Below are 72,089 nucleotides of genomic sequence, written 5' to 3'. Positions count from 1 at the left end.
ATGAATTACACAAACAAAACCCAAGGACAGTGAAATAGAGAGCAATTCTTAAATAATTCATTCAGGGCTTGTGATGCAACCTGGATTTACCACATCTACACCCAGAGCTGAGTGAGACATAAGGCTGGGCACTTCGGGCTGATAGCATTGGTGAGGTTCGATGAGCAAATGCAGTCCCTTTGAAGTCATACAGCATGGTACCCATTTCATGGGTCCCAACTCTCCAAGTTTAAGGGATTCTTCCTTCAGCTAAAACATGCATGGGAAACCCACAGTATGGTGCACCGTGTGACTGGCAAACGTTTTCAAATGCATCTCAGTTTTCGTACCTTTTTACTCGGGTTCACCATTCCAGACCCTTTATGAACACTCTCCCCACTTGCAGAGTCAGTGCCTTTAACCTCCTGTTGGGCACAGTTTGCAATTTCTGCGCAAGATGTAAAGGAATAGGGAGAACGAATGAGAGACTAGCTCTAGGTGTCTGCACGGGCAAATTTAACGCTCATTTCCCACCAGGAAGAGGAATTAACCAAAGGCTCAGCATGCCGTGCCGGAACCAGATTAGGGCCTGAGGCAATCCTGTGGGTTTGCGGCCAGATCACAAGATAGCGAGTTGAAGAAAGGAGCTCAGGGGCACTGTAACTCACAAACCTGCAGAGTTATAAATGACAGCTATCGGCCAAAAATATATTGAAGGAAGGCTGCGAAGACGACTTGTAAGTGGGGCCGAATTGCAGGAAAACGATTTCAGGGGGTAGAGGGGAATTGCTTTTAAAGCATAGGAAAAGAGGCAGAACGTCGACAATGATGCTCTTGGCCAAAAAGGGCGTATGCGTTTTTTCCTGAATATATTCAGGAAAAAACGCATACGCCCTTTTTGGCCAACCAAGCAAGCATGCTAAAGAAATCTGCACTACAATGAAGTCTCACTGCCCCCCGGTCAAAAGGGCCATCTGAAAAAAGTGTAAAATCCAGAAAGGCAGCACAGGCCATGGAGAACAGGGAGCCTTGTTATGCTGATGGGCGGGATGTAAATTGCCAACAGCCAGTCTGGAAAAATGTATGGTGTTTCCCGGAACATCTAAAAAACAAAGCAACGGAGCCTACGGCAATTCCCCTTATGGTCCTATAGCTTAGGAAAATTAAAATCAAAAACACACAGCCACCCAAAAGTCTCCGGCAGCTCTGTTTACAAGAACCTCGTCTACGGTACAAGTTAAATATCCCAGAATGTGAAAAATGGATAAAGAAGATGTGGTACGTACGTACAATGGAATATCACTCAGCAATGAAATCTATGTCATCAGGCCCGTCGCGGCATAATGAGTGGATTCAGGTACGATGATTCTAAGTGAAATAAGCCACACAGAAAATGAAACATCATAAGATATCACTACTACACGGAATGTAAACTTGGCTACACATGAACTGAATTACAAAACAGAAGAGGGTCTCAAATTTAGAAAACCAACTTATGCTTGCTTAAGGGGAAAGGTGAGTTAGGGTGCTGCATAAAACCAGAGATAGAAATTAGCACAGATACCTTTCCATAAGCCAAATATGTAATAGTCAAGCCCTACCCCTTGCTCAACGAAATGGACTAAACACCCCATATTCAACGCCTAGGAATACACCTGACTAGTAAGAATCTTCAAACCCATGGATTTATATGTCTCCGTCAGAGAATGAAGCGTGTGTACAGCGGCAAGAATGCAGCAGAGAAAATCCGATAAATCACATTATCAAAATGAATTACACAAACAAAACCCAAGGACAGTGAAATAGAGAGCAATTCTTAAATAATTCATTCAGGGCTTGTGATGCAACCTGGATTTACCACATCTACACCCAGAGCTGAGTGAGACATAAGGCTGGGCACTTCGGGCTGATAGCATTGGTGAGGTTCGATGAGCAAATGCAGACCCTTTGAAGTCATACAGCATGGTACCCATTCCATGGGTCCCAACTCTCCAAGTTTAAGGGATTCTTCCTTCAGCTAAAACATGCATGGGAAACCCACAGTATGATGCACCGTGTGACTGGCAAACGTTTTCAAATGCATCTCAGTTTTCGTCCCTTTTTACTCGGGTTCACCATTCCAGACCCTTTACGAACACTCTCCCCACTTGCAGAGTCAGTGCCTTTAACCTCCTGTTGGGCACAGTTTGCAATTTCTGCGCAAGATGAAAAGGAATAGGGAGAACGAATGAGAGACTAGCTCTAGGTGTCTGCACGGGCAAATTTAACGCTCATTTCCCACCAGGAAGAGGAATTAACCAAAGGCTCAGCATGCCGTGCCGGAACCAGATTAGGGCCTGAGGCAATCCTGTGGGTTTGCGGCCAGCTCACAAGATAGCGAGTTGAAGAAAGGAGCTCATGGGCACTGTAACTCACAAACCTGCAGAGTTATAAATGACAGCTATCGTCCAAAAATATATTGAAGGAAGGCTGCGAAGACGACTTGTAAGCGGGACAGATTTGCAGGAAAACGATTTCAGGGGGTAGACGGGAATTGCATTTAAAGCATAGGAAAAGAGGCAGAACGTCGACAATGATGCTCTTGGCCAAAAAGGGCGTATGCCTTTTTTCCTGAATATATTCAGGAAAAAACGCATACGCCCTTTTTGGCCAACCAAGCAAGCATGTTAAAGAAATCTGCACTACAATGAAGTCTCACTGCCCCCCGGTCAAAAGGGCCATCTGAAAAAAGTGTAAAATCCAGAAAGGCAGCACAGGCCATGGAGAACAGGGAGCCTTGTTATGCTGATGGGCGGGATGTAAATTGCCAACAGCCACTCTGGAGAAGTGTATGGTGTTTCCCGGAACACCGAAAAAACAAAGCTACGGAGCCTACGGCACTTCCACTTATGGTCCTATAGCTTAGGGAAATTAAAATCAAAAACACACAGCCACCCCAAAGTGTTGGACGGCTCTGTTTACAAGAACCTCGTCTACGGTACAAGTTAAATATCCCAGAATGTGAAAAATGGATAAAGATGTTGTGGTACGTACGTACAATGGAATATCACTCAGCAATGAAATCTATGTCATCAGGCCCGTCACGGCATAATGAGTGGATTCAGGTACGATGATTCTAAGTGAAATAAGTCACACAGAAAATGAAACATCATAAGATATCACTACTACACGGAATGTAAACTTGGCTACACATGAACTGAATTACAAAACAGAAGAGGGTCTCAAATTTAGAAAACCAACTTATGCTTGCTTAAGGGGAAAGGTGAGTTGGGGTGCTGCATAAAACCAGAGATAGAAATTAGCACAGATACCTTTCCATAAGCCAAATATGTAATAGTCAAGACCTACCCCTTGCTCAACGAAATGGACTAAACACCCCATATTCAACGCCTAGGAATACACCTGACTAGTAAGAATCTTCAAACCCATGGATTTATAGGTCTCCGTAAGAGAATGAAGCGTGTGTACAGCGGCATGAATGCAGCAGAGAAAATGAGATAAATCCCATTATCAAAATGAATTACACAAACAAAACCCAAGGACAGTGAAATAGAGAGCAATTCTTAAATAATTCATTCAGGGCTTGTGATGCAACCTGGATTTACCACATCTACACCCAGAGCTGAGTGAGACATAAGGCTGGGCACTTCGGGCTGATAGCATTGGTGAGGTTCGATGAGCAAATGCAGTCCCTTTGAAGTCATACAGCATGGTACCCATTTCATGGGTCCCAACTCTCCAAGTTTAAGGGATTCTTCCTTCAGCTAAAACATGCATGGGAAACCCACAGTATGGTGCACCGTGTGACTGGCAAACGTTTTCAAATGCATCTCAGTTTTCGTACCTTTTTACTCGGGTTCACCATTCCAGACCCTTTATGAACACTCTCCCCACTTGCAGAGTCAGTGCCTTTAACCTCCTGTTGGGCACAGTTTGCAATTTCTGCGCAAGATGAAAAGGAATAGGGAGAACGAATGAGAGACTAGCTCTAGGTGTCTGCACGGGCAAATTTAACGCTCATTTCCCACCAGGAAGAGGAATTAACCAAAGGCTCAGCATGCCGTGCCGGAACCAGATTAGGGCCTGACAATCGTGCGGGTTTGCAGCCAGCTCACAAGATAGCGAGTTTGAGAAAGGAGCTCAGGGGCACTGTAACTCACAAACCTGCAGAGTAGTAAATGACAGCTATCGTCCAAAAATATATTGAAGGAGGTCTGCAAAGACGACTTGTAAGCGGGACAGATTTGCAGGAAAACGATTTCAGGGGGTAGACGGGAATTGCATTTAAAGCATAGGAAAAGAGGCAGAAAGTCAACAATGATGCTCTTGGCCAAAAAGGGCGTATGCGTTTTTTCCTGAATATATTCAGGAAAAAACGCATACGCACTTTTTGGCCAACCAAGCAAGCATGTTAAAGAAATCTGCACTACAATGAAGTCTCATTGCCCCCCGGGCAAAAGGGCCATCTGAAAAAAGTGTAAAGTCCAGAAAGGCAGCACAGGCAATGGAGAACAGGGAGCCTTGTTATGCTGATGGGCGGGATGTAAATTGCCAACAGCCTCTCTGGAGAACTGTTTGGTGTTTTCCGGAACACCTAAATAACAAAGCAACGGAGAGTACAGCATTTCCACTTATGGTCCTATAGTTTAGGGACATTAAAATCAAAAACACACAGCCACCCCAAAGTGTCAGACGGCTCTATTTACAAGAACCTCGTCTATGGTACAAGGTAAATATCCCAGAATGTGAAAAATGGATAAAGAAGTTGTGGTACGTACGTACAATGGAATATCACTCAGCAATGAAATCTATGTCATCAGGCCCGTCGCGGCATAATGAGTGGATTCAGGTACGATGATTCTAAGTGAAACAAGTCACACAGAAAATGAAACATCATAAGATATCACTAATACACGGAATGTAAACTTGGCTACACATGAACTGAATTACAAAACAGAACAGGGTCTCAAATTTAGAAAACCAACTTATGTTTTCTTAAGGGGAAAGGTGAGTTGGGGTGCTGCATAAAACCAGACAAGAAATTAGCACAGATACCATTCCATAAGTCAAATATGTAATAGTCAAGACCTACCCCTTGTTCAACGAAATGGGCTAAACACCCTATATTCAACGCCTAGGAATACACCTGACTATTAAGAATCTTCAAACCCATGGATTTATATGTCTTCATAAGAGAATCAAGCGTGTGTACAGCGGCATGAATGCAGCAGAGAAAATCCGATAAATCCCATTATCAAAATGAATTACAAAAACAAAACACAATGACAGTGACATAGAGAGCAATTCTTAAATAATTCATTCAGGGATTGTGATGCAACCTGGATTTACCTGATCTACACCCAGAGCTGTGTGAGACATAAGGTTGGACACTTCGGGCTGATAGCATTGGTGAGGTTCGATGAGCAAATGCAGACCATTTGAAGTCATACTGCGTGGTAACCATTCCATGGGTCCCAACTCTCCAGGTTTAAGCGATTCTTCCTTCAGCTAAAACATGCATGGGAAACCCACAGTATGGTGCACCGTGTGACCGGGAAACGTTTTCAAATGCATCTCAGTTTTCGTCCCCTTTTACTCGGGTTCACCATTCCAGACCCTTTACGAACACTCTCCCCACTTGGAGAGTCAGTGCATTTAACCTCCTGTTGGGCACAGTTTGCAATTTCTGCGCAAGATGAAAAGGAATAGGGAGAATGAATGAGAGACTAGCTCTAGGTGTCTGCACGGGCAAATTTAACGCTCCTTTCCCACCAGGAAGAGGAATTAACCAAAGGCTCAGCATGCCGTGCCGGAACCAGATTAGGGTCTGAGGCAATCCTGTGGGTTTGCGGCCAGCTCACAAGATAGCGAGTTGAAGAAAGGAGCTCAGGGGCACTGTAACTCACAAACCTGCAGAGTTATAAATGACAGCTATCGTCCAAAAATATATTGAAGGAAGGCTGCGAAGACGACTTGTAAGCGGGACAGATTTGCAGGAAAACGATTTCAGGGGGTAGACGGGAATTGCATTTAAAGCATAGGAAAGGAGGCAGAACGTCGACAATGATGCTCTTGGCCAATAAGGGCGTATGCGTTTTTTCCTGATATTCAGGAAAAAACGCATACGCCCTTTTTGGCCAACCAAGCAAGCATGTTAAAGAAATCTGCACTACAATGAAGTCTCACTGCCCCCCGGTCAAAAGGGCCATCTGAAAAATGTGTAAAATCCAGAAAGGCAGCACAGGCCATGGAGAACAGCGAGCCTTGTTATGCTGATGGGCGGGATGTAAATTGCCAACAGCCACTCTGGAGAAGTGTATGGTGTTTCCCGGAACACCGAAAAAACAAAGCTACGGAGCCTACGGCACTTCCACTTATGGTCCTATAGCTTAGGGAAATTAAAATCAAAAACACACAGCCACCCCAAAGTGTCGGACGGCTCTGTTTACAAGAACCTCGTCTACGGTACAAGTTAAATATCCCAGAATGTGAAAAATGGATAAAGATGTTGTGGTACGTACGTACAATGGAATATCACTCAGCAATGAAATCTATGTCATCAGGCCCGTCACGGCATAATGAGTGGATTCAGGTACGATGATTCTAAGTGAAATAAGTCACACAGAAAATGAAACATCATAAGATATCACTACTACACGGAATGTAAACTTGGCTACACATGAACTGAATTACAAAACAGAAGAGGGTCTCAAATTTAGAAAACCAACTTATGCTTGCTTAAGGGGAAAGGTGAGTTGGGGTGCTGCATAAAACCAGAGATAGAAATTAGCACAGATACCTTTCCATAAGCCAAATATGTAATAGTCAAGACCTACCCCTTGCTCAACGAAATGGACTAAACACCCCATATTCAACGCCTAGGAATACACCTGACTAGTAAGAATCTTCAAACCCATGGATTTATAGGTCTCCGTAAGAGAATGAAGCGTGTGTACAGCGGCATGAATGCAGCAGAGAAAATGAGATAAATCCCATTATCAAAATGAATTACACAAACAAAACCCAAGGACAGTGAAATAGAGAGCAATTCTTAAATAATTCATTCAGGGCTTGTGATGCAACCTGGATTTACCACATCTACACCCAGAGCTGAGTGAGACATAAGGCTGGGCACTTCGGGCTGATAGCATTGGTGAGGTTCGATGAGCAAATGCAGTCCCTTTGAAGTCATACAGCATGGTACCCATTTCATGGGTCCCAACTCTCCAAGTTTAAGGGATTCTTCCTTCAGCTAAAACATGCATGGGAAACCCACAGTATGGTGCACCGTGTGACTGGCAAACGTTTTCAAATGCATCTCAGTTTTCGTACCTTTTTACTCGGGTTCACCATTCCAGACCCTTTATGAACACTCTCCCCACTTGCAGAGTCAGTGCCTTTAACCTCCTGTTGGGCACAGTTTGCAATTTCTGCGCAAGATGAAAAGGAATAGGGAGAACGAATGAGAGACTAGCTCTAGGTGTCTGCACGGGCAAATTTAACGCTCATTTCCCACCTGGAAGAGGAATTAACCAAAGGCTCAGCATGCCGTGCCGGAACCAGATTAGGGCCTGACAATCGTGCGGGTTTGCAGCCAGCTCACAAGATAGCGAGTTTGAGAAAGGAGCTCAGGGGCACTGTAACTCACAAACCTGCAGAGTAGTAAATGACAGCTATCGTCCAAAAATATATTGAAGGAGGTCTGCAAAGACGACTTGTAAGCGGGACAGATTTGCAGGAAAACGATTTCAGGGGGTAGACGGGAATTGCATTTAAAGCATAGGAAAAGAGGCAGAAAGTCAACAATGATGCTCTTGGCCAAAAAGGGCGTATGCGTTTTTTCCTGAATATATTCAGGAAAAAACGCATACGCACTTTTTGGCCAACCAAGCAAGCATGTTAAAGAAATCTGCACTACAATGAAGTCTCATTGCCCCCCGGGCAAAAGGGCCATCTGAAAAAAGTGTAAAGTCCAGAAAGGCAGCACAGGCAATGGAGAACAGGGAGCCTTGTTATGCTGATGGGCGGGATGTAAATTGCCAACAGCCTCTCTGGAGAACTGTTTGGTGTTTTCCGGAACACCTAAATAACAAAGCAACGGAGAGTACAGCATTTCCACTTATGGTCCTATAGTTTAGGGACATTAAAATCAAAAACACACAGCCACCCCAAAGTGTCAGACGGCTCTATTTACAAGAACCTCGTCTATGGTACAAGGTAAATATCCCAGAATGTGAAAAATGGATAAAGAAGTTGTGGTACGTACGTACAATGGAATATCACTCAGCAATGAAATCTATGTCATCAGGCCCGTCGCGGCATAATGAGTGGATTCAGGTACGATGATTCTAAGTGAAACAAGTCACACAGAAAATGAAACATCATAAGATATCACTAATACACGGAATGTAAACTTGGCTACACATGAACTGAATTACAAAACAGAACAGGGTCTCAAATTTAGAAAACCAACTTATGTTTTCTTAAGGGGAAAGGTGAGTTGGGGTGCTGCATAAAACCAGACAAGAAATTAGCACAGATACCATTCCATAAGTCAAATATGTAATAGTCAAGACCTACCCCTTGTTCAACGAAATGGGCTAAACACCCTATATTCAACGCCTAGGAATACACCTGACTATTAAGAATCTTCAAACCCATGGATTTATATGTCTTCATAAGAGAATCAAGCGTGTGTACAGCGGCATGAATGCAGCAGAGAAAATCCGATAAATCCCATTATCAAAATGAATTACAAAAACAAAACACAATGACAGTGACATAGAGAGCAATTCTTAAATAATTCATTCAGGGATTGTGATGCAACCTGGATTTACCTGATCTACACCCAGAGCTGTGTGAGACATAAGGTTGGACACTTCGGGCTGATAGCATTGGTGAGGTTCGATGAGCAAATGCAGACCATTTGAAGTCATACTGCGTGGTAACCATTCCATGGGTCCCAACTCTCCAGGTTTAAGCGATTCTTCCTTCAGCTAAAACATGCATGGGAAACCCACAGTATGGTGCACCGTGTGACCGGGAAACGTTTTCAAATGCATCTCAGTTTTCGTCCCCTTTTACTCGGGTTCACCATTCCAGACCCTTTACGAACACTCTCCCCACTTGGAGAGTCAGTGCATTTAACCTCCTGTTGGGCACAGTTTGCAATTTCTGCGCAAGATGAAAAGGAATAGGGAGAATGAATGAGAGACTAGCTCTAGGTGTCTGCACGGGCAAATTTAACGCTCCTTTCCCACCAGGAAGAGGAATTAACCAAAGGCTCAGCATGCCGTGCCGGAACCAGATTAGGGTCTGAGGCAATCCTGTGGGTTTGCGGCCAGCTCACAAGATAGCGAGTTGAAGAAAGGAGCTCAGGGGCACTGTAACTCACAAACCTGCAGAGTTATAAATGACAGCTATCGTCCAAAAATATATTGAAGGAAGGCTGCGAAGACGACTTGTAAGCGGGACAGATTTGCAGGAAAACGATTTCAGGGGGTAGACGGGAATTGCATTTAAAGCATAGGAAAGGAGGCAGAACGTCGACAATGATGCTCTTGGCCAATAAGGGCGTATGCGTTTTTTCCTGATATTCAGGAAAAAACGCATACGCCCTTTTTGCCCAACCAAGCAAGCATGTTAAAGAAATCTGCACTACAATGAAGTCTCACTGCCCCCCGGTCAAAAGGGCCATCTGAAAAATGTGTAAAATCCAGAAAGGCAGCACAGGCCATGGAGAACAGCGAGCCTTGTTATGCTGATGGGCGGGATGTAAATTGCCAACAGCCACTCTGGAGAAGTGTATGGTGTTTCCCGGAACACCGAAAAAACAAAGCTACGGAGCCTATGGCACTTCCACTTATGGTCCTATAGCTTAGGGAAATTAAAATCAAAAACACACAGCCACCCCAAAGTGTCGGACGGCTCTGTTTACAAGAACCTCGTCTACGGTACAAGTTAAATATCCCAGAATGTGAAAAATGGATAAAGAAGTTGTGGTACGTACGTACAATGGAATATCACTCAGCAATGAAATCTATGTCATCAGGCCCGTCGCGCCATAATGAGTGGATTCAGGTACGATGATTCTAAGTGAAATAAGTCACACAGAAAATGAAACACCATAAGATATCACTAATACACGGAATGTAAACTTGGCTACACATGAACTGAATTACAAAACAGAACAGGGTCTCAAATTTAGAAAACCAACTTATGCTTGCTTAAGGGGAAAGGTGAGTTGGGGTGCTGCATAAAACCAGAGATAGAAATTAGCACAGATACCTTTCCATAAGCCAAATATGTAATAGTCAAGACCTACCCCTTGCTCAACGAAATGGACAAAACACCCCATATTCAACGCCTAGGAATACACCTGACTAGTAAGAATCTTCAAACCCATGGATTTATATGTCTCCGTAAGAGAATGAAGCGTGTGTACAGCGGCATGAATGCAGCAGAGAAAATCCGATAAATCCCATTATCAAAATGAATTACACAAACAAACCCAAGGACAGTGAAATAGAGAGCAATTCTTAAATAATTCATTCAGGGCTTGTGATGCAACCTGGATTTACCACGTCTACACCCAGAGCTCAGTGAGACATAAGGTTGGGCACTTCGGGCTGATAGCATTGGTGAGGTTCGATGAGCAAATGCAGACCATTTGAAGTCATACCGCATGGTACCCATTCCATGGGTCCCAACTCTCCAAGTTTAAGGGATTCTTCCTTCAGCTAAAACATGCATGGGAAACCCACAGTACGGTGCACCGTGTGACTGGCAAACGTTTTCAAATGCATCTCAGTTTTCGTCCCCTTTTACTCGGGTTCACCATTCCAGACCCTTTACGAACACTCTCCCCACTTGGAGAGTCAGTGCATTTAACCTCCTGTTGGGCACAGTTTGCAATTTCTGCGCAAGATGAAAAGGAATAGGGAGAACGAATGAGAGACTAGCTCTAGGTGTCTGCACAGGCAAATTTAACGCTCATTTCCCACCAGGAAGAGGAATTAACCAAAGGCTCAGCATGCCGTGCCGGAACCAGATTAGGGCCTGAAGCAATCCTGTGGGTTTGCGGCCAGCTCACAAGATAGCGAGTTGAAGAAAGGAGCTCAGGGGCCCTGTAGCTCACAAACCTGCCGAGTTATAAATGACAGCTATCGTCCAAAAATATATTGAAGGAAGGCTGCGAAGACGACTTGTAAGCGGGACAGATTTGCAGGAAAACGATTTCAGGGGGTAGACGGGAATTACATTTAAAGCATAGGAAAAGAGGCAGAACGTCGACAATGATGCTCTTGGCCAAAAAGGGCGTATGCGTTTTTTCCTGAATATATTCAGGAAAAAACGCATACGCCCTTTTTGGCCAACCAAGCAAGCATGTTAAAGAAATCTGCACTACAATGAAGTCTCACTGCTCCCCAGTCAAAACGGCCATCTGAAAAAAGTGTAAAATCCAGAAAGGCAGCACAGGCCATGGAGAACATGGAGCCTTGTTATGCTGATGGGCGGGATGTAAATTGCCAACAGCCACTCTGGAGAAGTGTATGGTGTTTCCCGGAACACCGAAAAAACAAAGCTACGGAGCCTACGGCACTTCCACTTATGGTCCTATAGCTTAGGGAAATTAAAATCAAAAACACACAGCCACCCCAAAGTGTCGGACGGCTCTGTTTACAAGAACCTCGTCTACGGTACAAGTTAAATATCCCAGAATGTGAAAAATGGATAAAGAAGTTGTTGTACGTACGTACAATGGAATATCACTCAGCAATGAAATCTATGTCATCAGGTCCGTCGCGGCATAATGAGTGGATTCAGGTACGATGATTCTAAGTGAAATAAGTCACACAGAAAATGAAACATCATAAGATATCACTAATACACGGAATGTAAACTTGGCTACACCTGAACTGAATTACAAAACAGAACAGGGTCTCAAATTTAGAAAACCAACTTATGCTTGCCTAAGGGGAAAGGTGAGTTGGGGTGCTGCATAAAACCAGAGATAGAAATTAGCACAGATACCTTTCCATAAGCCAAATATGTAATAGTCAAGACCTACCCCTTGCTCAACGAAATGGACTAAACACCCCATATTCAACGCCTAGGAATACACCTGACTAGTAAGAATCTTCAAACCCATGGATTTATATGTCTCCGTAAGAGAATGAAGCGTGTGTACAGCGGCATGATTGCAGCAGAGAAAATCCGATAAATCCCATTATCAAAAGGTATTACAAAAACAAAACACAATGACAGTGAAATAGAGAGCAATTCTTAAATAATTCATTCAGGGCTTGTGATGCAACCTGGATTTACCTCCTCTAAACCCAGAGATGAGTGAGACATAAGGTTGGACACTTCGGGCTGATACCATTGGTGAGGTTCGATGAGCCAATGCAGACCATTTGAAGTCATACTGCATGGTACCCATTCCATGGGTCCCAACTCTCCAGGTTTAAGCGATTCTTCCTTCAGCTAAAGCATGCATGGGAAACACACAGTATGGTGCAGCGTGTGACCGGGAAACGTTTTCAAATGCATCTCAGTTTTTGTCCCCTTTTACTCGGGTTCACTATTCCAGACCCTTTACTAAAACTCTCCCCACTTGGAGAGTCAGTGCCTTTAACCTCCTGTTTGGGACAGTTTGCAATTTCTGCGCAAGATGAACAGGAATAGGGAGAACCAATGAGAGACTAGCTGTAGGTGTCTGCAGGGGCAAATTTAACGCTCATTTCCCACCAGGAAGGGGAATTAACCAAAGGCTCAGCATGCCGTGCCGGAACAAGATTAGGGCCTGAAGCAATCCTGCGGGTTTGCGGCCAGCTCACAAGAAAGCGATTTGAAGAAAGGAGCTCAGGGGCACTGTAATTCACAAACCTGCAGAGTTATAAATGACAGCTATCGTCCAAAAATATATTGAAGGAAGGCTGCGAAGAGGACTTGAAAGCGGGGCAGAATTGCAGGAAAACGATTTCAGGGGGTAGACTGGAATTGCATTTAAAGCATAGGAAAAGAGGCAGAAAGTCGACAATGATGCACTTGGCCAAAAAGGGCGTATGCGTTTTTTCCTGAATATATTCAGGAAAAAACGCATACGCACTTTTTGGCCAACCAAGCAAGCATGTCAAAGAAATCTGCACTACAATGAAGTCTCACTGCCCCCCGGTCAAAAGGGCCATGTGAAAAAAGTGTAAAATCCAGAAATGCAGCACAGGCCATGGAGAACAGGGAGCCTTGTTATGCTGATGGGTGGGATGTAAATTGCCAACAGCCACTCTGGAGAAGTGTATGGTGTTTCCTGAAACACCTAAAAAACAAAGCAACGGAGCCTACGGCACTTCCACTTATGGTCCTATAGCTTAGGGAAATTAAAATCAAAAACACACAGCCACGCCAAAGTTTCAGATGGCTCTGTTTACAAGAACCTCGTCTACAGTACAAGTTAAATATCCCAGAAAGCGAAAAATAAATAAAGAAGTTGTGGTACGTACGTACAATGGAATATCAGTCACCAATGAAATCTATGTCATCTGGCCCGTCGTGGCATAATGAGTGGATTCAGGTACGATGATTCTAAGTGAAAAAAGTCACACAGAAAATGAAACATCATAAGATATCACTAATACACCGAATGTAATCTTGGCTACACATGAACTGAATTACAAAACAGAACAGGGTCTCAAATTTAGAAAACCAACTAATGTTTGCTTAAGGGGAAAGGTGAGTTGGGGTGCTGCATAAAACGAGAGATAGAAATTAGCACAGATACCATTCCATACGTCAAATATGTAATAGTCAAGACCTACCCCTTGCTCAACGAAATGGGCTAAACACCCTATATTCAAAGCCTAGGAATACACCTGACTAGTAAGACTCTTCAAACCCATGGATTTACATGTCTCCATAAGAGAATCAAGCGTGTGTACAGCTGCATGAAGGCAGCAGAGAAAATCCGATAAATCCTATTATCAAAATGAATTACAAAAACAAAACACAATGACAGTGAAATAGAGAGCAATTCTTAAATTACTCATTCAGGGCTTGTGATGCAACCTGGATTTACCTCATCTAAACCCAGAGCTGAGTGAGACATAAGGTTGGACCCTTCGGGCTGATAGCATTGGTGAGGTTCGATGAGCAAATGCAGACCTTTTGAAGTCATAATACATGGTACACATTCCATGGGTCCAACTCTCCAGGTTTAAGCGATTCTTCCTTCAGCTAAACCATGCATGGGAAACCCACAGTATGGTGCACCATGTGACCGGGAAACGTTTTCAAATGCATCTCAGTTTTTGTCCTCTTTTACTCGGGTTCACAATTCCAGACCCTTTACTAACACTCTCCCCACTTGGAGAGTCAGTGCCTTTAACCTCCTGTTTCGCACACTTTGCAATTTCTGCGCAAGATGAACAGGAATAGGGAGAACCAATGAGTGACTAGCTGTAGGTGTCTGCAGGGGTTAATTTAACGCTCATTTCCAACCAGGAAGAGGATTTAACCAAACGCTCAGCATGCCGTGCCGGAACCAGATTAGGGCCTGAAGCAATCCTGCGGGTTTGCGGCCAGCTCACAAGAAAGCGATTTGAAGAAAGGAGCTCAGGGGCACTGTAATTCACAAACCTGCAGAGTTATAAATGACAGCTATCGTCCAAAAATATATTGAAGGAAGGCTGCGAAGAGGACTTGAAAGCGGGGCAGAATTTCAGGAAAACGATTTCATGGGGTAGACTGGAATTGCATTTAAAGCATAGGAAAAGAGGCAGAACGTCGACAATGATGCACTTGGCCAAAAAGGGCGTATGCGTTTTTTCCTGAATATATTCAGGAAAAAACGCATACGCCCTTTTTGGCCAACCAAGCAAGCATGTTAAAGAAATCTGCACTACAATGAAGTCTCACTGCCCCCCGGTCAAAGGGGCCATCTAAAAAAGTGTAAAATCCAGAAATGCAGCACAGGCCATGGAGAACAGGGAGCCTTGTTATGCTGATCGGTGGGATGTAAATTGCTAACAGCTACTCTGCAGAAGTGTATGGTGTTTCCTGAAACACCTAAAAAACAAAGCAACAGAGCCTACGGCACTTCCACTTATGGTCCTATAGCTTAGGGAAATTAAAATAAAAAACACACAGCCACCCCAAAATTTCAAACGGCTCTGTTTACAAGAACCTCGTCTACGGTACAAGTTAAATATCCCAGAAAGCGAAAAATGGATAAAGAAGTTGTGGTACGTACGTACAATGGAATATCACTCACCAATGAAATCTATGTCATCTGGCCCGTCGTGGCATAATGAGTGGATTCAGGTACGATGATTCTAAGAGAAATAAGTCACACAGAAAATGAAACATCATAAGATATCACTAATACACCGAATGTAATCTTGGCTACACATGAACTGAATTACAAAACAGAACAGGGTCTCAAATTTAGAAAACCAACTTATGTTTGCTTAAGGGGAAAGGTGAGTTGGGGTGCTGCATAAAACCAGAGATAGAAATTAGCACAGATACCATTCCATACGTCATATATGTAATAGTCAAGGGGGCTTCCCTGGTGGCGCACTGGTTGAGAGTTCGCCTGCCGATGCAGGGGACGCGGGTTCGTCCCCCGGTCCGAGAGGATCCCACATGCCGCGGAGCTACTGGCCCCGTGAGTCATGGCCGTTGAGCCTGCGCGTCCGGAGCCTGTGCTCCGCAACGGGAGAGGCCACAACACTGAGAGGCCCGCGTACAGCAAAAAAAAAAAAAAAATGTAATAGTCAAGACCTACCCCTTGCTCAACGAAATGGGCTAAACACCCTATATTCAACGCCTAGGAATACACCTGACTAGTAAGAATCTTCAAACCCATGGATTTATATGTCTCCATAAGAGAATCAAGCATGTGTACAGCTGCATGAAGGCAGCAGAGAAAATCCGATAAATCCTATTATCAAAATGAATTACAAAAACAAAACACAATGACAGTGAAATAGAGAGCAATTCTTAAATAATTCATTCAGGGCTTGTGATGCAACCTGGATTTACCTCATCTACACCCAGAGCTGAGTGAGACATAAAGTTAGACACTTCGGGCTGATAGCAATGGTGAGGTTCGAAGAGCAAATGCAGACCATTTGAAGTCATACTGCATGGTACCCATTCCAAGGGTCCCAACTCTCCAGGTTTAAGCGATTCTTCCTTCAGCTAAAACATGCATGGGAAACCCACAGTATGGTGCACCGTGTGACCGGGAAACGTTTTCAAATGCATCTCAGTTTTCGTCCCCTTTTACTCGGGTTCACAATTCCAGACCCTTTACTAACACTCTACCCACTTGGAGAGTCAGTGCCTTTAAACTGCTGTTTGGCACAGTTTGCAATTTCTGCGCAAGATGAACAGGAATAGGGAGAACCAATGAGAGACTAGCTGTAGGTGTCTGCACGGGCAAATTTAACGCTCATTGCCAACCAGGAAGAGGAATTAACCAAAGGCTCAGCATGCCGTGCCGGAACCAGATTAGGGTCTGAGGCAATCCTGTGGGTTTGCGGCCAGCTCACAAGATAGCGAGTTGAAGAAAGGAGCTCAGGGGCACTGTAACTCACAAACCTGCAGAGTTATAAATGACAGCTATCGTCCAAAAATATATTGAAGGAAGGCTGCGAAGACGACTTGTAAGCGGGACAGATTTGCAGGAAAACGATTTCAGGGGGTAGACGGGAATTGCATTTAAAGCATAGGAAAAGAGGCAGAACGTCGACAATGATGCTCTTGGCCAATAAGGGCGTATGCGTTTTTTCCTGATATTCAGGAAAAAACGCATACGCCCTTTTTGGCCAACCAAGCAAGCATGTTAAAGAAATCTGCACTACAATGAAGTCTCACTGCCCCCCGGTCAAAAGGGCCATCTGAAAAATGTGTAAAATCCAGAAAGGCAGCACAGGCCATGGAGAACAGCGAGCCTTGTTATGCTGATGGGCGGGATGTAAATTGCCAACAGCCACTCTGGAGAAGTGTATGGTGTTTCCCGGAACACCGAAAAAACAAAGCTACGGAGCCTATGGCACTTCCACTTATGGTCCTATAGCTTAGGGAAATTAAAATCAAAAACACACAGCCACCCCAAAGTGTCGGACGGCTCTGTTTACAAGAACCTCGTCTACGGTACAAGTTAAATATCCCAGAATGTGAAAAATGGATAAAGAAGTTGTGGTACGTACGTACAATGGAATATCACTCAGCAATGAAATCTATGTCATCAGGCCCGTCGCGGCATAATGAGTGGATTCAGGTACGATGATTCTAAGTGAAATAAGTCACACAGAAAATGAAACATCATAAGATATCACTAATACACGGAATGTAAACTTGGCTACACATGAACTGAATTACAAAACAGAACAGGGTCTCAAATTTAGAAAACCAACTTATGCTTGCTTAAGGGGAAAGGTGAGTTGGGGTGCTGCATAAAACCAGAGATAGAAATTAGCACAGATATCTTTCCATAAGCCAAATATGTAATAGTCAAGACCTACCCCTTGCTCAACGAAATGGACAAAACACCCCATATTCAACGCCTAGGAATACACCTGACTAGTAAGAATCTTCAAACCCATGGATTTATATGTCTCCGTAAGAGAATGAAGCGTGTGTACAGCGGCATGAATGCAGCAGAGAAAATCCGATAAATCCCATTATCAAAATGAATTACACAAACAAACCCAAGGACAGTGAAATAGAGAGCAATTCTTAAATAATTCATTCAGGGCTTGTGATGCAACCTGGATTTACCACGTCTACACCCAGAGCTCAGTGAGACATAAGGTTGGGCACTTCGGGCTGATAGCATTGGTGAGGTTCGATGAGCAAATGCAGACCATTTGAAGTCATACCGCATGGTACCCATTCCATGGGTCCCAACTCTCCAAGTTTAAGGGATTCTTCCTTCAGCTAAAACATGCATGGGAAACCCACAGTACGGTGCACCGTGTGACTGGCAAACGTTTTCAAATGCATCTCAGTTTTCGTCCCCTTTTACTCGGGTTCACCATTCCAGACCCTTTACGAACACTCTCCCCACTTGGAGAGTCAGTGCATTTAACCTCCTGTTGGGCACAGTTTGCAATTTCTGCGCAAGATGAAAAGGAATAGGGAGAACGAATGAGAGACTAGCTCTAGGTGTCTGCACGGGCAAATTTAACGCTCATTTCCAACCAGGAAGAGGAATTAACCAAAGGCTCAGCATGCCGTGCCGGAACCAGATTAGGACCTGAAGCAATCCTGTGGGTTTGCGGCCAGCTCACAAGATAGCGAGTTGAAGAAAGGAGCTCAGGGGCACTGTAGCTCACAAACCTGCCGAGTTATAAATGACAGCTATCGTCCAAAAATATATTGAAGGAAGGCTGCGAAGACGACTTGTAAGCGGGACAGATTTGCAGGAAAACGATTTCAGGGGGTAGACGGGAATTACATTTAAAGCATAGGAAAAGAGGCAGAATGTCGACAATGATGCTCTTGGCCAAAAAGGACGTATGCGTTTTTTCCTGAATATATTCAGGAAAAAACGCATACGCCCTTTTTGGCCAACCAAGCAAGCATGTTAAAGAAATCTGCACTAAAATGAAGTCTCACTGCCCCCCGGTCAAAAGGGCCATCTGAAAATAGTGTAAAATCCAGAAAGGCAGCACAGGCCATGGAGAACAGCGAGCCTTGTTATGGTGATGGGCGGGATGTAAATTGCCAACAGCCACTCTGGAGAAGTGTATGGTGTTTCCCGGAACACCGAAAAAACAAAGCTACGGAGCCTACGGCACTTCCACTTATGGTCCTATAGCTTAGGGAAATTAAAATCAAAAACACACAGCCACCCCAAAGTGTCGGACGGATCTGTTTACAAGAACCTCGTCTACGGTACAAGTTAAATATCCCAGAATGTGAAAAATGGATAAAGAAGTTGTGGTACGTACGTACAATGGAATATCACTCAGCAATGAAATCTATGTCATCAGGCCCGTCGCGGCATAATGAGTGGATTCAGGTACGATGATTCTAAGTGAAATAAGTCACACAGAAAATGAAACATCATAAAATATCACTAATACACGGAATGTAAACTTGGCTACACCTGAACTGAATTACAAAACAGAACAGGGTCTCAAATTTAGAAAACCAACTTATGCTTGCTTAAGGGGAAAGGTGAGTTGGGGTGCTGCATAAAACCAGAGATAGAAATTAGCACAGATACCTTCCCATAAGCCAAATATGTAATAGTCAAGACCTACCACTTGCTCAACGAAATGGACTAAACACCCCATATTCAACGCCTAGGAATACACCTGACTAGTAAGAATCTTCAAACCCATGGATTTATAGGTCTCCGTAAGAGAATGAAGCGTGTGTACAGTGGCATGAATGCAGCAGAGAAAATCCGATAAATCCCATTATCAAAATGAATTACACAAACAAAACCCAAGGACAGTGAAATAGAGAGCAATTCTTAAATAATTCATTCAGGGCTTGTGATGCAACCTGGATTTACCACATCTACACCCAGAGCTGAGTGAGACATAAGGTTGGACACTTCGGGCTGATAGCATTGGTGAGGTTCGATGAGCAAATGCAGACCCTTTGAAGTCATACAGCATGGTACCCATTCCATGGGACCCAACTCTCCAAGTTTAAGGGATTCTTCCTTCAGCTAAAACATGCATGGGAAACCCACAGTATGGTGCACCGGGTGACTGGCAAACGTTTTCAAATGGATCTCAGTTTTCGTCCCCTTTTACTCGGGTGCACCATTCCAGACCCTTTACGAACACTCTCCCCACTTGGAGAGCCAGTGCCTTTAACCTCCTGTTGGGCACAGTTTGCAATTTCTGCGCAAGATGAACAGGAAGAGGGAGATCCAGTGAGAGACTAGCTGTAGGTGTCTGCACGGGCAAACTTAACGCTCATTTCACAGCAGGAAAAGGAATTAATCAAAGGCTCACCATGCCGTGCCGGAACCACATTAGGGCCTGAAGCAATCCTGCGGGTTTGCGGCCAGCTCACAAGATAGCGAGTTGAAGAAATGAGCTCAGGGGCACTGTAACTCACAAACCTGCAGAGTTATAAATGACAGCTATCGTCCAAAAATATATTGAAGGAAGGCTGCGAAGATGACTTGTAAGTGGGGCAGAATTGCAGGAAAACGATTTCAGGGGGTACACGGGAATTGCATTTAAATCATAGGAAAAGAGGCAGAACGTCGACAATGATGCTCTTGGCCAAAAAGGGCGTATGCGTTTTTTCCTGAATATATTCAGGAAAAAACGCATACGCCCTTTTTGGCCAACCAAGCAAGCATGTTAAAGAAATCTGCACTACAATGAAGTCTCACTGCTCCCCAGTCAAAACGGCCATCTGAAAAAAGTGTAAAATCCAGAAAGGCAGCACACGCCATGGAGAACATGGAGCCTTGTTATGCTGATGGGCGGGATGTAAATTGCCAACAGCCACTCTGGAGAAGTGTATGGTGTTTCCCGGAACACCGAAAAAACAAAGCTACGGAGCCTACGGCACTTCCACTTATGGTCCTATAGCTTAGGGAAATTAAAATCAAAAACACACAGCCACCCCAAAGTGTCGGACGGCTCTGTTTACAAGAACCTCGTCTACGGTACAAGTTAAATATCCCAGAATGTGAAAAATGGATAAAGAAGTTGTTGTACGTACGTACAATGGAATATCACTCAGCAATGAAATCTATGTCATCAGGTCCGTCGTGGCATAATGAGTGGATTCAGGTACGATGATTCTAAGTGAAATAAGTCACACAGAAAATGAAACATCATAAGATATCACTAATACACCGAATGTAATCTTGGCTACACCTGAACTGAATTACAAAACAGAACAGGGTCTCAAATTTAGAAAACCAACTTATGCTTGCTTAAGGGGAAAGGTGAGTTGGGGTGCTGCATAAAACCAGAGATAGAAATTAGCACAGATACCTTTCCATAAGCCAAATATGTAATAGTCAAGACCTACCCCTTGCTCAACGAAATGGACTAAACACCCCATATTCAACGCCTAGGAATACACCTGACTAGTAAGAATCTTCAAACCCATGGATTTATATGTCTCCGTAAGAGAATGAAGCGTGTGTACAGCGGCATGATTGCAGCAGAGAAAATCCGATAAATCCCATTATCAAAAGGTATTACAAAAACAAAACACAATGACAGTGAAATAGAGAGCAATTCTTAAATAATTCATTCAGGGCTTGTGATGCAACCTGGATTTACCTCCTCTAAACCCAGAGCTGAGTGAGACATAAGGTTGGACACTTCGGGCTGATACCATTGGTGAGGTTCGATGAGCCAATGCAGACCATTTGAAGTCATACTGCATGGTACCCATTCCATGGGTCCCAACTCTCCAGGTTTAAGCGATTCTTCCTTCAGCTAAAGCATGCATGGGAAACACACAGTATGGTGCAGCGTGTGACCGGGAAACGTTTTCAAATGCATCTCAGTTTTTGTCCCCTTTTACTCGGGTTCACTATTCCAGACCCTTTACTAAAACTCTCCCCACTTGGAGAGTCAGTGCCTTTAACCTCCTGTTTGGGACAGTTTGCAATTTCTGCGCAAGATGAACAGGAATAGGGAGAACCAATGAGAGACTAGCTGTAGGTGTCTGCAGGGGCAAATTTAACGCTCATTTCCCACCAGGAAGGGGAATTAACCAAAGGCTCAGCATGCCGTGCCGGAACAAGATTAGGGCCTGAAGCAATCCTGCGGGTTTGCGGCCAGCTCACAAGAAAGCGATTTGAAGAAAGGAGCTCAGGGGCACTGTAATTCACAAACCTGCAGAGTTATAAATGACAGCTATCGTCCAAAAATATATTGAAGGAAGGCTGCGAAGAGGACTTGAAAGCGGGGCAGAATTGCAGGAAAACGATTTCAGGGGGTAGACTGGAATTGCATTTAAAGCATAGGAAAAGAGGCAGAAAGTCGACAATGATGCACTTGGCCAAAAAAGGCGTATGCGTTTTTTCCTGAATATATTCAGGAAAAAACGCATACGCACTTTTTGGCCAACCAAGCAAGCATGTCAAAGAAATCTGCACTACAATGAAGTCTCACTGCCCCCCGGTCAAAAGGGCCATGTGAAAAAAGTGTAAAATCCAGAAATGCAGCACAGGCCATGGAGAACAGGGAGCCTTGTTATGCTGATGGGTGGGATGTAAATTGCCAACAGCCACTCTGGAGAAGTGTATGGTGTTTCCTGAAACACCTAAAAAACAAAGCAACGGAGCCTACGGCACTTCCACTTATGGTCCTATAGCTTAGGGAAATTAAAATCAAAAACACACAGCCACGCCAAAGTTTCAGATGGCTCTGTTTACAAGAACCTCGTCTACAGTACAAGTTAAATATCCCAGAAAGCGAAAAATAAATAAAGAAGTTGTGGTACGTACGTACAATGGAATATCAGTCACCAATGAAATCTATGTCATCTGGCCCGTCGTGGCATAATGAGTGGATTCAGGTACGATGATTCTAAGTGAAAAAAGTCACACAGAAAATGAAACATCATAAGATATCACTAATACACCGAATGTAATCTTGGCTACACATGAACTGAATTACAAAACAGAACAGGGTCTCAAATTTAGAAAACCAACTAATGTTTGCTTAAGGGGAAAGGTGAGTTGGGGTGCTGCATAAAACGAGAGATAGAAATTAGCACAGATACCATTCCATACGTCAAATATGTAATAGTCAAGACCTACCCCTTGCTCAACGAAATGGGCTAAACACCCTATATTCAAAGCCTAGGAATACACCTGACTAGTAAGACTCTTCAAACCCATGGATTTACATGTCTCCATAAGAGAATCAAGCGTGTGTACAGCTGCATGAAGGCAGCAGAGAAAATCCGATAAATCCTATTATCAAAATGAATTACAAAAACAAAACACAATGACAGTGAAATAGAGAGCAATTCTTAAATTACTCATTCAGGGCTTGTGATGCAACCTGGATTTACCTCATCTAAACCCAGAGCTGAGTGAGACATAAGGTTGGACCCTTCGGGCTGATAGCATTGGTGAGGTTCGATGAGCAAATGCAGACCTTTTGAAGTCATAATACATGGTACACATTCCATGGGTCCAACTCTCCAGGTTTAAGCGATTCTTCCTTCAGCTAAACCATGCATGGGAAACCCACAGTATGGTGCACCATGTGACCGGGAAACGTTTTCAAATGCATCTCAGTTTTTGTCCTCTTTTACTCGGGTTCACAATTCCAGACCCTTTACTAACACTCTCCCCACTTGGAGAGTCAGTGCCTTTAACCTCCTGTTTCGCACACTTTGCAATTTCTGCGCAAGATGAACAGGAATAGGGAGAACCAATGAGTGACTAGCTGTAGGTGTCTGCAGGGGTTAATTTAACGCTCATTTCCAACCAGGAAGAGGATTTAACCAAACGCTCAGCATGCCGTGCCGGAACCAGATTAGGGCCTGAAGCAATCCTGCGGGTTTGCGGCCAGCTCACAAGAAAGCGATTTGAAGAAAGGAGCTCAGGGGCACTGTAATTCACAAACCTGCAGAGTTATAAATGACAGCTATCGTCCAAAAATATATTGAAGGAAGGCTGCGAAGAGGACTTGAAAGCGGGGCAGAATTTCAGGAAAACGATTTCATGGGGTAGACTGGAATTGCATTTAAAGCATAGGAAAAGAGGCAGAACGTCGACAATGATGCACTTGGCCAAAAAGGGCGTATGCGTTTTTTCCTGAATATATTCAGGAAAAAACGCATACGCCCTTTTTGGCCAACCAAGCAAGCATGTTAAAGAAATCTGCACTACAATGAAGTCTCACTGCCCCCCGGTCAAAGGGGCCATCTAAAAAAGTGTAAAATCCAGAAATGCAGCACAGGCCATGGAGAACAGGGAGCCTTGTTATGCTGATCGGTGGGATGTAAATTGCTAACAGCTACTCTGCAGAAGTGTATGGTGTTTCCTGAAACACCTAAAAAACAAAGCAACAGAGCCTACGGCACTTCCACTTATGGTCCTATAGCTTAGGGAAATTAAAATAAAAAACACACAGCCACCCCAAAATTTCAAACGGCTCTGTTTACAAGAACCTCGTCTACGGTACAAGTTAAATATCCCAGAAAGCGAAAAATGGATAAAGAAGTTGTGGTACGTACGTACAATGGAATATCACTCACCAATGAAATCTATGTCATCTGGCCCGTCGTGGCATAATGAGTGGATTCAGGTACGATGATTCTAAGAGAAATAAGTCACACAGAAAATGAAACATCATAAGATATCACTAATACACCGAATGTAATCTTGGCTACACATGAACTGAATTACAAAACAGAACAGGGTCTCAAATTTAGAAAACCAACTTATGTTTGCTTAAGGGGAAAGGTGAGTTGGGGTGCTGCATAAAACCAGAGATAGAAATTAGCACAGATACCATTCCATACGTCATATATGTAATAGTCAAGGGGGCTTCCCTGGTGGCGCACTGGTTGAGAGTTCGCCTGCCGATGCAGGGGACGCGGGTTCGTCCCCCGGTCCGAGAGGATCCCACATGCCGCGGAGCTACTGGCCCCGTGAGTCATGGCCGTTGAGCCTGCGCGTCCGGAGCCTGTGCTCCGCAACGGGAGAGGCCACAACACTGAGAGGCCCGCGTACAGCAAAAAAAAAAAAAAAAATGTAATAGTCAAGACCTACCCCTTGCTCAACGAAATGGGCTAAACACCCTATATTCAACGCCTAGGAATACACCTGACTAGTAAGAATCTTCAAACCCATGGATTTATATGTCTCCATAAGAGAATCAAGCATGTGTACAGCTGCATGAAGGCAGCAGAGAAAATCCGATAAATCCTATTATCAAAATGAATTACAAAAACAAAACACAATGACAGTGAAATAGAGAGCAATTCTTAAATAATTCATTCAGGGCTTGTGATGCAACCTGGATTTACCTCATCTACACCCAGAGCTGAGTGAGACATAAAGTTGGACACTTCGGGTTGATAGCATTGGTGAGGTTCGATGAGCAAATGCAGACCATTTGAAGTCATACTGCATGGTACCCATTCCATGGGTCCCAACTCTCCAGGTTTAAGCGATTCTTCCTTCAGCTAAAACATGCATGGGAAACCCACAGTATGGTGCACCGTGTGACCGGGAAACGTTTTCAAATGCATCTCAGTTTTTGTCCCATTTTACTCGGGTTCACCATTCCAGACCCTTTACGAACACTCTCCCCACTTGGAGAGTCAGTGCCTTTAACCTGCTGTTTGGCACAGTTTGCAATTTCTGCACAAGATGAACAGGAATAGGGAGAACCAATGAGAGACTAGCTGTAGGTGTCTGCACGGGCAAATTTAACGCTCATTGCCAACCAGGAAGAGGAATTAACCAAACGCTCAGCATGCCGTGCCCGAACCAGATTAGGGCCTGAAGCAACCCTGCGAGTTTGCGGCCAGCTCACAAGAAAGCGATTTGAAGAAAGGAGCTCCGGGGCACTCTAATTCACAAACCTGCAGAGTTATAAATGACAGCTATCGTCCAAAAATATATTGAAGGAAGCCTGCGAAGAGGACTTGAAAGCGGGGCAGAATTGCAGGAAAACGATTTCAGGGGGTACAATGGAATTGCATTTAAAGCATAGGAAAAGAGGCAGAACGTCGACAATGATGCACTTGGCCAAAAAGGGCGTATGCGTTTTTTCCTGAATATATTCAGGAAAAAACGCATACGCCCTATTTGGCCAACCAAGCAAGCATGTTAAAGAAATCTGCACTACAATGAAGTCTCACTGCCCCCCGGTCAAAAGGGCCATCTGAAAAAAGTGTAAAATCCAGAAAGGCAGCACAGGCCATGGAGAACAGGGGGCCTTGTTATGCTGATGGGCGGGATGTAAATTGCCAACAGCCACTCTGGAGAAGTGTATGGTGTTTCCTGAAACACCTAAAAAACAAAGCAACAGAGCCTACGGCACTTCCACTTATGGTCCTATAGCTTAGGGTAATTTAAATCAAAAACACACAGCCAAGCCAAAGTTTCAGATGGCTCTGTTTACAAGAACCTCTTCTACGGTACAAGTTAAATATCCCAGAAAGCGAAAAATGGATAAAGAAGTTGTGGTACGTACGTACAATGGAATATCAGTCACCAAGGAAAGCTATGTCATCTGGCCCGTCGTGGCGTAATGAGTCGATTCAGGTACGATGATTCTAAGTGAAATAAGTCACACAGAAAATGAAACATCATAAGATATCACTAACACACCGAATGTAATCTTGGCTACACATGAACTGAAATACAAAACAGAACAGGGTCTCAAATTTAGAAAACCAACTTATGTTTGCTTAAGGGGAAAGGTGAGTTGGGGTGCTGCATAAAACCAGAGATAGAAATTAGCACAGATACCATTCCATATGTCAAATATGTAATAGTCAAGACCTACCCCTTGCTCAACGAAATGGGCTAAACACCCTATATTCAACGCTTAGGAATACACCTGACTATTAAGAATCTTCAAACCCATGGATTTATATGTCTCCATAAGAGAATCAAGCATGTGTACAGCTGCATGAAGGCAGCAGAGAAAATCCGATAAATCCTATTATCAAAATGAATTACAAAAACAAAACACAATGACTGTGAAATAGAGAGCAATTCTTAAATAATTCATTCAGGGCTTGTGATGCAACCTGGATTTACCTCATCTTCACCCAGAGCTGAGTGAGACATAAGGTTGGACACTTCGGGCTGATAGCATTGGTGAGGTTCGATGAGCAAATGCAGACCATTTGAAGTCATACTGCATGGTACCCATTCCATGGGTCCCAACTCTCCAGGTTTAAGCGATTCTTCCTTCAGCTAAAGCATGCATGGGAAGCCCACAGTATGGTGCACCGTGTGACCGGGAAACATTTTCAAATGCATCTCAGTTTTTGTCCCCTTTTACTCGGGTTCACAATTCCAGACCCTTTACTAACACTCTCCCCACTTGGAGAGTCAGTGCCTTTAACCTCCTATTTGGCACAGTTTGCAATTTCTGCGCAAGATGTACAGGAATAGGGAGTACCAATGAGAGACTAGCTGTAGGTGTCTGCACGGGCAAATTTAATGTTCATTTCCAACCAGGAAGAGGAATTAACCAAACGCTCAGCATGCCATGCCAGAACAAGATTAGGGCCTGAAGCAATCCTGCGGGTTTGCGGCCAGCTCAAAAGAAAGCGATTTGAAGAAAGGAGCTCAGGGGCACTCTAATTCACAAACCTGCAGAGTTATAAGTGACAGCTATCATCCAAAAATATATTGAAGGAAGGCTGTGAAGAGGACTTGAAAGCGGGGCAAAATTGCAGGAAAACGATTTCAGGGGGTAGACTGGAATTGCATTTAAAGCATAGGAAAAGAGGCAGAACGTCGACAATGATGCACTTGGCCAAAAAGGGCGTATGCGTTTTTTCCTGAATATATTCAGGAAAAAACGCATACGCCCTTTTTGGCCAACCAAGCAAGCATGTTAAAGAAATCTGCACTACAATGAAGTCTCACTGCCCCCCAGTCAAAAGGGCCATCTGAAAAACGTGTAAAATCCAGAAAGGCAGCACAGGCCATGGAGAACAGGGAGCCTTGTTATGCTGATGGGCGGGATGTGAACTGCCAACAGCCACTCTGGAGAAGTGTATGGTGTTTCCTGAAACACGTAGGAAACAAAGCAACACAGCCTATGGCACTTCCACTTATGGTCCTATAGCTTAGGGAAGTTTAAATCAAAAACACACAGCCACCCCAAAGTTTGGGTCGGCTCTGTTTACAAGAACCTCTTCTACGGTACAAGTTAAATATCCCAGAAAGCGAAAATGGATAAAGAAGTTGTGGTACATACGTACAATGGAAAATCACTCAGCAATGAAATCTATGTCATCTGGCCCTTAGCGGCATAATGAGTGGATTCAGGTACAATGATTCTACGTGAAATAAGTCACACAGAAAAAGGAACATCATAAGATATCACTAATACATGGAATGAAACTTGGCTACACATGAACTGAATTACAAAACAGAAGAGGGTCTCCAATTTAGAAAACCAACTGATGGTTGCTTATGGGGAAAGGTGAGTTGGGGTGCTGCATAAAACCAGAGATTGATATTAGCACAGAAACTGTTCCATAAACCAAATATGTAATAGAAAAGACCTACTCCTTGCTCAACGAAATGGAGTCAACACCCCATATTCAACGCCTAGGAATATACCTGACTAGTAAGGATCTTAAAACCCATGGATTTATATGTCTCCGTAAGAGAATCAAGCGTGTGTACAGCGGCCTAAACGCATCAGTGAAAATCCGATAAATCCCATTATCAAAATAAATTTCAAAAACAAAACACAATGACACTGAAATAGAGGGCAATTCTTAAATAATTCATTCAGGGCTTGTGATACAACCTGGATTTAGCACATCTTCAACCAGAGCTGGGTGAGACATAAGGCTGGACACTTCGGGCTGATAGCATTGGTGAGGTTCGGTGAGCAAATGCAGAACATTTGAAGTCATACTGCATGGTACCCATTCCATGGGTCCCAACTCTCCAGGTTTAAGGGATTCTTCCTTCAGCTAAAACATGCATGGGAAACCCAGAGTATGGTCCACCTTGTGATTTGGATTCGTTTTCAAATGCATCTCAGTTTTTTTCCCCTGGTACTAGGGTTCAATATTCCAGACCCGTCAATAACACTCTCCCCATATATATATTCAGGAAAAAACGCATACGCCCTTTTTGGCCAACCAAGCAAGCGTGTAAAGGAAATCTGCACTACAATGAAGCCTCACTGCCCCCCGGTCAAAAGGGCCATCTGAAAAAAGTGTAAAATCCAGAAAGGCAGGACAGGCCATGGAGAACATGTAGCCTTGTTATGCTGATGGGCGGGATGTGAACCGCCAACAGCCACTCTGGAGAACTGTATGGTGTTTCCGGAAACACGTAGGAAACAAAGCAACACAGCCTATGGCACTTCCACTTATGGTCCTATAGCTTAGGGACATTAAAATGAAAAACACAGAGCCACCCCAAAGTTTGGGACGGCTCTGTTTACAAGAACCTCGTCTACGATACAAGTTAAATATCCCAGAAATCGAAATATGGATAAAGAAGATGTGGTACGTATGTACAATGGAATATCACTCAGCACTGATATCTATGTCATCAGGCCAGTAGTGGCATAATGAATGGATTCAGGTATGATGATTTTACGTGAAATAAGTCACACAGAAAAAGAAACATCATAAGTTATCACTAATACATGGAATGTAAACTTGGCTACACATGAACTGATCTACAAAACAGAACACGGTCTCAAATTTAGAAAACGAACTTACGCTTGCTTATGGGGAAAGGTGAGTTGGCGTGCTGCATAAAACCAGAGATTGAAATTAGCACAGATATCTTTCCATAAGCCAAATATATAATAGACAAGACCTACTCCTTGCTCAACGAAATGAACTCAACACCCCATATTCAACGCCTCGGAATATACCTGACTAGTAAGAATCTTAAAACCCATGGATTTATATGTCTCCGTAAGAGAATCAAGCGTGTGTACAGTGGCCTAAACGCAGCAGTGAAAATCGGATAACTTCCTTTATCAAAAAAAATTTCAAAAACAAAACACAATGACAGTGAAATAGAGAGCAATTCTTAAATAATTCATTCAGGGCTTGTGATGCAACCTGGATTTACCACATCTACACCCAGAGCTGGGTGAGACATAAGGCTGGACACTTCGCGCTGATACCATTGGTGAGGCTCGGTGAGCAAATGCAGACCGTTTGAAGGCATACTGCATGGTACCCATTCCATGGGTCCCAACTCTCCAGGTTTAAGGGATTCTTCCTTCAGCTAAAACATGCATGAGAAACGCAGAGTATATTCCACCATGTGATTGCGAAACGTTTTCAAATGCATCTCAGTTTTTGTGCCCTGGTACTCGGGTTCACCATTCCAGACGCTTTACTAACACTCTCCCCACTTGGATAGTCAATGCCTTTAACATCCTGTTCAGCACAGTTTGCAATTTCTGAGCAAGATGAACAGGAATAGGGAGAACCAGTGAGAGACTAGCTGTAGGTGCCTGCACGGGCAAGTGTAACGACCATTTCCCACCAGGAAGAGGAATTAACCAAAGGGTCAGCGTGCCCTGCCAGAAACAGATTAGCGCCTGAAGCATTCCTGCGGTTTTCGGCCAGCTCACAAGAAAGCGAGTTGAAGAAAGGAGCTCAGGGGCACTCTAATTCACAAACCTGCAGAGTTATGAATGACAGCTATCGTCCAAAAATATATTGAAGTAAGTCTGCGAAGAGGACTGGAAAGGGGGGCAGCATTTGAGGAAAACTATTTCAGGGGGTAGACTGGAATTGCACTTAAAGCATAGGAAATGAGGCAGAATGTCGACAATGATGCACTTTGCCAAAAAGGGCGTATGCATTTTTTCCTGAATATATTCAGGAAAAAACGCATACACCCTTGATGGCCAACCAAGCAAGCCTGTAAAGGAAATCTGCACCAAGGGCAGAAAGCTGTTGGGGGGATGGTGGTGTGAAGAGTTGAGAGATTGGGATTGACATGTATACATTTATATGTATAAAATAGATAACCAATAAGAACCTGCTGTATAAAAAATAAGATTAAAAATTAAAAAAAATAAAATTAAAAAGTAAAACAGAAAAAATATTCTTCCCTCCACATACATGTATTTATATGAATAAATTATTTCTATGCTTATATTTGTAAATGCAAAAAAGAGGAATGAAATCTACCTTGAACCAAAAACGAAAAATAGAAAAAACAAACAGAATCCACAAGTTACACAGAGGAAAACCGTATCAGGACACTTGCTCCAGTTGTAAACAATTCTGAAGTTGGTCAGTGGTGGGGAATCATCTCCCATACAGCCAGCAGGCCCCACGCAACAAGCGTCCTCATTGCAAAGCTGGGGGACCGTGCTGAGGCATCTGTGAGTAAACGTGGTCCGAGCCCCAGGCCAGCTGCTGCTGAAATGTTCCCACCCTTCCCAGATAAAACACCTGAATATGTTCAAGGACTTGAAAGCCTAGAGGAAGGGCAATGGAGCCACACGAGTGATTGCATGCCAGCCAACTTGGTGCCTGCAGGCCAGCCAGGATGGTCCTGGCCCTGGGTGCTCTTCTGGAAGCTTTCCATTTCCCTGCCTGAGATACCCCTCCTGTCCCGGCCCCCACTGATTTCTTCCTTCCTCACGTCTGCCCAGGGAGAAATTCCAGCGCCAGGTATGGGTGACACATCCTCTTCTTTAGCAGGTGGCATCTTGACAACTGCTGCAGAAAGTCCAGCAGAGCCCCACTCACACTGGGCCACCCACAACGCCGTGACCTGTCACTCCCTCCCACCAGCCCAGCCCCGAGACTGCTGACAGGGCAGAGAAAATGGCGTCAGGCACAGCTGCAGGGGTTCTTGCTGCCTGGAGCGGTGTTTATATTGATCTCAAAACAGGCACACCTGGGGAGGGCTGGCCGGCATGGTCAGGCTGCCCAGGTCAGCCAATCATCACCCCTCAGGGTCTCACAGTTGCAGAAAATGGAACTTGCTGAATCGGCCAGGTCCAAGGAACAGGTGTGGGCTCTTGAGAGTCAGGATAGACAATGGGCTGCAGCTCTGGCTTGTATTCTAATCATTTTATCTGGCCCATGAGTGGGAGACAGCTTCAAGAAAACCCTGGCCTAATAAGAGGACCCCAGGAGTCAGGGAGAGGAGGGGTGGGTGGTGGGTGGAGACAGAGGCCTGGTGCCCCGGGTGCAGTGGAAGTCTCTGGAAGACCAGGTGGTGGCAGGCCGTACAGAGTGATGCCCAGGGTCACAGACCTGTCGGAGTTGCTATTTGTTAGTTCAAGTCCTGCTCTGAGGTGCTCTGTGTCAGATCTGAGTGACAGGTGAGCTGAGAGTGCTCTGCAATGAGGGCAATGTGCACGGTTCCTGTGTGCCCTGCCCTGCCACAGTACCTGCAAGTGTAGCTCTGTATCCTGGGAGGGAGCTGACCACGAGAGCCCCATGGGCTGCAGGGGACCTGCCCAGGGAACCCCATATCCTGGGATGGGCCTGACCATGAGAGCCCCATGGGCTGGTGTGGAGGTGGGGTACCTGCCCAGGTGAGCTCCATATCCTGAGATTGGCCTGACCACGAGAGCCCCATGGGCTGCCAGGGGCCTGGTAAAGATGTCAGGATCGTCAGTGAAGCCACCGAGTATATACCTCCAGTAGTTCCTAATTCCTACACCCTGCTGGTCATTCTACCAACCACCAGGAGACGGTATTCTGTATTAGTCTTCAATGATGCCTTCTTTTGTATGCCACTAGTCCCAGAGTCACAAGAAATTTTGGCTTGTAAGTGGCAGGACTCAACATACAACTAAAACAATACATCCAGGCCGTCTTGCCCCAAGTGTTCAAAAATTCCCACACCATCTTTGGGGAAAGCTTAGCTAAAGACGTAAAAGTTCTACCTCTGGAAAAGGAAACACTCCTTCAATATGCTGATGACATTCTGATCACCAGCCCTACTAAGGAGGCCTCTGAACTACCAAGCCAATAAAGGATACAAGTTGTCCAAGAAAAAGCTCAAATATCACAGACTACGGTGACCTGCCTGGGCTTCATTCTCACAGAAGGTCGGAGAAGCTCATCCCAGGAAAGGGAAGAAACAATTTACAGCCTTACCCCTTTCTAAAACTAGAAGACAGCTTAGGGGTTCCTGGGGAGGCCAGAGTTTGCTGCTTCTGGATCCCTAACTACAGTCTACTAGCTGGGCCTCTATATGAAACACTGAAAGGAAAAGATGATGATCCTTTTGAATAGAATCCAGAAGTGGCCTTTCAAGAATGGAAAGAGCAGTCAATTCAGACCCTTGCCCTGGAACTCCCTAATTTAGCTAAACCCTTTGACCTTTACATTCCTGGTGAAAGGTGAATTGCCATTGGAGTATTAGTGCAAAACCTGGGACCACTTGAAATGGAACAATGCAAGAATGCCATCCAGGTAGGATAAACTATAGTCACCAAGGGGCTTGGCCCACTGCAACATCTGGCCAACATACTGGCGGTATCTAAAAACCTGGAAATCAGCAGCTCAAAAGGCCACCTCCCTCCTAAGGGAAAAGGACCCCACGTGGTGTTCCTAACCCCCAACCATGCCCTGAAGTTGCAGGGTTTGCTCCGTGGGCACACTGACCTCCAGTGAGGAAGCCCTCCTACTCCAACATCCAGAGAGATATCCGGGGGCAACGGGGCACCATGACGACACATGTGACCATCACTTGACCTGGAGTTTCTCTCATAAAACAACAAGAGTGTGTCACAAAAGAGTAGACTACTGCTTGCAGGACTTACTGCACCCAGAGGGGAGGTAATAATCTTGGCAGGGGAACCGTATATCACGCTGTCACCATAGAAAAGCCTACAGACACCGTGATGATGGTGACCAGTAAGACCGGCTGGACTCCTGTTTACTTCAAAAGGCTGTTGACTCAGTGGCCATCATGGTCCTTCATCACAACTGACCCTGGACTGTCCGGGAGTTGAGCAGGCAGGGTCCTGACACCTGGTGCTGTTTTTACGTTAATTCAGAGGCCTAATTGAAGAAAGTGCAGACTACTAGTCAGAGCATCTAGGCTGGCAGAAACGGTCAGCCTAAAGTGTCTGAACAAATGTGTGGCGGGGTGAAAGTGGACCTCACAGCGTCACTGCACATTTCCTTCCCGGACCCTTAAAGGTCATTAGAATCTATAACACTTCCAATGCTCGTGCTCAGGCAGATGAACAGGGAGGCTGGAGGCCTGGGGACAATCAACGTCACCTAGAGGCTGCTGGGGAGAAGTTCTGACCCTCGCCCACGGGTATAAGGGCTCCTAACTCAGCACTCAGCAGTTACAGAAGAAGGGTCTGCACCCTCAGCACTCCAAGAATGAGGAAGAGGACAAAAGGCAGAAGAGGGGTTTGTCCCAGGCAAAGCCCATTAAAAATCCCTGGGAGATAAAAATAGAATCTGGGCAATAAAATAAAGTCTAACCTTTTTTATCCTTTGTGCTTTGTCTAATTTCATGTGCTCCTAGGGTCCCGCATACAGAGGTTCCACACCCGGCACTTCAGACCAGATTTCCTAGTACAGAATGGCTGGGTCGACACATCAGGTCCTGGGGCCCAGTGCAGACTCCGCGATATAGAGCCTGAGCTGCAGCCAACAGGGCCCTCGAGAGCTCTGCCCCCTCCCTCCCACTGAATCTGACAGGATCTCTACACAGCAGCCCAGCCCACAGCCCACGGGGTAGCACATGCTCTCACCTCTCCATTCTCTGATCAAAATATAAAGTTTCCTTTGCTTCTGAACCAAACTCAGTCTCGATCTTTTGGCTCCAATGACACTGGGCGTGGGGACACTTGTTGGGGTCCACTCTGGAGGATCAGTAACAGAAATTGAGAACGTTGTAACTTCAATGAACAGATGTGTGAGCCAAACTATAATTAACATAGAACAGTGTATAAGGCTCGGGTAAAATAAGATGTTTCTAACACTTCCATTTGATATTTCCATCACTTTATTATAAGCAAGTTCAGTGAAAAGGTTTGTCTTATTTGTCAGGTCAATATTAGAGAAGCGAAGTGATTTCTTTCCAAGGATGTACATCTAATAATCTTGGTTAAAGCTTCAATCTTGTTTTAAATGCTTTTCCATTGAAAATGATACCTCTCATTCAGCTCCCCCATTTCTGAGAAGTATAAAATCTTATAAGTTATTATTACCAAAGTGGAAAGGTGGGAGGAGGGATAAATTAACAGTTTGGGATTAACACATACACACTGCTATGTATAAAATAGATCGTCAACAAGGAACTACTCTATAGCACAGGGAACTACACTCAATATTTTGCAATAACCTATAAGGGGAAATAATCTGAAAAAGAATAGATATTTTTATTGACATCATCTATCAATGACAGTTAAAATGGAACCTAAGGGAAGCCGGTGGTCAGTGCTTCTGACCCTGAAGACTTCAATCATCTAAAGTTTGGACTCTGCCTACTTCCCAAGGCCCTTAATGAACATATGTGTAGCCGTAGCTTAAAAAATTCCCCAGTTTGGGTAGCGGAGAGACACTGATTTTGAAAAAGCCCTGGTGTTCTCCTCACATGAACGGGACACTTCCTACAGCTAAAACATGCCTGTCACACCCAGAGGATGGTATATCGTCTGATCGGGAAGAGTTTGGAAAAGGCATCTCATCTCCTCATCTCCTGGTGCTCGGGTTCACCACTCCGGCGTCTTTACTAAGAGTCTCCCCACTTGGAGATGTCAGCACTGTCAACATCCTGTTGCACACAGTTTGGAATTTGTCCAAGGATGAAGCAGAAGGAGGAGGAACAATGAGAGACAAGTCCTAGGTTTTCGGACAGACATATGTCACTCTAATTTCCAATCAGGAAGACGAATTGACCAAAGGCTAGGGTTGCCCATGGAAACAGAATAGGGCTTGAGGAAATCCCGCTGCTTTGTGGCCAGTTCCCATAAACACAAGTTGAAAAATGGAACTCAGGGACACTAAAATTCACGAAACTGCAGAGTTGAAAATATCTATCACTGAAAAATGTCTTGAGGAAAGTCAGAGAAAAGGACTTGTAAGCAACGGAGAATGGCAGGAAAGGGATTGGATGAGGTAGAAAGGACTCGCCATTAAGCACAAGAAAAGGGGCTGAACATTGCCAACATTGCAGTTGGCCAAAAAGGGTGTATGCATCTTTTTCTGTATATATTCAAGAAAAGGGCATACACTTTTTTAGCCAACCAAACAGGTGGGCACTGGAAATCAATACTACAAAACATATCACTTCGCATCAGTCAGAAGAGCCTTCCTCATAAAGTGTAAACACCAGAAATGCAGGACAGGGCAAGGAGAAAAGGGAGCCCTGTGAGGCTTATAGTGGAAATGTATATTGCCAACGGTCACTCTGGAAAAGTGTATTGTGATTACTAAAGCATCTAAAAAATGAGCTACAGAGCACAGGGCACATGCACTCATGGACGTATATCTTGGGAAAAAGAAAAATCGAGAGGACACAGGCACCCCAATGTTTACCGCCTCTCTGTTTAATATATCCTCGATTAGGATATAATTTATATGTCTCTGGAGGGAAAAAATGGACAGAGGTGTGGCACTTATGTAGAGTGGAATATTACTCAGCCTGAAAATCAATGAAACATGGCCAGTTGTAACAACCCCAGAGGAGTTACGTATGATCATTTGAAGTCACATAATTCAAAAAGACAAAGACATACGATATTACTAATACATGGAATGTAAACGTGGCTACAAATGAACTGAATTACAAAAGAGAACGGGGTCTCAAATTTAGAAAACCAACTTATGCTTGCTTAAGGATCAAGGAGAGTTGGGGTGCTGCATAAAACCAGAGATTGAAATTAGCACAGATACCGTTCCATAAGCCAAATATGTAATAGAAAAAACCTACTTCCTGGTCAACGAAATGGACTCAACACCCCATATTCAGTGCCTAGGAATATACAGGATGAGTAAGAGTCTTAATACCTATGGATTTATATGTCTCCATAAGAGAATCAAGCGTGTGTACAGTGACAAAAACGCAGCAGTGAAAATCAGCTAAATCCCATTATCAAAATAAATTTCAAAAACAAAAAAAATGACAGTGAAATAGAGAGCAATTCTTAAATAATTCATTCAGGGCTTGTGATGCAACCTGGATTTACCTCATCTACACCCAGAGCTGAGTGAGACATAAGGTTGGACACTTCGGGGTGACAGCATGGATGAGGTTCGATGAGCAAATGCAGACCGTTTGTAGTCATACTGCATAGTACCCATTCCATGGGTCCCAACTCTCCAGGTTTAAGGGATTCTTCCTTCAGCTAAAACATGCATGGGAAACCCACAGTATGGTGCACCGTGTGACCGGAAAACGTTTTCAAATGAATCTCAGTTTTCGTCCCCTTTTACACGGGTTCACCATTCCAGACCCTTTACTAACACTCTCCCCACTTGGAGAGTCAGTGCCTTTAACCTCCTGTTTGGCACAGTTTGCAATTTCTGCGCAAGATGTACAGGAATAGGGAGAACCAATGAGAGACTAGCTGTAGGTGTCTGCACGGGCAAATTTAACGCTCATTTCCCACCAGGAAGAGGAATTAACCAAAGGCTCAGCATGCCGTTCCGGAATCAGATTAGGGCCTGAAGCAATCCTCCGGGTTTGTGGCCAGCTCACAAGAAAGCGAGTTGAAGAAAGGAGCTCAGGGACACTATAATTCACAAACCTGCAGAGTTATAATTGACAGCTATCGTCCAAAAATATATTGAAGTTAGGCTGCGAAGATACTTGAAAGCGGGGCAGAATTGCAGGAAAACGATTTCAGGGGGTAGACTGGAATTGCATTTAAAGCATAGGAAAAGAGGCAGAACGTCGACAATGATGCTTTTGGGCAAAAAGAGCGTGTGCGTTTTTTCCTGAATATATTCAGGAAAAAACGCATACGCCCTTTTTGGCCAACCAAGCAAGCATGTTAAAGTAATCTGCACTACAATGAAGTCTCATCTCCCCCATGGTCAAAAGGGCCATCTGAAAAAAGTGTAAAATCCAGAAAGGCAGCACAGGCCATGGAGAACAGGAAGCCTTCTTATGCTGATGGGCGGGATGTAAATTGCCAACAGCCACTCTGGAGAAGTGTATGGTGTTTCCTCAAACACCTAAAAAAAAAAGCAACGGCGCCTACGGCACTTCCACTTATGGTCCTATAGTTTAGGGAAATTAAAATAAAAAAGACGCAGCCACCCCAAATTTTCGAATGGCTCTGTTTACAATATACTCATCTATGGTACAAGTTAAATATCCCAGAAAGCGGAAAATGGATAAAGAAGTTGTGCTACGAACGTACAATGGAATATCACACAGCAATGAAATCTATGTCTTCAGGCCCGTCGCGGCATAACGAGTGGATTCAGGTATGAAGACTCTAAGTGAAATTAGTCACACAGAGAAAGAAACATCATAAGATACCACTAATACACGGAATGTAAACTTGGCTACACATGAACTGAATTACAAAACAGAACAGGGTCTCAAATTTAGCAAACCAACCAATGCTTGCTTAAGGCGAAAGGTGAGTTGGGGTGCTACATAAAACCAGAGATTGAAATTAGCACAGATACCGTTCCATAAGTCAAATATGCAATAGTCAAGACCTACTCCTTGCTCAATAAAATGGACTCAACACCCCAAATTCAACGCCTAGGAATATACCTGACTAGTAAGAATCTTAAAACCCATGGATTTATATGTCTCCATAAGACAATCAAGCGTGTGTACAGCAGTATAAACGCAGCAGTGAAAATCCGATAAATCCCATTATCAAAATGAATTATAAAAACAAAACACAATGACAGTGAAATAGAAAGCAATTCTTAAATAATTCATTCAGGACTTGTGATGCAACCTGGATTTACCATATCTACACCCAGAGCTGGGTGAGACATAAGGCTGGACACTTTGAGCTGATAGCATTGGTGAGGTTCGGTGAGCAAATGCAGACCCTTTGAAGTCATACTGCATGATACCCATTCCATGGGTCCCAACTCTCCAGGTTTAAGGGATTCTTCCTTTAGCTAAAACATGCATGGGAAACCCAGAGTATGGTCCCTGTGACTGCGCAACATTTTTAAATGCATGTAAGTTTTCGTCCCCTGATACTCGGGTTGACCATTCCGGACGGTATAATAACACTCTCCCCGCTTGGAGAGTCAGTGCCTTTAACCTCCTGTTTGACACAGTATGCAATTTCTGCGCAAGATGAAAAGGAATAGGGAGAAACAATGAGAGACTAGCTGTAGGTGTCTGCACGGGCAAATTTATGCTCATTTCCCTCCAGGAAGTGGAATTAACCAAAGGCTCAGCATGCCGGGCCGGAACCAGATTAGGGCCTGAAGCAATCCTGCGGTTTTGCGGCCAGCTCACAAGGAAACGAGTTGAAGAAAGGAGCTCAGGGGCACTGTCATTCACAAACCTGCAGAGTTATAAATGCCAACTATCGTCCAGAAATACATTGAAGAAGGCTGCGAAGAGGACTTGACAGCGGGGCAGAATTGCTGGAAAACGATTTCAGGGGGTAGACTGGAATTGCATTTAAAGCATAGAAAAGAGTCATAACGTCGACAATGATGCCTTGGCCAAAAAGGGCGTATGCGTTTTTAAGTGAATATATTAAGGAAATAACGCATACGCACTTTTTGGCCAACCAAGCAAGCGTGTAAAGGAAATCTGCACTACAATGAAGTCTCACTGCCCCCCGGTCAAAAGGGCCTTCTGAAAAAAGTGTAAAATCCAGAAAGGCAGGACAGGCCATGGAGAACAGGGAGACTTGTTATGCTGATGGACGGGATATAAATTGCCAACAGCCACTCTGGAGAAGTGTATGATGTTTCCTGAAACACCTAAAAAGCAAAGCAACGGAGCCTACGGCACTTCCACTTATGGTCCTATAGCTTACAGAATTAAAATCAAAAACACACAGCCACCCCAATGTTTCGGACGGCTCTGTTTACAAGAACACCGTCTGTGGAACAAGTTAAATATCCCAGAACGTTAAAAATGGATAAAGAAGTTGTGGTACGTACGTACAATGTAATATCACTCAGCAATGAAATCTAGGTCATCAGGCCCGTCGCGGCATAATGAGTGGATTCAGGTACGATGATTCTAAGTGAAATAAGTCACACAGAAAATGAAACATCATAAGATATCACTAATACACGGAATGTAAACTTGGCTACACATGAACTGAATTACAAAACAGAACAGGGTCTCAAATTTAGAAAACCAACTTATGCTTGCTTAAGGGGAAAGGTGAGTTGGGGCGGTGCATCAAACCAGAGATAGAAATTAGCACAGATACCTTTCCATAAGCCAAATATGTCATAGTCAAAACCTACACCTTGCTCAACGAAATGGACTAAACACCCCATATTCAATGCCTAGGAATACACCTGACTAGTAAGAATCTTCAAACCCATGGATTTATATGTCTGCATAAGAGAATCAAGCGTGTGTACAACTGCATGAATGCAGCAGAGAAAATCCGATAAATCCCATTATCAAAATGAATTACAAAAACAAAACACAATGACACTGAAATAGAGAGCAATTCTTAAATAATTCATTCAGGGCTTGTAATGCACCCTGGATTTACCACATCTACACCCAGAGCTGATTGAGACATAAGGTTGGACACTTCGTGCTGATAGCATTGGTGAGGTTCGATGAGCAAACGCAGACCCTTTGAAGTCATACTGCATGGTACCCATTCCATGGGTCCCAAATTTCCAGGTTTACAGGATTCTTCCTTCACCTAAATCATGCACCTGAATCCCAGAGTATGGTCCACCATGTGACTGGGAAGCGATTTTAAATGCCTCTCAGGTTTCGTCCCTTGGTACTCAGGTTCACCATTCCAGACGCTTTACTAACTCTCTCCCCACTTGGAGAGTCAGTGCCTTTAACCTCCTGTTGGGCACAGTTTGCAATATCTGCGCAAGATGAACAGGAATAGGGAGAACCAATGAGAGACTAGCTGTAGTTGTCTGCACGGGCAAATTTAACGCTCATTTCCCACCAGAAAAAGGAATTTTCCAAACGCTCATCATGCTGTGCGGAAACCAGATTAGGGCCTGAAGCAATCCTGCGGTTTTGCGGCCAGCTCACAAGAAAGCTAGTTGAAGAAAGGAGCTCAGGGACACTGTAATTAACAAACCTGCAGAGTTATAAATGGCAGGTATCAAACAAAAATATATTGAAGTAAGGCTGCGAAGAGGACTTGAAAGTGGGGCAGAATTCCAGTAATATGATTTCAGGAGGTAGACGGGAAGTGCTCTGAAAGCATAGGAGAAGAGGCAGATTCTCGACAATGATGCACTTGGTCAAAAAGTGCATATGAGTTTTTTCAGGGCCCTCATTAAAGAGGGTAGGGGGCTCCCAGCATGCTTTCGTGGCCAACAGAGGGCCCACATCGCCAAGGCGATGTGAGCCAGCCAGGCAGGAGTGACCTCACATCAGAGGGCCCACCTCACAGAAGGGTAAGGAACCCAGCCAGGATCAGACTCTCACCAGAGTGCCCACATCAGCAAGGGGCTGTGAACCAGACAGGAGTGTCATCACACCCATGGGGCCACATCATCAAAGGTTGAGGTACCCAGGAAATGTGGCCTCAAACCAGAGGACCCACATCACCATGGGTCTCAGAGCGAGGCAGGCAGGATTAACCTCACAACACATGGCCCATTGTATAAAAAAGGTGAGGAATCCAGCAGTTGGAACATCCCAGCAGGCGTCCCAGAGCACCAGGGCTATGGGATCCAGGCAGTGATGAACTCACAACAGAGGTCCCTCATCATGAAACTGTGAGGAAACCAGCCGTTGTGACCTCAGAGCACAAGGCCCACATCCCCATGGGGAAGGGAACCAAGCAGGAGTGTCATCACACCAGTGGGCACACATCAGAAAATGTGGGGAGCCCAGCAGTTAGGGCCTGACGCCAGAGGGCTCTCATCACCGAGGAGAGGAGGCTCACAGCAGGCTCCAACTGCTACCAGAGGGCCGCCATCGCCAATGCGGGATGTGCCAGCCAGGCAGGAGTGACCTCAGAGCAGAGGGCCCACCACACAAAAGTGTGAGGAACCCAAAGAGGATCAGACTCTCACCACAGGGCCCACATCACCAAGGGAATGGGAACCAGGCTGGAGTGTCCTCACACCAGTGGGGCCTCATCACCGAAATGTGAGTGACCCAGCACACGTGGCTTCAAACCAGAGGACACATATCACCAAGGGGCTGGGAGTGAGGCAGGCAGGAGGAGCCTCAAAACATAGGGACCATAGAATAAAAATGGTGAGGTATCCCGCAGTTGGAACCTCCTAGCAGGCGGCCAGGAGCAGCGAGGCTATGGGATCCAGACCTGACTGAACTCAAAACAGAGTGCCCTCATCATGAAACTGTGAGCAACCCAGCCGTTGGGACCTCAGAGCAGAAGGCCCACATTCCCATGTGGCTGGGAACATGGCATAAGTGTACTCGCACCACAGGGCACACATCAGAGAATTTTGGAAGCCCAGAAGTTAGGGCCTGACGCCAGAGGGCCCTCATTATCAAGGGGAGGAGACTCCAAGCAGGCACCAACTCCCAACTGAGGGCCCATGTCGCCAAGGTGACGTGTGACAGCCAGGCAGGAGTGGCCTCACAGCAGAGGGCCTACCTCACAGAAGGGTGAGGAACCCAGCCAGGATAAGACTCTCACCAGAGGGCCCACATCACCAATGGGATCAGAAACAGGCAGGACTGTCTTCACACCAGTGTGGCCACATCATAGAAAGGTGAGGAACCCAGCACATGTGGCCTAAACCAGAGGACCCACATCTCCAAGGGGCTCGGAGTGAGGCAGGCAGGAGGAGCCTCACAACACAGGGACCATAGGATAAAAAAGCTGAGGAAACTTGCAGTGTGAACCTCCCAGCAGGCGGCCCAGAGCACCAAGTCTATGCGATCCAGGCTGCAGTGAACTCACAGCAGAGGGCCCACATCATGAAACTGTGAGCAACCCAGCCATTGGGACCTCACAGCAGAAGGCCCACATCCCCATGGGGATGGGAACCTCGCAGGAGTGCCCTCGCACCACTTAGCACGTATCAGAAAATGTGGGTACCCAGCAGTTAGGGCCTGACGCAAGAGGGCCCTCATCACCGAGGGGAGGAAGCTCCCAGCAGGCTACAACTGCCACAAGAGGGCCGATGTTGCCCAGGCGGGGTATGCCAACCAGGCAGGAGTGACCTCACAGCAGAGGACCCACCTCACAGAAGGGTGAGGAACCCAAACAGGATCAGACTCTCACCAGAGGGCCCACATCATCAAGGGGATAGGAACCAGGCAGGAGTGTCCTCACACCATTGGGGCCACATCATCAAAAGGTGAGGGACCCAGCACACGTGGCCTCAAACCAGAGGACACACATCACCAAGGGGCTGGGAGTGAGGCAGGCAGGAGGAGTCTCAAAAAAGAGGGCCCATAGAAGAAAAAAGGTGAGGAATCCCGCAGTTGTAACGTCCCAGCAGGTGGCCAGGAGCAGCATGGCTATGGGATCCAGGCCGGAGTGAACTCACACCAGAGGGCCCTCATCATGAAACTGAGCAACCCACCGTTGGGACCTCAGAGCAGAAGGCCCACATTCCCATGGGGTTGTGAACTTGGCAGGAATGTACTCGCACCACAGGGCGCACATCAGAAAATTTTGGGAGCCCAGGAGTTAGGGCCTGATGCCAGAGGGCCCTCATTACCAAGGGGAGGAGACTCCCAGCAGGCACCAACTCCCACCAGATGGCCAACGTCACCAAGGCGGGGTGTGCCAGCTAGGCAGGACTGACCTCAGAGAAGAGGGCCTACCTCACAGAAGTGTGAGTAACACAACCAGGATCAGACTCTCACCGGAGGGCCCACATCACCAAGGAGATGGGAACCAAGCAGGAGTGTCCTCACACCAGTGGGGCCACATCAGCCAAAGGTGAGGAACCCAGCACATGTGGCCTCAAACCAGAGGACACACATCACCAAGGGGCTGGGAGTGAGGCAGGTGTCTGGAGGGGCACATTTAACTCTAATTTCCCACCAGGGAGAGGAATTAACCAAAGGCTCAGAGTGCCGTGCCGGACCCTGATTATGGCCTGAAGCAAACCTGCGGTTCTGTGGCCAGCTTTCAAGGAAACGAGTTAAGAAAGGAAATCACGGGCACTGTAATTCACAAACCTGCAGAGGTATAAATGACAGCTATTGGCAAAAATATATTGAAGTAAGTCTGCAAAGAGGACTTGAAAACGAGGCAGAATTGCAGGAATCATATTTCAGGAGGTAGATTGGAATTGCATTTAAAGCATGTGAAATGCGGCAGATCTTCGACAATGATGCACTTGGACAAAAGTGCATATACATTTTTTCCTGAATATATTCAGGAAAAAACGCATATGCCCTTTTTGGCCAACCAAGCACTCGAGCAATGGAAATCCGCACTACAACGAAGTCTTATTTCCCATTCGTCAAAAGGGCCATCTGAAAAAAGTGTAAAAACCAGAAACACAGGACAGGCCATGGAATAAAGGGAGCCTTGTTATGCTGATGGGTGGGATGTAAATTGCCAACAGACACTCTGGAGATGTTTATGGTGTATCCTGGAACATCTGACAAACAAAGCTACAGACCCTAGGGCACTTCCACTTTTGGCCCTATAGCTTTGGAAAATTAAAATCAAGAAGACACAGCCAACACAAAATTTAGGGCTGCTGTGTATACAAGAACCTCGAGTCCAGTACAAATTAAATATCCCAGAAAGAAAAAAATGGATAAAGGAGTTGTGCTACTTACGTACAACGGAATATCACTCAGCAATGAAATCAATGTCATCAGGACTGTAGCAGCAAATTGAGTGGATTTAAGTATGATGATTCTAAGAGAAATATGTCACACAGAGTAAGATAATTATCATAAGATATCACTAATAGAGAGAGTGTAAACTTGGCTACACATAAACTGAATTACAAAACCGAACAGAGTCTCACATTTAGATAAAAACTTATGCTTGCTTAAGGGGAAAGTTAAGTTGGGGTGCTGTATAAAACCAGAGATTGAAATGAGCACACATACCGTTCCATAAGTCAAATATGTAATAGACAAGACCTACTCTTTGCTCAATGAAATAGACTCATCCAAGATGTATCACCTCACACCTGTTAGAATGGGCATCATCAGAAAATCTACAAACAACAAATGCTGGAAAGGGTGTGGAGATAAGGAACCCTCTTCCACTATTGTTGGGAATGTAAATTGATACAGTCACTGTGGAGAACATTATGGAGTTTCTTATAAAACTAAGAATAGAATTACCATATGATACAGCAATCCCACTACTGGGCATATACCCAGACAAAACCATAAATCAAAAAGAGACATTCACTGCAATGTTCATTGCATCACTATTTACAATATCCAGGTAATGGAAGCAACCTAAATGCCCACAGACAGACGAATGCATAAAGATGAGGTACATATATAAAATGGAATATTACTAAGCCATAAAAAGGAATGAAATTGGGTCATTTGTAGAGACGTTGATGGATCTAGAGACTGTCATACAGAGTGAAGTAAGTCAGAAATGGAAAAACAAATCTTGTATATTAATGCATATATGTGGAACCTAGAAAAATTGTACAGATGAACCGTTTTGCAAGGCAGAAATAGAGCAACAGATGTAGACAACAAACGTATGGACACCAAGGGGGGAAAGCTGTTAGGGGGTGGTGGTGGGAGGAGTTGAGAGATTGGGATTGGCATGTATACATTTCTATGTATAAAAGAGATAACCAACAAGAACCTGCTGTATAAAAAATTAAAATAAAATTCAAAATTAAAAAAAGTAAAACAGAAAAAATATTCTTCCCTTCACATACATGTATTTATATGAATAAATTATTTCCATGCTTATATCTGTAAATACAAAAAAGAGGAATAAAATCTACCTTGAACCAAAAATGAAAAAAAGAAAAAAAATACAGAACCCACAAGTTACACAGAGGAAAACCGTATCAGGGCACTTGCTCCAGTTGTAAACAATTCTGAAGTTGGTCAGTGGTGGGGAATCATCTCCCATTCAGCCAGCAGGCCACACGCAACAAGCATCCTCATTGCAAAGTTGGGGGACCGTGCCGAGGCATCTGTGAGTAAACGTGGGCCGAGCCCCAGGCCAGCTGCTGCAGAAATGTTCCCACCTTTCACAGGTAAAACACCTGAATATGTACAAGGATTTGAAAGCCTAGAGGAAGGGCCATGGAGCCACATGAGCGACAGCATGCCAGCCGACTTGGTGCCTGCAGGCCAGCCAGGATGGTCCTGGCCCTGGGTACTCTTCTGGAAGCTTTCCATTTCCCTGCCTGAGATACCCCTGCTGTCCCGGCCCCCACTGATTTCTTCCTTCCTCACCTCTGCCCAGGGAGAAATTCCAGCAGCAGGTATGGGTGGCACATCCTCTTCTTTAGCAGGTGGCATCTTGGCAACTGCTGCAGAAAGTCCAGCAGAGCCCCACTCACACTGGGCCACCCACAAAGCCGTGGCCTCTCACTCCCTCCCACCAGCCCAGCCCCGAGACTGCTGACTGGGCAGAGAAAATGGCGTCAGGCATAGCTGCAGGGGTTCTTGCTGCCTGGAGCGGTGTTTATATTGATCTCAACCCAGGCACACCTGGGGAGGACTGGCCGGCACGGTCAGGCTTCCCAGGCCAGCCAATAATCACCCCTCAGGGGCTCACAGTTGCAGAAACTGGAACTTGCTGAATCGGCCAGGTCCAAGGAACAGGTGTGGGCTCCTGAGAGTCAGGATAGACAAGGGACTGCAGCTCTGGCTTGTTTTCTAATTATATTATCTGGCCCATGAGTGGGAGACAACTTCAAGAAAACCCTCTCCTAATGAGAGGAACCCAGGAGTCAGGGAGAGGAGGGGTGGGTGGTGGGTGGAGACAGAGGCCTGGTGCCCCGGGTGCAGTGGAAGTCTCTGGAAGACCAGGTGGAGGGAGGCCACACAGAGTGATGCCCAGGGTCACAGACCTGTCAGAGCTGCTGTTTGTTGGTTCAAGTCCTGCTCTGAGGTGCTCTGTGTCAGATCTGAGTGACAGGTGAGCTGGGAGTGCTCTGCAATGAGGGCGATGTGCACGGTTCCTGTGTGCCCAGCCCTACCACGGTAACTGCAAGGGTAGCTCTGTATCCTGAGAGGGGCCTGACCACGAGAGCCCCGTGGTCTGGAGTGGGGGCGTAGGGTCCCTGCTCAGGTGATCTCCATATCCTGGGATTGGCCTGATATCGAGAGCCCCATGGGCTGCTGGAATCCTGGTAAAAGATGTCAGGACAGTCAGTGAAGCCACCGAGGATAGACCTCCAGTAGTTCCTAAATCCTACACCCTGCTGGTCATTCTACCAACCACCAGGACATGGTATTCTGTATTAGTCTTCAATGATGCCTTCTTTTGTATTCCATTAGTGTCAGAGTCACAAGAAATTTTGGCTTGTGAGTGGCAGGTCTCAACATACAACTAAAACAATACTTCTGGGCCGTCTTGCCCCAAGGGTTCAAAAATTCCCACACCATCTTTGGGGAAAGCTCAGCTAAAGACCTAAAAGTCCTACCACTGGAAAAAGAAACACTCCTTCAATATGCAGACGACATTCTGAACACCAGCCCTACTAAGGAGACCTCTGAACTACCAAGCCAATAAAGGATACAAGTTGTCCAAGAAAAAGCTCAAATATCCCAGACTACGGTGACCTGCCTGGGCTTCATTCTCACAGAAGGTCAGAGAAGCCCATCCCAGGAAAGGGAAGAAACAATTTACAGCCTTACCCATATCTAAAACTAGAAGACAGCTTAGGGGTTCCTGGGGAGGCCACGGTTTGCTGCTTCTGGATCCCTAACTACAGTCTACTAGCTGGGCCTCTATATGAAACACTGAAAGGAAAAGATGATGATCCTTTTGAATAGAATCCAGAAGTGGCCTTTCAAGAATGGAAAGAGCAGTCAATTCAGACCCTTGCCCTGGAACTCCCTAATTTAGCTAAACCCTTTGACCTTTACATTCCTGGTGAACGGTGAATCGCCATTGGAGTATTAGTGCAAAAACTGGGACCACTTGAAATGGAACAATGCAAGAATGCCATCCAGGTAGGATAAACTACAGTCACCAAGGGGCTTGGCCCACTGCCACATCTGGCCAAGATACTGGCGGTATCTAAAATCCTGGAAATCAGCAGCCCAAAAGGCCACCTCCCTCCTAAGGGAAAAGGACCCCAAGTGGTGTTCCTAACACCCAATGATGCCCTGAAGTTGCAGGGTTTGCTCTGTGGGCACACTGGCCTCGAGTGAGGAGGCCTTCCAACTCCAAACTCCAGAGAGATAACCGGGGGCAACGGGGCACCATGACGACTCAAGTGACCATCACTTGACCTGGAGTTTCTCTCATAAAACAACAAGAGTGTGTCCCAAAAGAGTAGACTACTGCTTGCAGGACTAACTGCCCCCAGAGCGGACCTAATAATCCTGGCGGGGGAACCGTATATCACGCTGTCACCATAGAAAAGCCTACAGACACTGTGATAATGTTGGCCAATAAGACCGGCTGGACTCCTGTTTACTTCAAAAGGCTGTTGACTCAGTGGCCATCATGGTCCTTCATCACCCATGACCCTGGACTGTCTGGGAGTTGAGCGGACAGGGTCCTGACACCTGGTGCTCTTTTTACGTTAATTCAGGGGCCTAATTGAAGAAAGTGCAGACTACTGGTCAGAGCATCTAGGCTGGCAGAAACGGTCAGCCTAAGGTGGCCGAACAAATGCGGGGCGGGGTGAAACTGGACCTCACAGCATCACTGCACATCTCCTTCCTGGACCCTTAAAGGTCATTAGAATCTATAACACTTCCAATACTGGTGCTCAGGCAGACTAGCAGGAAGGCAGGAGGCCTGGGGACAATCAACGTCACCTGGAGGCTGCTGGGGAGAAGTTCTGACCCTCGCCCACGGGTATGAGGGCTCCTAACTCAGCACTCAGCAGTTACAGAAGAAGGGTCTGCACCCCCAGCACTCCAAGAATGAGGAAGGGGACAAAAGGCAGAAGAGGGGCTTGTCCCAGGCAAAGCCCCTTAAAAATCCCTGGGAGATAAAAATAGAATCTGGGCAATAAAATAAAGTCTAACCTTTTTTATCCTTTGTGCTTTGTCTAATTTCACGTGCTCCTAGGGTCCCGCATACAGAGGTTCCACACCCGGCACTTCAGACCAGATTTTCTAGTGCAGAATGGCTGGGTCGACACCTCAGCTCCTGGGGCACAGTGCACACTCCGTGATATAGAGCCTGAGCTGCAGCCAACCGGGCCCTCAAGAGCTCCGCCCCCTCCCTCTGACTGACTCTGACAGGATCTCTACACAGCAGCCCAGCCCACAGCCCACGGGGTAGCACATGCTCTCACCTCTGCATTCTCTGATCAAAATATAAAGTTTCCTTTGCTTCTGAACCAAACTCAGACTCGATCTGTTGGCTCCAATGACACTGGGCAGGGGGACACTTGTTGGGGTCCACTCTGGAGGATCAATAACAGAAATTGAGAACATTGTAACTTCAATGAACAGATGTGTGAGCCAAACTATAATTAACATAGAACAGTGTATAAGGCTCGGGTAAAATAAGATGTTTCTAACACTTCCATTTGATATTTCCATCACTTTATTATAAGCAAGTTCAGTGAAAAGGTTTGTCTTATTTGTCAGGTCAATATTAGAGAAATGAAGTGATTTCTTTCCAAGGATGTACATCTAATAATCTTGGTTAAGGCTTCAATCTTGTTTTAAATGCTTTTCCATTGAAAATGATACCTCTCTTTCAGCTCCCCCATTTCTGAGAAGTATAAAGTCTTATAATTTATTATTACCAAAGGGGAAAGGTGAGAGGAGGGATAAATTAACAGTTTGGGATTAACACATACACACTGCTATGTATAAAATCGATCATCAACAAGGAACTGCTGTATAGCACAGGGAACTACACTCAATATTTTGCAATAACCTATAAGGGGAAATAATCTGAAAAAGAATAGATATTTTTATTGACATCATCTATCAATGACAGTTAAAATGGAACCTAAGGGAAGCCGGTGGTGAGTGCTTCTGACCAGGAAGACTTCAATCATCTAAAGTTTGGACTCTGTCTACTTCCCAAGGTCCTTAATGAACATATGTGTAGCCGTAGCTTAAAAAATTCCCCAGTTTGGGTTGCGGAGAGACAGTGATTTTGAAAAAGCCCTGGTGTTCTCCTCACATGAATGGGACCCTTCCTACAGCTAAAGCATGCCTGTCACACCCAGAGGATGGTATACCGTCTGATCGGGAAGAGTTTGGAAAAGGCATCTCATCTCCTCATTTCCTGGTGCTCGGGTTCACCCTTCCAGCGTCTTTACTAACAGTCTCCCCACTTGGAGATGTCAGCACTGTCAACATCCTGTTGCATACAGTTTGGAATTTGTCCAGAGGATGAAGCAGAAGGAGGAGGAACAATGAGAGACAAGTCCTAGGTGTTCGGACAGGCACATGTCACTCTAATTTCCAATCAGGAAGACGAATTGACCAAAGGCTAGGGTTGCCCATGGAAACAGAATAGGGCTTGAGGAAATCCCGCTGCTTTGTGGCCAGTTCCCATAAACACAAGTTGAAAAATGGAGCTCAGTGGCACTAAAATTCACGAAACTGCAGAGTTGAAAATATCTATCACTGAAAAATGTCTTGAGGAAAGTCAGAGAAAAGGACTTGTAAGCAACGGAGAATGGCAGGAAAGGGATTGGAAGAGGTAGAAAGTACTCGCCATTAAGCACAAGAAAAGGGACTGAACATTGCCAACATTGCAGTTGGCCAAAAAGGGTGTATGCGTCTTTTTCTGTATATATTCAAGAAAAGGGCATACACTTTTTTAGCCAACCAAACAGGTGGGCACTGGAAATCAATACTACAAAACATATCACTTCGCATCAGTCAGAAGAGCCATCCTCATAAAGTGTAAACACCAGAAATGCAGGACAGGGCAAGGAGAAAAGGGAGCCCTGTGAGGCTTATAGTGGAAATGTATATTGCCAACGGTCACTCTGGAGAAGTGTATTGTGTTTAATAAAGCATCTGAAAAATGAGCTACAGAGCACAGGGCACTTGCACTCATGGACGTATATCTTGGGAAAAACAAAAATGGAGAGGACACAGGCACCCCAATGTATACCGCCTAATTGTTTAAAAGATCCTCGACCAGGATATAACTTAAATGTCTCTGGAGGGAAAAAATGGATACAGATGTGGTGCTTATGTAGAGTGGAATATGACTCAGCCTGGAAATCAATGCAATATGGCCACTTGTAACAACTCCAGAGGAGTTACGTATGATCATTCAAAGTCACAGAATTCAAAAAGAAAAAGACATACTATATCACTAATACATGGAATGTAAGCTTGGCTACACATGAACTGAATTACAAAACAGAACAGGGTCTCAAATATAGAAAACCAACTTATTCTTGCTTAAGGATAAAGGTGAGTTGGGGTGCTGCATAAAACCAGAGATTGAAATTAGCACAGATACTGTTCCATAAGCCAAATATGTAATAGTCAAGACCTACTGCTTGCTCAACAAAATGGACTCAGAACCCCATATTCAACGCCTAGGAATATACCTGACTAGTAAGAATATTAAAACCCATGGATTTATATGTCTTCATAAGAGAATCAAGTGTGTGTACAATGGCATGAACGCAGCAGTGAAAATAAGATATATCCCATTATCAAAATAAATTTCAAAAACAAAACACAATGACAGTGAAATAGAGAGCAATTCTTAAATAATTCATTCAGGGCTTGTGATGCAACCTGGATTTACCACATCTACACCCAGAGCTGGGTGAGACATAAGGCTGGACACTTCGGGCTGATAGCATTGGTGAGGTTCGTTGAGCAAATGCAGACACTTTGAAGTCATACTGCATGGTACCCATTCGAATGATCGCAACTCTCCAGGTTTAAAGGATTCTTCTTTCATCTAAAATATGCATGGGTAACCCAGAGTATGGTCCAACATGTGACCAGGAAACGTTTTAAAATGAATCTCATGTTTCATCCCCTGGTACTCGGTTTCACCATTTCAGACGCTTTACTAACACTCTCCCCACTTGGAGAGTCAGTGCCTTTAACCTCCTGTTTGGCACAGTTTGCAATTTCTGCGCAAGATGAACAGGAATAGGGAGAACCAATGAGAGACTAGCAGTAAGTGTCTGCACGGGCAAATTTAATGCTCATTTCCCACCAGGAAGAGGAATTAACCAAAGGATCAGCATGCCGTGCCGGAACCAGATTAGGGCCTGAAGCAATCCTGCGGGTTTGCGCCCAGCTCACAAGTTGCGAGTTGAAGAATGGAGCTCAGGGGCACTGTAACTCACAAACACGCAGAGTTATACATGACAGCTATCGTCCAAAAATATATTGAAGGAAAGCTGCGAATATGACTTGTAAGCAGGGCAGAATTGCAGGAAATCGATTTCAGGGGGTACACGGGAATTGCATTTAAAGCATAGGAAAAGAGGCAGAACGTCGACAATGATGCTCTTGGCCAAAAAGGGTGTATGCGTTTTTTCCTGAATTTATTCAGGAAAAAAAGCATATGCGCTTTTTGGCCAACCAAGCAAGCATGTTAAACAAATCTGCACTACAATGAAGTCTCACTGCCCCAAGGTCAAAAGGGACATCGGAAACAAGTGTAAAATCCACAAAGACAGGACAGGGCAAGGAGAACAGAGAGCCTTGTTATGCTGATGGTCGGGATGTAAATTGCCAACAGCCACTTTGGAGAAGTGTATGGTGTTTCCTGGAACCCCTGAAAAACAAAGCAACGGAGCCTACGGCACTTCCACTTATGGTCCTATAGCTTAGGGAAATTAAAATCAAAAACACACAGCCACCCCAAAGTGTCGGACGGCTCTGTTTACAAGAACCTCTTCTACGGTACAAGTTAAATATCCCAGAATGTGAAAAATGGATAAAGAAGTTGTGGTACGTACGTACAATGGAATATCACTCAGCAATGAAAGCTATGTCATCAGACCCGTCGCGGCATAATGAGTGGATTCAGGTACAATGATTCTAAGGGAAATAAGTCACACAGAAAATGAAACATCATAAGATATCACTAATACATGGAATGCAAACTTTGCTACACATGAACTGAATTATAAAACAGAACAGGGTCTCAAATTTAGAAAACCAACTTATGCTTGCTTAAGGGGAAAGGTGAGTTGGGGTGCTGCATAAAACCAGAGATAGAAATTAGCACAGATACCTTTCCAAAAGCCAAATATGTAATAGCCCAGACCTACCCCTTGCTCAACGAAATGGACTAAACACCCCATATTCAACGCCTAGGAATACACCTGACTAGTAAGAATCTTCAAACCCATGGATTCATATGCCTCCGTAAGAGAATGAAGCGTGTGTACAGCGGCATGAATGCAGCAGAGAAAATCCGATAAATCCCATTGTCAAAATGAATTACAAAAACAAAACCCAAGGACAGTGAAATAGAGAGCAATTCTTAAATAATTCATTCAGGGCTTGTGATGCAACCTGGATTTACCACATATACACCCAGAGCTGAGTGACACATAAGGTTGGACACTTTGGGCTGATAGCATTGTTGAGGTTCGATAAGCAAATGCAGACCCTTTGAAGTCATACTGCATGGTAGGCATTCCATGGGTCCCAAGTCTCCAGGTTTAAGGGATACTTCCTTCAGCTAAAACATGCATGGGAAACACACATTATGGTGCACCAGGTGACGGGGAAACATTTTCAAATGCATCTCAGTTTTCGTCTCGTTTTACTTGGGTGCACCATTCCAGACCCTTTAATAACACTCTCCCCACTTGGAGAGTCTGTACCTTTAACCTCCTGTTGGGCACAGTTTGCAATTTCTGCGCAAAATGAACAGGAATAGGGAGAACCAATGAGAGACTAGCTGTAGGTGTCTGCACGGGCAAATTTAACGCTCATTTCCAACCAGGAAGAGGAATTAACCAAAGGCTCAGCATGCCGTGCCGGAACCAAATTAGGGCCTGAATCTATCATGCGGGTTTGCGGCCAGCTCACAAGAAAGCGATTTGAAGAAAGGGGCTCAGGGGCACTGTAATTCACAAACCTGCAGAGTTATAAATGACAGCTATCGTCCAAAAATATATTGAACGAAGGCTGTGAAGAGGACTTGAAAGCGGGGCAGAATTGCAGGAAAACGATTTCAGGGGGTAGACTGGAATTGCATTTAAAGCATAGGAAAATAGGCAGAATGTCGACAATGATGCACTTGGCCAAAAAGTGCGTATGCGTTTTTTACTGAATATATTCAGGAAAAAACGCATACGCCCTCTTTGGCCAACCAAGCAAGCATGTTAAAGAAATCTGCACTACAATGAAGTCTCACTGCTCCCCGGTCAAAAGGGCCATCTGAAAAAAGTGTAAAATCCAGAAATGCAGCACAGGCCATGGAGAACAGGGAGCCTTGTTATGCTGATGGGTGGGATGTAAATTGCCAACAGCCACTCTGGAGAAGTGTATGGTGTTTCCTGAAACACCGAAAAAACAAAGCTACGGAGCCTACGGCACTTCCACTTATGGTCCTATAGCTTAGGGAAATTAAAATCAAAAACACACAGCCACCCCAATGTTTCAGACAGCTCTGTTTACAAGAACCTCGTCTACGATACAAGTTAAATATCCCAGAAAGCGAAAAATGGATAAAGAAGTTGTGGTACGTACGTACAATGGAATATAACTCACCAATGAAGTCTATGTCATCTGGCCCGTCTTGGCATAATGAGTGGATTCAGGTACGATGATTCTAAGTGAAATAAGTCACACAGAAAATGAAACATCATAAGATATCACTAATACACCGAATGTAATCTTGGCTACACATGAACTGAATTACAAAAGAGAACAGGGTCTCAAATTTAGAAAACCAACTAATGTTTGCTTAAGGGGAAAGGTGAGTTGGGGTGCTGCATAAAACCAGAGATAGAAATTAGCACAGATACCATTCCATACGTTAAATACGTAATAGTCAAGGCCTACACCTTGCTCAACAAAATGGGCTAAACCCCCTATATTCAACACCTAGGAATACACCTGACTAGAAAGAATCTTCAAACCCATGGATTTATATGTCTCCATAAGAGAATCAAGCGTGTGTACAGCTGCATGAAGGCAGCAGAAAAAATCCGATAAATCCCATTATCAAAATGAATTACAAAAACAAAACACAATGACAGTGAAATAGAGAGCAATTCATAAATAATTCATTCAGGGCTTGTGATGCAACCTGGATTTACCTCATCTACACCCAGAGCTGAGTGAGACATAAGGTTGGAAATTTTGGGCTGATAGCATTGGTGAGGTTCGATGAGCAACTGCAGACCATTTGAAGCCATACTGCATGGTACCCATTCCATGGGTCCCAACTCTCCAAGTTTAAGGGATTCTTCCTTCAGCTAAAACATGCATGGGAAACCCACAGTATGGTGCACTGTGTGACCGGGAAACGTTTTCAAATGCATCTCAGGTTTTGTCCTCTTTTACTCGGGTTCACCATTCCAGAATCTTTACGAACACTCTCCCCACTTGGAGAGTCAGTGCCTTTAACCTCCTGTTTGGCACAGTGTGCAATTTCTACGCAAGATGAACAGGAAGAGGGAGAACCAATGAGAGACTACCTGTAGGTGTCTGCACGGGCAAATTTAACGCTCATTTCCCACCAGGAAGAGGAATTAACCAAAGGCTCAGCATGCCATGCCGGAACAAGATTAGGGCCTGAAGCAATCCTGCGGCTTTTCGGCCAGATCAAATGAAAGTAATTTGAAGAAAGGAGCTCAGGGTCACTGTAATTCAGAAACCTGCAGAGTTATAAATGACAGCTATCGTCCAAAAATATATTGAAGGAAGGCTGCAAAGAGGACTTGAAAGTGGGGCAGAATTGCAGGAAAACGATTTCAGGGGGTAGACTGGATTTGCATTTAAAGCATAGGAAAAGAGGCAGAACGTCGACAATGATGCACTTGGCCAAAAAGGGCGTATGCGTTTTTTCCTGAACATATTAAGGAAAAAACGCATACGCCCTTTTTGGCCAACCAAGCAAGCATGTTAAAGAAATCTGCACTAAAATGAAGTCTCACTGCCCCCCGGTCAAAAGGGCCATCTGAAAAAAGTGTAAAATCCAGAAAGGCAACACAGGCCATGGAGAACAGCGAGCCTTGTTATGCTGATGGGCGGGATGTAAATTGCCAACAGCCAGTCTGGAAAAATGTATGGTGTTTCCCGGAACATCTAAAAAACAAAGCAACGGAGCCTATGGCACTTCCCCTTATGGTCCTATAGCTTAGGAAAATTAAAATAAAAAACACACAGCCACCCAAAAGTCTCGGGCGGCTCTGTTTACAAGAACCTCGTCTACGGTACAAGTTAAATATCCCAGAATGTGAAAAATGGATAAAGAAGTTGTGGTACGTACGTACAATGGAATATCACACAGCAATGAAATCTATGTCATCAGGCCCGTCGCGGCATAATGAGTGGATTCAGGTACGATGATTCTAAGTGAAATAAGTCACACAGAAAATGAAACATCATAAGATATCACTAATACACGGAATGTAAACTTGGCTACACATGAACTGAATTACAAAACAGAACAGGGTCTCAAATTTAGAAAACCAACTTATGCTTGCTTAAGGGGAAAGGTGAGTTGGGGTGCTGCATAAAACCAGAGATAGAAATTAGCACAGATACCTTTCCATAAGCCAAATATATAATAGTCAAGACCTACCACTTGCTCAACGAAATGGACTAAACACCTCATATTCAACGCCTAGGAATACACCTGACTAGTAAGAATCTTCAAACCCATGGATTTATATGTCTCCGTAAGAGAATGAAGCGTGTGTACAGCGGCATGAATGCAGCAGAGAAAATCCGATAAATCCCATTATCAAAATGAATTACACAAACAAAACCCAAGGACAGTGAAATAGAGAGCAATTCTTAAATAATTCATTCAGGGCTTGTGATGCAACCTGGATTTACCACCTCTACACCCAGAGCTGAGTGAGACATAAGGTTGGGCACTTCGAGCTGATAGCATTGGTGAGGTTCGATGAGCAAATGCAGACCCTGTGCAGTCATACAGCATGGTACCCATTCCATGGGTCCCAACTCTCCAAGTTTAAGGGATTCTTCCTTCAGCTAAAACATGCATGGGAAACCCACAGTATGGTGCACCGTATGACTGGCAAACGTTTTCAAATGATTCTCAGTTTTCGTCCCCTTTTACTCGGGTTCACCATTCCAGACCCTTTACGAACACTCTCCCCACTTGGAGAGTCAGTGCCTTTAACCTCCTGTTGGGCACAGTTTGCAATTTCTGCGCAAGATGAAAAGGAATAGGGAGAACCAATGAGAGACTAGCTCTAGGTGTCTGCACGGGCAAATTTAACGCTCTTTTCCCACCAGGAAGAGGAATTAACCAAAGGCTCAGCATGCCGTGCCGAAAGCAGATTAGGGCCTGAAGCAATCCTGTGGGTTTGCGGCCAGCTCACAAGATTGCGAGTTGAAGAAATGAGCTCAGGGACACTGTAACTCACAAACCTGCAGAGTTATAAATGACAGCTATCGTCCAAAAATATATTGAAGGAAGGCTGCGAAGACGACTTGTAAGTGGGGCAGAATTGCAGGAAAACGATTTCAGGGGGTAGACGGGAATTGCATTTAAAGCATAGGAAAAGAGGCAGAACGTCGACAATGATGCTCTTGGCCAAAAAGGGCGTATGCGTTTTTTCCTGAATATATTCAAGAAAAAACGCATACGCCCTTTTTGGCCAACCAAGCAAGCATGTTAAAGAAATCTGCACTACAATGAAGTCTCACTGCCCCCCGGTCAAAAGGGCCATCTGAAAAAAGTGTAAAATCCAGAAAGGCAGCACAGGCCATGGAGAACCGGGAGCCTTGTTATACTGATGGGCGGGATGTAAATTGCCAACAGCCACTCTGGAGAAGTGTATGGTGTTTCCCGGAACACCGAAAAAACAAAGCTACGGAGCCTACGGCACTTCCACTTATGGTCCTATAGCTTAGGGAAATTAAAATCAAAAACACACAGCCACCCCAAAGTGTCGGACGGCTCTGTTTACAAGAACCTCGTCTACGGTACAAGTTAAATATCCCAGAATGTGAAAAATGGATAAAGAAGTTGTGGTACGTACGTACAATGAAATATCACTCAGCAATGAAATCTATGTCATCAGGCCCGTCGCGGCATAATGAGTGGATTCAGGTACGATGATTCTATGTGAATTAAGTCACACAGAAAATGAAACATCATAAGATATCACTAATACACGTAATGTAAACTTGGCTACACATGAACTGAATTACAAAACAGAACAGGGTCTCAAATTTAGAAAACCAACTTATGCTTGCTTAAGGGGAAAGGTGAGTTGGGGTGCTGCATAAAACCAGAGATAGAAATTAGCACAGATACCTTTCCATAAGCCAAATATGTAATAGTCAAGACCTACCCCTTGCTCAACGAAATGGACTAAACACACCATATTCAACCCCTAGGAATACACCTGTGTAGTAAGAATCTTCAAACACTTGGATTTATATGTCTCTGTAAGAGAATGAAGCGTGTGTACAGCGGCATGAATGCAGCAGAGAAAATCCGATAAATCCCATTATCAAAATGAATTACCCAAACAAAACCCAAGGACAGTGAAATAGAGAGCAATTCTTAAATAATTCATTCAGGGCTTGTGATGCAACCTGGATTTACCACATCTAAACCCAGAGCTGAGTGAGACATAAGTTTGGGCACTTCGGGCTGATAGCATTGGTGAAGTTCGATGAGCAAATGCAGACCCTTTGAAGTCATACTGCATGGTACCCATTCCATGGGTCCCAACTCTCCAGGTTTAAGGGATTCTTCCTTCAGCTAAAACATGCATGGGAAACCCACAGTATGGTGCACCGTGTGACCGGCAAACGTTTTCAAATGCATCTCAGTTTTCGTCCCCTTTTACTCGGGTTCACCATTCCAGACCCTTTACTAACACTCTCCCCACTTGGAGAGTCAGTGCTTTTAACTTCCTGTTTGGCACAGTTTGCAATTTCTGCGCAAGATGAACAGGAATAGGGAGAACCAATGAGAGACTAGCTGTAGGTGTCTGAACGGGCAAATTTAGTGCTCATTTCCCACCAGGAGGAGGAATTAACCAAAGGCTCAGCATGCCGTGCCTGAACCAGATTAGGGCCTGACAATCGTGCGGGTTTGCAGCCAGCTCACAAGATAGCGAGTTGAAGAAAGGAGCTCAGGGGCACTGTAACTCACAAACCTGCAGAGTAATAAATGACAGCTATCGTCCAAAAATATATTGAAGGAGGTCTGCAAAGACGACTTGTAAGCAGGACAGATTTGCAGGAAAACGATTTCAGGGGGTAGACGGCAATTGCATTTAAAGCATAGGAAAAGAGGCAGAAAGTCAACAATGATGCTCTTGGCCAAAAAGGGCGTATGCGTTTTTTCCTGAATATATTCAGGAAAAAACGCATACGCCGTTTTTGGCCAACCAAGCAAGCATGTTAAAGAAATCTGCACTACAATGCAGTCTCACTGCCCCCCGGTCAAAAGGGCCATCTGAAAAAAGTGTAAAATCCAGAAAGGCAGCACAGGCCATGGAGAACAGGGAGCCTTGTTATGTTGATGGGCGGGATGTAAATTGCCAACAGCCACTCTGGACAAGTGTATGGTGTTTCCCGGAACACCTAAAAAACAAAGCAACGAAGCCTACGGCACTTCCACTTATGGTCCTATAGCTTAAGGAAATTAAAATCAAAAACACACAAACACCCCAAAGTTTCGGACGGCTCTGTTTACAAGAACCTCGTCTATGGTTCAAGTTAAATATCCCAGAATGTGAAAAATGGATAAAGTAGTAGTGGTACCTACATACAATGGAAAATCACACAGCAATGAAATCTATGTCATCAGGCCCATCGCGGCATAATGAGTGGATTCATGTACAAAGATTCTAAGGGAAATAAGTCACACAGAAAATGAAACATCATAAGATATCACCAATACACGGAATGTAAACTTGGCTGCACATGAACTGAAATACAAAACAGAACAGGGTCTCAAATTTAGAAAAACAACTTATGCTTGCTTAAGGGGAAAGGTGAGTTGGGGTGCTGCATAAAACCAGAGATAGAAATTAGCACAGATACCTTTCCATAAGCCAAATATGTAATAGTCAAGACCTACCCCTTGCTCAACGAAATGGACCAAACAACACATATTAAACGCCTAGGAATACACCTGACTAGTAAGAATATTCAAACCCATGGATTTATATGTCTCCATAAGGGAATCAAGCGTGTGTACAGCTGCATGAAGGCAGCAGAGAAAATCCGATAAATCCCATTATCAAAATAAATTGAAAAACAAAACACAATGACAGTGAAATAGAGAGCAATTCTTAAATAATACATTCAGGGCTTGTGATGCAAACTGGATTTACCTCATCTACACCCAGAGCTGAGTGAGACATAAGGTTGGACACTTCGGGCTGATAGCATTGGTGAGGTTCGATGAGCAAATGAAGACCCTTTGAAGTCATACTGCATGGTACCCATTCCATGGGTCCCAACTCTGCAGGTTTAAGCGATTCTTCCTTCAGCTAAAACATGCATGGGAAACCCACAGTATGGTGCACCGTGTGACTGGCAAACGTTTTCAAATGCATCTCAGTTTTCGTCCCCTTTTACTCGGGTTCACCATTCCAGAACGTTTACTAACACTCTCCCCACTTGGAGAGTCAGTGCCTTTAACCTCCTGTTTGGCACAGTTTGCAATTTCTGCGCAAGATGAACAGGAATAGGGAGAACCAATGAGAGACTAGCAGTAAGTGTCTGCACGGGCAAATTTAATGCTCATTTCCCACCAGGAAGAGGAATTAACCAAAGGATCAGCCTGCCGTGCCGGAAACAGATTAGGGCCTGAAGCAATCCTTCGGGTTTGCGCCCAGCTCACAAGTTGCGAGTTGAAGAAAGGAGCTCAGGGGCACTGTAACTCACAAACATGCAGAGTTATAAATGACAGCTATCGTCCAAAAATATATTGAAAGAAGGCTGCGAAGACGACTTGTAAGCGGGGCAGAATTGCAGGAAAACGATTTTAGGGGGTAGACGGGAATTGCATTTAAAGCATAGGAAAAGAGGCAGAACGTCGACAATGATGCTCTTGGCGAAAAAGGGTGTATGCGTTTTTTCCTGAATTTATTCAGGAAATAAAGCATATGCGCTTATTGGCCAACCAAGCAAGCATGTTAAAGAAATCTGCACTACAATGAAGTCTCACTGCCCCCCGGTCAAAAGGGCCATCTGAAAAAAGTGTAAAATCCAGAAAGGCAGCACAGGCCATGGAGAACAGCGAGCCTTGTTATGCTGATGGGCGGGATGTAAATTGCCAACAGCCAGGCTGGAAAAATGTATGGTGTTTCCGGGAACATCTAAAAAACAAAGCAACGGAGCCTATGGCACTTCCCCTTATGGTCCTATAGCTTAGGAAAGTTAAAATCAAAAACACACAGCCACCCCAAAGTGTCGGACGGCTCTGTTTACAAGAACCTCGTCTACGGTACAAGTTAAATATCCCAGAATGTGAAAAATGGATAAAGAAGTTGTGGTACGTACGTACAATGGAATATCACTCAGCAATGAAATCTATATCATCAGGCCCGTCGCGGCATAATGAGTGGATTCAGGTACGATGATTCTAAGTGAAATAAGTCACACAGAAAATGAAACATCATAAGATATCACTACTACACGGAATGTAAACTTGGCTACACATGAACTGAATTACAAAACAGAACAGGGTCTCAAATTTAGAAAACCAACTTATGCTTGCTTAAGGGGAAAGGTGAGTTGGGGTGCTGCATAAAACCAGAGATAGAAATTAGCACAGATACCTTCACATAAGCCAAATATGTAATAGTCAAGGCCTACCCTTTGCGCAATGAAATGGACTAAATACCCCATATTCAACGCCTAGGAATACACCTGACTGGTAAGAATCTTCAAACCCATGGATTTATATGTCTCCGTTAGGGAATGAAGCGTGTGTACAGCAACATGAATGCAGCAGAGAAAATCCGATAAATCCCATTATCTAAATGAATTACAAAAACCAAACACAAGGACAGTGAAATAGAGAGCAATTCTTAAATAATTCATTCAGGCTTGTGATGCAACCTGGATTTACCACATCTACACCCAGAGCTGAGTGTGACATAAGGTTGGGCACTTCGGGCTGATAGCACTGGTGAGGTTTGATGAGCAAATGCAGACCCTTTGAAGACATACTGCATGGTACCCATTCCATGGGTCCCAAATCTCCAGTTATAAGGGATTCTTCCTTCAGCTCAAAACATGCATGGGAAACCCACAGTATGGTGGACCGTGTGACCGGCAAACGTTTTCAAATGCATCTCAGTTTTCCTCCCCTTTTACACAGGTTCACCATTCCAGACCCTTTACTCACACTCTCCCCACTTGGAGAGTCAGTGCCTTTAACCTCCTGTTGGGCACAGTTTGCAATTTCTGCGCAAGATGAACAGGAATAGGGAGAACCAATGAGAGACTAGCTGTAGGTGTCTGTACGGGCAAATTTAACGCTCATTTCCCACCAGGAAGAGGAATTAACCAAAGGTTCAGCATGCCCTGCTGGAACCAGATAAGGGCCTGAAACAATCCTGCGGGTTTGCGGCCAGCTCACAAGTTAGCAAGATGAAGAAAGGAGCTCAGGGGCACTGTAACTCACAAACCTGCAGAGTTATAAATGACAGCTATCGTCCAAAAATATATTGAAGTATGTCTGCGAAGAGGACTTAGAATTTGGGCAGAAATTCAGGAAAACGATTTCAGGGGGTAGACTGGAATTGCACTTAAAGCCTAGGAAAAGACGGAGAACAGCGACAATGATGCACTTGGCCAAAAAGGGCGTATGCGTTTTTTCCTGAATATAATCAGGAAAAAACGCATATGCCCTTTTTGGCCAACCAAGCAAGCGTGTAAAGAAATCTGCACTAAAATGAAGTCTCTCTGCCCCCCGGTCAAAAGGGCCATGTGAAAAAAGTGTAAAATCCAGAAAGGCAGGACAGGCCATGGAGAAGAGGGAGCATTGTTATCCTGATGGTCGGCATGTGAATTGCCAACAGCCACTCTGGAGAAGTGTATGGTATTTCCTGAAACACATAAGAAACAAAGCAACACAGCCTATGGCACTTCCACTTATGGTCCTATAGCTTAGGGAAATTAAAATCAAAACCACACAGGCACCCCAAAGTTTGGAACGGCTCTGTTTACAAGAACCTCTTGTACGGTACAAGTTAAATATCCCAGAGGGCGAAAAATGGATAAAGAAGTTGTGGTTCTTACGTACAATGGAATATCACTCAGCAATGAAATCTATGTCATCAGGCCCGTAGCGGCATAATGAGTGGATTCAGGTACGATGATTCTACGTGCAATAGGTCACACAGAAAAAGAAACATCATAAGATATCACTAATACACGGAATGTAAACTTGGCTACACATGAAATGAATTACAAAACAGAACAGTGTCTCAAATTTAGAAAACCAACTTATGCTTGCTTTTTGGGAAAGGTGAGTTCGGGTGCTGCATAAAAACAGAGATTGAAATTCGCACTGATACCGTTCCATAAGCCAAATATGTAATAGACAAGACCTACTGCTTGCTCAACGAAATGGGCTCAACACCCCATATTCAACGCCTAGGAATATACCTGCCTAGCAAGAGTCTTAAAACCCATGGATTTATATGTGTCCATAAGAGAATCCAGCGTGTGTTCAGTGGCCTAAAGGCAACAGTGAAAATCCGATAAATCACATTATCAAAATAAATTTCAAAAACAAAACACAATGACAGTGAAATAGAGAGCAATTCTTAAATAATTCACTCAGGGCTTCTGATGCAACCTGGATTTACCACATGTACACCCAGTGCTGGGGAGACATAAGGCCGGACACTTCGCCCTGATAGTATTGTTGAGGTTCGGTGAGCAATTGCAGACCCTTTGAAGTCATACTGCATGGTACCCATTCCAAGGGTCCCAACTCTCCAGGTTTAAGGGATTCTTCCTTCCGCTACATCATGTATGGGAAACCCAGAGTATGGTCCACCATGTGATTGGGAAACGTTTTCAAATGCATCTCAGTTTTCGTCCCTTTATACTCGGGTTCACCATTCCAGATGCTTAACTAACACTCTCCCCACTTGGAGAGTCAGTGCCTTTAACCTCCTGTTTGTCACAGTTTGCAATTTCTGCGCAAGATGAACAGGAATAGGGAGAACCAATGAGAGACTAGCTGTAGGTGTCTGCACGGGCAATTTAATGCTCATTTCTCACCAGGAAGTGGAATTAACCAAAGGCTCAGAATGCCGTGCCGGAACCAGATTAGGGCCTGAAGCAATACTGCGGGTGTGCAGGCAGCTCACAAGATAGCGAGTTGAACAAAGGAGCTCAGGGGCACTGTAATTCACAAACCTGCAGAGTTATAAATGACAGCTATCGTCCAAAAATATATTGAAGGAAGGCTGCGAAGAGGACTTGAAAGCGGGGCAGAATTCCAGGAAAACGATTTCAGGAGGTAGACGGGAAATGCACTGAAAGCATAGGAGAAGAGGCAGAACCTCGACAATGATGCACTTGTTCAAAAAGTGCATATGCGTTTTTTCCAAGGTCCTCCTTAAAGAGGGTAGGGGGCTCCCAGCATTCTTCAGTGGCCAACAGAGGGCCCACATCGCCAAGGTGACGTGAGCCAGCCAGGCAGGAGTGACCTCACATCAGAGGGCCCACCTCACAGAAGGGTAAGGGACCCAGCCATTATCAGACTCTCACCAGAGGGCCCACATCAGCAAGGGGATGGGAACCAGGCAGGAGTGTCTTCACACCCGTGGGGCCACATCATCGCAAGTTGAGGTACCCAGCACATGTGGCCTCAAACCAGAGGACCCACATCTCCATGGGTCTCGGAGCGAGGCAGGCAGGATGAACCTCAAAACACGTGGCCCATTGTATAAAAAAGGTGAGGAATCCAGCAGTTGGAACATCCCAGCAGGCGGCCCAGAGCACCGAGGCTATGGGATCCAGGCAATGATGAACTCACAACAGAGGGCCCTCATCATGAAACTGTGAGCAACCTAGCCATTGTGACCTCAGAGCACAAGGCCCACATCCCCATGGGGAAGCGAACCAAGCAGGAGTGTCATCGCACCAGTGGGCACACATCAGAAAATGTGGGGAGCCCAGCAGTTAGGGCCTGATGCCAGAGGGCCCTCATCACCGAGGAGAGGAGGCTCCCAGCAGGCTCCAACTGCTACAAGAGGGCCAACGTCGCCAATGCGGGGTGTGCCAGCCAGGCAGGAGTGACCTCAGAGCAGAGGGCCAACCTCAAAAAAGTGTGAGGAACCCAAAGAGGATTAGACTCTCACCAGAGGGCCCACATCACCAAGAGGATCAGAACCAGGCAGGACTGTCTTCACACCAGGGTGACCACATCATAGAAAGGTGAGGAACCCAGCACATGTGGCCTAAACCAGAAGACCCACATCTCCAAGGGGCTCGGAGTGAGGCATGCAGGAGTAGCCTCACAACACAGGGCCCATAGAATAAAAAAGCTGAGGAATCCTGCAGTGGGAACCTCCCAGCAGGCGGCCCAGAGCACCGAGTCTATGCGATCCAGGCTGCAGTGAACTCACAGCAGAGGGCCCATATCATGAAACTGTGAGCAACCCAGCCATTGGGACCTCACAGCAGAAGGCCCACATCCCCATGGGGTTGGGAACATGGCAAGAGTGTCCTCGCACCACTTAGCACGTATCAGAAAAAGTGGGTACCCAGCAGTTACGGCCTGACGCTAGAGAGCTCTCATCACCGAGGGGAGGTGGCTCCCAGCAGGCTCCAACTGCCACAAGAGGGCCAATGTCGCCAAGGCGGGGTGTGCCAGCCAGTCAGTAGTGACCTCACAGCAGAGGGCCCACCTCACAGAAGGGTGAGGAACCCAGCCAGGATCAGACTCTCACCAGAGGGCCCACATCACCAAGGGGATAGAAACCAGGCAGGAGTGTCCTCACACCAGCGGGGCCACATCATCAAAAGGTGAGGGACCCAGCACACGTGGCCTCAAACCAGAGGACACACATCACCAAGGGGCTGGGAGTGAGTCAGGCAGGAGGAGTCTCCAAACAGAGGGCCCATAGAAGAGAAAAGGTGAGGAATCCCGCAGTTGGAACCTCCCCGCAGGCGGCCAGGAGCAGCGAGGCTATGGGATCCAGGCCGGAGTGAACTCACACCAGAGGGCCCTCATCATGAAACTGAGCCACCCACCATTGGGACCTCAGAGCAGAAGGCCCATATTCCCATGGGGTTGGAAACCTGGCAGGAGTGTACTCACACCACAGGGCGCACATCAGAAAATTTTGGGAGCCCAGGAGTTAGAGCCTGACGCCAGAGGGCCCTCATTACCGAGGGGAGGAGACTCCCAGCAGGCACCAACTCCCAACTGAGGGCCCACGTCGCCAAGGTGACGTGTGCCAGTCAGGCAGGAGTGACCTCACAGCAGAGGGCCTACCTCACAGAAGGGTGAGGAAACCAGCCAGGATAAGACTCTCACCAGAGAGCCCACATCACCAAGGGGACCGGAACAAGGCAGGAGTGTCCTCACACCAGTGTGGCCACATTATAGAAAGGTGACGAACCCAGCACATGTGGCCTAAACCAGAGGACCCACATTTCCAAGGTGCTCCGAGTGAGGCAGGCAGGAGTAGCCTAACAACACAGGGCCCACAGAATAAAAAATGTGAGGAATCCAGCAGTTGGAACCCCCCAGCAGGTGGCCCAGAGTACGGAGCCTATGTGATCCAGGCCACAGTGAACTCACAGCAGAGGGCTCACATCATGACACTGTGAGCAACCCAGCTGGTGGGACCTCAGAGCAGAAGGCCCACATCCCCATGGGGATGGGAACGTGGCAGGAGTGTACTCGCACGACAGGGCACATATCAGAAAATTTTGGGAGCCCATGAGTTAGGGCCTGACGCCAGAGGGCCCTCATTACCGAGGGGAGGAGACTCCCAGCAGGCACCAACTCACAACTGAGGACCCACATCGCCAAGGTGATGTGTGCCAGCCAGGCAGGAGTGACCTCACAGCAGAGGGCCCACCTCCCAGAAGGGTGAGGAATCCAGCCAGGATCAGACTCTCACCAGAGGGCCCCCATCACCAAGGGGATGGGAACCAGGCAGGAGTGTCCTCACACCAGTGGGGCCACATCAATAAAGGTGAGGAAACCGGCACATGTGGCCTCAAACCAGAGGACCCACATCACAAAGGGGCTGGGAGTGAGTCAGGAAGGAGGAGCATGAAAACACAGGACCCAAAGAATAAAAATGGTAAGGAATCCAGCAGTAGGAACCTCCCAGCAGGCGGCTCAGAGCACAGAGTCTATGGGATCTAGGCCTGAGTGAACTAACACCAGAGAGCCAACATCCTGAAACTGTGAACAACACAGGTGTTGGGACCATAGAGCAGAAGGCACATGGGGATGGGAACCTGGCAGGAGTGCCCTCACACCACTTAGCACGTATCAGAAAATGAGGGTAACCAGCAGTTAGGGCCTGATGCCAGAGGGTCTCATCACTGAGGGGAGGAGGCTCCCAGCGGGCTCCAACTGCCACCAGAGGGCCGACGTCGCCAAGGCGGGGTGTGTCAGCCAGGCAGGAGTGACCTCAGAGAAGAGGGCCCACCTCACAGAAGTGTGAGGAGCCCAACCAGGATCAGACTCTCACTGGAGGGCTCACATCACCAAGGGGATGGGAACCAGGCAGGAGTGTCCGCACACCAGTGGGGCCACATCTGCGAAAGGTGAGGAACCCAGCACATGTGGCCTCAAACCAGAGGACACACATCACCAAGGGGCTGGGAGTGAGGCAGGTGTCTGGAGGGGCACATTTAACTCTAATTTCCCACCAGGAAGAGGAATTAACCAAAGGCTCAGAGTGCCGTGCGGGACCCTGATTATGGCCTGAAGCAAACCTGCGGTTCTGTGGCCAGCTTTCAAGGAAACGAGTTAAGAAAGGAAATCACAGGCACTGTAATTCACAAACCTGCAGAGTTATAAATGACAGCTATTGGCAAAAATATATTGAAGTAAGTCTGCACAGAGGACTTGAAAACGAGGCAGAATTGCAGGAATCATATTTCAGGAGGTAGATTGGAATTGCATTTAAAGCATGTGAAAAGCGGCAGATCTTTGACAGTGATGCACTTGGACAAAAAGTGCGTATACATTTTTTCCTGAATATATTCAGGAAAAAACGCATATGCCCTTTGTGGCCAACCAAGAATTCGAGCAATGGAAATCCGCACTACAATGAACTCTCATTTCCCATTCGTCAAAGAGCCATCTGAAAAAAGTGTAAAACCCAGAAACACAGGACAGGCCATGGAGAACAGGGAGCCTTGTTATGCTGATGGACGGATTGTAAATTGCCAACAGACACTCTGGTGATGTTTATAGTGTATGCTGAAACATCTAAAAAACAAAGCTACAGAGCCTAGGGCACTTCCACTTTTGGCCCTATAGCTTAGGAAAATTAAAATCAACAAGACACAGCCAACACAATATCCAGGGCTGCTGTGTTTACAAGAACCTTGAGTCCAGTACAAATTAAATATCCCAGAAAGAAAAAAATGGATAAAGGAGTTGTCCTACTTACGTACAACGGAATATCACTCAGCAATGAAATCAATGTCATCAGGCCTGTAGCAGCAAATTGAGTGGATTTAAGTATGATGATTCTAAGAGAAATATGTCACACAGAGAAACATAATTATCATAAGATATCACAAATAGAGGGAGTGTAAACTTGGCTACACATAAACTGAATTACAAAACCGAGCAGAGTCTCACATTTAGATAAAAACTTATGCTTGCTTAACGGGAAAGTTGAGTTGGGGTGCTGTATAAAACCAGAGATTGAAATGAGCACACATACCGTTCCATAAGCCAAATATGTAATAGACAAGACCTACTCTTTGCTCAACGAAATAGACTAATCCATGGTGTATCACCTCACACCTGTTAGAATGGGCATCATCAGAAAATCTACAAACAACAAATGCTGGAAAGGGTGCGGAGATAAGGAAACCTCTTCCACTATTGTTGGGAATGTAAATTGATGCAGTCACTGTGGAGAACATTATGGAGTTTCTTATAAAACTAAGAATAGAATTACCATATAATACAGCAATCCCACTACTGGGCATATACCCAGACAAAACCATAAAACGAAAAGAGACATTCACCGCAATGTTCATTGCATCACTATTTACAATATCCAGGTAATGGAAGCAACCTAAATGCCCACAGACAGACGAATGCATAAAGATGAGGTACATATATAAAATGGAATATTACTAAGCCATAAAAAGGAATGAAATTGGGTCATTTGTAGAGACGTTGATGGATCTAGAGACTGTCATACAGAGTGAAGTAAGTCAGAAAGAGAAAAACAAATCTTGTATATAAATGCATATATGTGGAACCTAGAAAAGTTGTACAGATGAAGCGTTTTGCAAGGCAGAAATAGAGCAACAGATGTAGACAACAAACGTATGGACACCAAGGGGGGAAAGCTGTTAGGGGGGTGGTGGTGGGAGGAGTTGAGAGATTGGGATTGGCATGTATACATTTCTATGTATAAAATAGGTAACCAAAAAGAACCTGCTGTATAAAAAAATAAAATAAAATTCAAAATTACAAAAAGTAAAACAGAAAAAATATTCTTCCCTTCACATACATGTATTTATATGAATAAATTATTTCCATGCTTATATCTGTAAATACAAAAAAGAGGAATAAAATCTACCTTGAACCAAAAACGAAAAAAAGAAAAAAAAACAGAACCCACCAGTTACACAGAGGAAAACCGTATCAGGGCCCTTGCTCCAGTTGTAAACAATTCTGAAGTTGGTCAGTGGTGGGGAATCATCTCCCATTCAGCCAGCATGCCCCACGCAACAAGCGTCCTCATTGCAAAGCTGGGGGCCCGTGCCGAGGCATCTGTGAGTAAACGTGGGCCGAGCCCCAGGCCAGCTGCTGCAGAAATGTTCCCACCCTTCCCAGGTAAAACACCTGAATATGTACAAGGACTTGAAAGCCTAGAGGAAGGGCCATGGAGCCACATGAGCGACAGCATGCCAGCCGACTTGGTGCCTGCAGGCCAGACAGGATGGTCCTGGCCCTGGGTGCTCTTCTGGAAGCTTTCCATTTCCCTGCCTGAGATACCCCTCCTGTCCCGGCCCCCACTGCTTTCTTCCTTACTCACCTCTGCCCAGGGAGAAATTCCAGCGGCAGGTATGGGTGGCACATCCTCTTCTTTAGCAGGTGGCATCTTGACAACTGCTGCAGAAAGTCCAGCAGAGCCCCACTCACACTGGGCAACCCACAAAGCCGTGGCCTCTCACTCCCTCTCACCAGTCCAGCCCCGAGACTGCTGACAGGGCAGAAAATGGCGTCAGGCACAGCTGCAGGTGCTCTTGCTGCCTGGAGCGGTGTTTATATTGATCTCAACCCAGGCACACCTGGGGAGGTCTGGCCGGCACGGTCGGGCTTCCCAGGCCAGCCAATAATCACCCCTCAGGGGCTCACAGTTGCAGAAACTGGAACTTGCTGAATCGGCCAGGTCCAAGGAACAGGTGTGGGCTCCTGAGAGTCAGGATAGACAAGGGGCTGCAGCTCTGGCTTGTTTTCTAATTATATTATCTGGCCCATGAGTGGGAGACAACTTCAAGAAAACCCTCTCCTAATGAGAGGAACCCAGGAGTCAGGGAGAGGAGGGGTGGGTGGTGGGTGGAGACAGAGGCCTGGTGCCCCGGGTGCAGTGGAAGTCTCTGGAAGACCAGGTGGAGGGAGGCCACACAGAGTGATGCCCAGGGTCACAGACCTGTTGGAGCTGCTGTTTGTTAGTTCAAGTCCTGCTCTGAGGTGCTCTGTGTCAGATCTGAGTGACAGGTGAGCTGGGAGTGCTCTGCAATGAGGGCGATGTGCATGGCTCCTGTGTGCCCAGCCCTGCCACGGTACCTGAAAGGGTTGCTCTGTATCCTGGGAGGGGCCTGATCACGAGAGCCCCGTGGGCTGGGGTGAGGGTGGGGTACCTGTCCAGGTGAGCTCCATATCCTGGGATTGGCCTGACCTCGAGAGCCCCATGGGCTGCTGGAGTCCTGGTAAAAGATGTCAGGACAGTCAGTGAAGCCACCGAGGATATACCTCCAGTAGTTCCTAAACCCTACACCCTGCTGGTCATTCTACTAACCACCAGGACATGGTATTCTGTATTAGTCTTCAATGAAGCCTTCTTTTGTATTCTATTAGTCCCAGAGTCACAAGAAATTTTGGCTTGTGAGTGGCAGGACTCAACATACAACTAAAACAATACTTCCGGGCCGTGTTGCCCCAAGGGTTCAAAAATTCCCACACCATCTTTGGGGAAAGCTCAGCTAAAGACCTAAAAGTTCTACCTCTGGAAAAGGAAACACTCCTTCAATATGCAGACGACATTCTGATCGCCAGCCCTACTAAGGAGACCTCTGAACTACCAAGCCAATAAAGGATACAAGTTGTCCAAGAAAAAGCTCAAATATCACAGACTATGGTGACCTGCGTGGGCTGCATTCTCACAGAAGGTCGGAGAAGCCCATCCCAGGAAAGGGAAGAAACAATTTACAGCCTTACCCATTTCTAAAACTAGAAGACAGCTTAGGGGTTCCTGGGGAGGCCAGGGTTTGCTGCTTCTGGATCCCTAACTACAGTCTACTAGCTGGGCCTCTATATGAAACACTGAAAGAAAAAGATGATGATCCTTTTGAATAGAATCCAGAAGTGGCCTTTCAAGAATGGAAAGAGCAGTCAATTCAGACCCTTGCCCTGGAACTCCCTAATTTAGCTAAACCCTTTGACCTTTACATTCCTAGTGAAATTTGAATGGCCATTGGAGTATTAGTGCAAAACCTGGGACCACTTGAAATGGAACAATGCAAGAATGCCATCCAGGTAGGATAAACTACGGTCACCAAGGGGCTTGGCCCACCGCCACATCTGGCCAAGATACTGGCAGTATCTGAAAACCTGGAAATCAGCAGCCCAAAAGGCCACCTCCCTCCTAAGGGAAAAGGACCCCACGTGGTGATCCTAACCCCCAAC

Source organism: Delphinapterus leucas, chromosome 7 (assembly GCF_059928025.1).
Source record: "Delphinapterus leucas isolate spDelLeu-1000000601 "Yukka" chromosome 7, BTC_Dleu_Yukka2, whole genome shotgun sequence".
Lineage (NCBI taxonomy): Eukaryota > Metazoa > Chordata > Mammalia > Artiodactyla > Monodontidae > Delphinapterus > Delphinapterus leucas.
The sequence above is the reverse complement of the archived record's forward strand: the minus strand, read 5'-3'. Positions refer to the sequence as shown.